The following is a 72,089-nucleotide window of genomic DNA, read 5'->3' on the forward strand; positions in this document are numbered from 1 at the left end:
AACAAGTTCAAAAACGATACAAAACAAAAAATAAATCAACTATGACAAACAATAACACTATTTATTTTCTTGAGAATAAAGTGTTATACCTTTAACCCATAGTGGAATTAGAGTCAGGTGGATGAGGAGGCCTCGTATCATGTTGACACATGAGAGCTGCAGACACCAAAGACACCCAGTACAAATGGAGGAAGTGCTTCTGTTGAGTCACCAGCAGAGTTAAACCACTCCCCGTCAATTCTTTTTTTGTTATGTTTTTGGCCTTTTTTACTGATACAAGACAGTGAAAAGTGACAGAAAGCAAGTGGGAGAGAGGGGGAGAGAGATACTGTAGGGTGGGATCAGTGGGCACCTATATGGAGATATAATTGGTGCTTAAGTGACGAGCACATTTAACTGCAGTTTTTGCACGCACACACTAAAGCAGGGGTGGGCAACTAATTTCCCCAAGGGGCCACATGACAAACTGGGACTGTTGAGGAGGGCCGGACCCAAAATACCGAACTCAAGTCTGAACTCAATTCTGTCCAATTCTATTCTGTTCTTGTATAACATTAAGTAAATCATATGGTTTTGTTTACTACTCGTAAGAACAGATGAAAATGTGAGGGAGACCAAGGAAAAACAGCAATAGGCTATTTAATCTATGTCCAGTATTTAATCCTCAATATCTATATAATTAGGCTAGGCCATGAAAATGTGAAGGAGTCAGTACAACCATAGGCCTGTGCCACCATTTCATCAACACTCAGCAATATTTCATCATTAAATCATTACCATCATTAAATTAACTCTATGCAGAATTAGACTATGAAAATGTGAAGCAGACAATAGTAGGCTGTCATTAGTTAATCAACATGCACAAAGAAAACTATTTAAAAAATGTAGGCTATGTTTTTGCTTTAACTTTATGCACAAAACTGTGATTGGTCAACTCGCCCTGTGTGTTGAGCCGGCTGCTTCAAGCAACCTGTGGGTAGTAGCATCATACTAGTTTGCTAACAAAAGCTTTGCAAATAAACTCAGACATATTTTGGTTACAGTGACGGGGTTATCCGAATGTAAACTGTCTATCTGCCAGTAATGTTTTGAAATTACTGTAACACTTCGTATCTCCAACAAACAGCAGGAGTTCTTTCTGACAACCTTTGCGGTGGTGAGCGACGCAGACATAAGAGACACAAAACTTTGAAAGGTTTACGCCGACTTAAAGGCAACTGCATTGTGTCGACGCAGAAGCATAAATTCTATTCACCAGCACATCAGTGAGGGTGTTTATTTACATCGTATGCATCCACTCACAAATGTATGGGCGTACAAATAGCAGTCGCTTTCAAAATAAAAGCAACGATATTGATTTGCATGCATTATCTCTATGCTAGGCTCTTGACTATTGTTCTTTCACGGACCTTACGCGGGCCGGTCAGGGAAAGCCCACGTGCCGGATGTTGCCCATGTATGCACTAAAGGCACAAATGTATGACAGTAAATTTGAAGTCGTACATTTTTTTTCCCTTGTAAACACAAAATAGGGGCTACGGGTTCACATATCCTATCCTGTGCATCAAAAATTCCAAGAGTCAAGCACAAGACACTTTTGCTACAATTGTTGCAGCGCAGTTGGGGCAAATTACATACATTTATGACTTGTTTATGACACGTTCATGACAGTGTCATGTCAGTCTTATGTCTATACTGTCAAGTAAAGTGTAACCGATATCCCTCCTCAAAGTCATGTTGACACTACTTTCTATAGGCTAATGAATGCAAGTCAATGGGTGGATTACGGTCTATGAATAGATGGCACCATTCAATGTTAGACATTTCAACAATTTCTACAGTACTTTACTTCATATCAGTAAAATGCTTTAAATTATTACTTCAGTTACTGTAAATATGGGGATTTATGTGTGATAAGTGTGGTAAGAAACCATTTTTTTTTTAATTGTGGTAGGTTACCAGGTTACTTAGATAAATATTTGGGATTTGTTATAGTGAATAATAATGTGGGATTTCATAAAAATAGGAATACATACAATATAAAATAAAATATTTTAATCTGAGGAGACATAGCCTATTTTCAGTCATTAGACTGTTGGATCGGTTTCAGAAAATAAAGACTGCTGTTTTTACTCCCATCCCCAGACACCTGGAGGTTTTCATATGAATTTTCCATATTTGGAGTCTGAGAGGAGTACACATATCCAATGAGATCAAGACCAGCAACTTTAGTAGTTTGCTTGTACCACAAAATCAGCAAGAAGTCTTTAATTTGATGTTGGCAGTTAAATGACAAATTGCTTCCTTGGGGTTTTAAAAACTCAGGAGGAATCTGTTGAACGTCATAACTTTGTCCTGTTGAATGGAATGGATCACAAGTTCATAAATGATACAAAACAACTTTGTCATGGAGAAAAACAATAACAAAATGCATTTCTTGAGAATAAAGTCTTATACCTTTAACCCATAGTGGGATTAGAGTCAGATGGATGAGGAGGCCTCGTATCATGTTGATACATGAGAGCTGCAGACATGGATGTTACTGACACCAAAGACACCCAGTACAAATGGAGGAAGTGCTTCTGCTCAGTCAGCAGTAGAGTTAAACCTCTCCCCGTCTTAACTTTTTTTTGGTACATTAATTAGGACCTTTTGCTTTATTGATACAGGACAGTGAAGAATGTTAGGAAGCAAGTGGGAGAGACACGTCAATGTTTCAACATTTTACAACGTCATTGGGAAGAAGATAAAGCGAGCCATGTACACATCACCCTTTTAGTCAACCCAATTAACATATATAATGATATTATGTCAATTATTGTATTCATGATTCAATATACAGTACAGTCATGGGAAAGTACTGTAATAACAGCAATAACACATCCAGTACAAATCTCCTTTTACCCCTTAGTGAAGGCATTGTGTTATGATGTCTGCACTTGTATGGCATATGATATACTGTTGCATTACTATGAACAGGACCTGGAGTCTGACATGAGATATGAAGAGTGCATTAACTCCAGAACAGTGGAAAGTAGTGAGTGAACAGAGAGAGATGAGAGAGAGGGTTTTTGTTCAAACCAGGGCTGGGTTGTAGCACTGTGCTCACTAGCAGCACAGTAATACACAGCACTGTCACTTTCTTCCAGTCTGTTTATGGTTAAATTGGCATAACTCTTTGCTGCTCCATTCCCTTTCATGGTTATTTTGTCTGTGTTCTCGAATTCAGGTTCTATATTGGAAATCTGTCCTTGAAAGTATCCCAAGAACTTTAATCCACCATCCTGAGATTGTTTGTACCACAGAATAACAGAATAGGATGAATATGTGTGCAAGCATGGCAGGGTCTCAGACTCGTTTCTGTTTTTAAACACAATTGGAAGGAATTGCTTAACTTCGTCTCCAAGAGCAGAACCTGTTGAAAGAGAGAATTTAGATGAAGACATCATTATGTGACCCTGACTACATTTAACATTAACAGTCTCTCCATAGTCAATATTATGGGATATTACCATACAAATGGAACAACAGGGTGGCGATGGTGATGGAGTGAAATGCTGCCATGTTCTCAGTCAAAAGATCACCCTGTTCTCAGATATGTTCTGCATGGTACATCTAGCTTTACAGGACCATGCTGTGAATGTGCGCCCTCTGCTGATATGACATCTGAACATTTCTGCAAACTGTTGGTTTGTGCACTGAGTAGAAGTTATGGGATATGAATAGCCAAGTATTCATTGGAGGAAAAACAACAGCATAAGGATTATTAGATGAGAATGTGGGATTTATTATAGTGATTGCACGAGGCATGGAAGCTTCATTAATAATTTATTAGGTCTGTATTCACTGAATTATCAAACGTTTATTGATAAAACACTTTATGGTATATTACTGAAGCTTACTGTGATATAAGGATCAAAATAAACAATCTATAGCCTCCAACTGTAAGGGTTCTGTCTTGTTTTGATTTCCCTGTTACCCTCTGTCTCCCCTCAGTCTGTGTCGGTCATTAGTCATATTGTGTTGTGTTACACACGGTTTGTTCAGTTCTGATTAAAGGGTCTTGTAATTCCAAGATTGCGTTGCGCTGCGATGCCTTGCCTTGCGTTTAGGTTCAGCTCAGTTTATTTAAGTATAGTATAAGTATATATTAGGGCTGCACGATATATCTAAAATCTATCGTTATCGCGATATCAACGCTTGCGATGGACATACCGCAAAGATTACTTAATTTTCGATAAATTTCGATACATTTTCTGTGCCGTGCGCATTCCATACAGTCTATGGTGTATTCACATTCTGAATGTGAACATATGTTACCAAACCGATGCTGTCATGCTGCCCAAGAAGCCCGTCCCCTACCAGTTTACGTGTGTGGTGTTTTAGGTGTTGAAGCGGGAGCTAAGTCGTGATAGCTGAAGATAGTGAGTCGACAGAGGTAGCTACACTTGGGTGAAGAGGAATTGGTGACTAAAAGGAAAAGCACGTCTGTTATATGAAAATATTTTGGTTTTATGAAGGATGCCGTGTTACAAACACAGCGCAAATGCGTCCTTCTCCACCGTGTTAAAATAAACAATTTCTTTCGTTATCGTTATATCAGAAGATATCTGTCTTTCACTGTCTGTAAGGCTTGTATTTCATGATTTGCATTTAGCAAAAGCCCCAGGCAGCAGCACAGAGGTAATCAGGATTCGTTATTTGTAAAAGTTGTTTAACGTACTTCTTAGCCTGGACTGTGCGATTGCAGCCCAATTACTTTCACTTTCCGCTGCCCTCGTAGTCGGCATGCCGGTAGCCTAATAACGTGGGATGCACACCGTATGAGGTTACAGACTGAGATTAAGTAGCTTCTTTGCTAGGCCCATCGAAGGCTGGCAATGTGGAATATTCCGCTGGTTGGTGCACAATTGTTCAGATTGGCTGTCCATCCGTCTTTTATGAGGATTAGGAGCAGATTTTCCACACAACTTCGCTAGCCTAGTCAGTAGGTCTCTTAGCTGTCCACTTTCATCAGGCCATATATAGCCTAGGCTACATGATATTTTATATTGTTTATTTTGAAAATGATACATTTATTTCTGTAATTATACATTTACCCCCCCCCCCCCCCCCCAACCCTACAGTGTATGCTTGCAGCAAGCAGAACATTAAATATACTGCTCAAAAAAATTAAGGGAACACTTCAATCATACACTGGATCAGTACTCTGACACTGTTTGGTTTTGAGCACAAGTAAAACTTTTGAGGCGAGTGTTTTATTTTGCAAGAACTGTCAGACATTCTGTGAATGTAGTTTGAGAATGGAGAAAAGGGTGGAAGGTTTCAAGAAATGTGTGTAAAACCTTTTTTGAGCAGTATATTTAAATATCGCAAATTATATAGTTATTGCAGTACTCAATAATGTTATCGCATATTGCATGTTTTCTCAATATCGTGCAGCCCTAGTATATATACTCTTTTGATGCCGTGAGGGACATTTGGTCTCTGCATTTATCCCAATCCTTGAATTAGTGAAACACACACAGCACACAGTGTACACACAGTGAGGTGAAGCACACACTAATCCCGGCGCAGTGAGCTGCCTGCATCAACAGCGGCGCTCGGGGAGCAGTGAGGGGTTAGGTGCCTTGCTCAAGGGCACTTCAGCCATGCCTACTGGTCGGGGTTCGAACCAGCAACCCTCCGGTTACAGGTCCGAAGTGTTAACCAGTAGGCCACGGCTGCCTTTTTTTTTCAGTTTATTCAGTTCAGTACTTTATTCTCAGTTTTATGTAAAGCACTTTGGTGCAATGCTATTGCTTTGAAATGTGCTATACAGTATAAATAAATTTGACTTGACTTGACTTCTCCCCAGCTTACCGTACAGAATGACCGACCCAACCGTGGACCTAGCAGGCAAGTTTTTTTTATTTTTCTGGCGATTTGCCTGTACACCTAATGCCCTGGGAGCTTCTCTGGGTGGAGGAAGAGGATGGAGGTGCCAGTGAGGATGACTGGTCCTCTGAGGAAGACTGGCCAGGTCCATCTACAGCTCCAGTCCCAGCTTCAGTCCAGGCTCTCCAATGCCCTGCAGTTGCATATGTGGTCCCTGCTTCAGGCTCCCCAATGCCACACAGTTCCGTCTGCAGTCCCCACTCCAGTCCCGAGTCAGTCTCCTACAGTATTCCAGTTCCGATCCCTGCTCCATCTCCAGTCTCCGCTCCGGCTCCTGCTCCGGCTCCCAGTTCGACTCCGGTCCCTGCTCTGGCTCTAGTACTGGCTTCAGTCCCGACTCTGACTCCAGTCCGTGTAGCAGAGTCGCCCGCCACGATGCCTGCAGTCTTGACCTGCCGTCCGCCTGACCCTCCATCTCTGACCGGGCATCCACCCGGCCGTCCGCCTGACCCTCCGTCCCTGTCCGGCCGTTCACTCGGCCGCCCATCTTTAGCCCCCTCCACCCTCCCTGTTTGGACCTTTTATTTGTTTGGGTCATCTGGAATCCGGCCCTTAGAGGGGGGTAATGTAAGGGTCCTGTCTTGTTTTGTTTTCCCTGTTACCCTCTGTCTGCCCTCAGTCTGTGTCTGTCATTAGTCATATTGTGTTGTGTTACACACGGTTTGTTCAGTTCTGATTAAAGGGTCTTGTAATTCCAAGATTGTGTTGCGGTGCGTTGCCTTGCCTTGCGTTTAGGTTCAGCTCTCCCCAGCTTACCGTGACACCAACACTGTCTGAATGTGAGGGGTTTTTGCTGTGCTGATAGGGTCATTATTCTGATGTGTAAACCAGAGCCATATAAAGGTAGAGTTGCGACAATGGGTGTTCAAAATTCCGTTGGTCACGTGGTTTGTGTAAACCTCAACTAGTTCCCGGAAGTGATTGACAATGGATTAGAATGCATTAAATAGGCTACTGTTCAATGATAGACAGAGCCACGATTTTGGGTAATTGACAGTCAATAAATGCATTGATAATATAACACAGTGTAATTATTGTGTAAACTATGTAGTTATCCTATCATTAAAACAATATTAAATTAAATTCCAGACCTTATATCTTAGCCTGCTATATAAGGTGACCTTTTTTCCACCCTTTTACGTGTCACTTAATATTAATTTCTGTACAAAATCAAGACGGGAGATTCTTTAGAAAACGCAATTGCACTCACCCCATAAGTGTATCTAAATTATCGCTATATAAAATAAATGACCTCGTACAGTGACTCGAAAAGCTGTAAACAGTGTTTTTGAGACTGCGTGTAGCCTACAAAAGCGCATGGAGCTCCTGTGAAATTTTGATTTTGCAACGAGAAACTGTAACACAGCTAGTCTAACATTACTTGTTTGAGTTTTCTACCCCGCGTTTCCTCTGGTAGTCACTGATCTGAGCTAATGAGCGAATTACCTAGCCAAGCCTAGCCTATCGTCGCGGGAGAATAAAAAAAGTTTAAACGTTTTTTAACATCTCCAGTGTAATGGTGGGCATTCTAAGTTAACCGTAGCATTAGGCCTATCTATTTAGTAACCCCATGGTAATGCGAGTGATCATAATAAAATATAAAACGTGACATGTAAGTCCTTCGATAAATAACCAGGCTATGAACTCATAAACATGAACAGCATTTTGTCATCGTTTGTCATTCACTGTGCTGTGAACAGCATTAAGATGCTAGGCTAAAGAGCTTGAGATTCAGACAGGTGAGCACCTGGGAATGGTGTGCATCGTGTCAGAAAATAGCAATTTGATCAGTGATCATGCATCATCAGCGCAAGCTTGGTTTGAAACTTTCTGGGGATGGGGATTTTACACGATCCTTCATCACTGGGCTAGCCATCACTGGGCTAGTGTGCCCTGCTGTGTTAATATGACCGTGCTGATGCTAACAGCAGCTCCCTCAAATCTAGGTTCTCTCATGCATATTAGGCTAGCTTTTGCCAATGAAAATGAATGCAAAATAATAAAAAAAACAGCCCTGCTCCTAACTGAAGAAACGTTTACGTTACCAACAATGTTAACAAACTCAGTTTCACTGCTGCAAGTACAAAGTTGGTTGTAAATATGCTTCGCCATATTTAACAAACCAGCTAGCTTTGTGATAAAATCTTACCTTTTATGTGTTTAGTCCACTGAAAGTTATCCACATAACGATTAAATCCACAGTTATGGAGGAATTGTTTTGGGGAAGCAGTTGCACTTTATCCCACTTTTGCTGCCCTTTTTAAAATTAAACCACTTAAATCCATAGCCTAGATGAGCATTGTGCATAATGTTACAACTATGTTGACATGATGGTAGCAGCTAAAGCTAAATTCCCAAGACACATCACGTCATAAAACTTGTAGTAGGCTACAAACGCAAAAACTTAATGACAGCTCGTTCGTGGTGTTGCCTAGTGCTGCCTAATTGAAATGGTATAGGCAAGGTTTATCTTATATTAGGTTATTATGTGTGGCACATTTATTGGGCTTTAGCCTCTTTTCATTTATTTGATAAGGAATTGATAAAAACTGAGCAGCAGAAAAGCTGTCAAAGTCGATACATAAATAGTTTATTATTATAATAAGGTTATTAATACTATTACTTTACTACTATTACTATTGTTACTGTTATTATTATTCGGATGAGCCAATAATGTAAATCTGAGTCTGAAATGTTGGTGTCACTCCCCGATGTGAGTCGCTACCCGATGTGAGTCACGCATGCTCAGATTGATAGGTTTTACGGCATAACGCCAAAGGGATCCGACTGAAATCCATAAAACTTTTCTGTTTCAAAAACGTTTTAGCTATCTAAGATTGTTTGATTGCTAACGTTAGCAAACGCCATTCAAGTGACAGCCTTTGTTGTGCTTGATTGCTTCTATATTTCTAGGAGTTTGGTTGACCACAGAACTCAAAACACAACCTGTGAAGTGTACAAAATAAATTATGCCATGTTCTCAGTCAAAGTCAAAAGATCCCCCTGTTCTCAATTATGTTCTACGTGGTCCATCTAGCTTTACAGGACCATGTCTGTGAGTATGCACCCCCTGCTGATATGCCATCTGAACTTATTCCCACAATGTTTTTGCAAACATCTATATTCCGAATTTACAACTGTTGATTTTGTATGAGTTTCATGCAATTTTGCGAGTTATGGGATGTGAATAATCAACCATTTCCTGAAGGAAACAGAACAGGTTTAGTAGATAAGAATTTGTTCAAGTTTCACTTTATTTATCCTTAGAAAATGACATTTAGTGATCTGTTAATCTGTAACGAGTTGAGATACAGTGGTCAGAATAGTGACGATGTTCTGAAAAATAAGATGAAAATAAACGTGTTTCCTCAATGAAAAGGATTTCAATACATGAAAAGAAATACCCACAATCCATAGCAGTACGGAGAAGCTGGTGATGTGAGATGCTACCATGTTGTTGCTGAACTGGAACACTGCAGAACAGAGAGAGACAAAAAGAAACGATGAGGAGGTGGAGCAGAACAGAGGAGGGGAACAAGAGCGAGAACATTACGGATAGAGGGAGAGAGGGAACAACTTTATACACAATTATACACACAGAACATTTATGTCATTGCCAAACTGGACTGTTAGTGGTGCAATAGGAATATGACAGTGTTTTGGTGACCTTTGAGAGTGTGAGTTTTTGTAGAAGGGAGGGGCAAAGAGATGCACTGTGCATAACTAGCAGCACAGAAGTACACAGCAGAATCAGCCGGTTTGAGTTTGTTTAGATGGAGGAACGCATCATTTCTCCCGTCACCCGTCACACTGAAGTTTTTTAAAGACATTTCAATTGTTGGGGAATCAAAACTCACATATCCAATAAGTTTTAATGCTGGATCTCCTTCCAGTTGTTGGTACCAAAAAATTGTGTCATAATTGATTATTTTATGACTGCAGTTCAGCTGAACAGAATCTCCAGGTTGCGTTACAAGATCATGGGGAACCTGATGCGCTTGTTGACTGTCAGACATTGCTGTGGAAATAGATACAGGACATGTTTGCCTACAGTAAAAACTCAACAAACAGAAACTTGTAAAATAACACAGCTGTAAGTATATAACTGAATACCTGCTACCCAAATGGTAAGCGTAGCATATTGGATGAGAAGTATATTCATCATGTTGTAAACCCACAAGAGTTACTGGTGTGCAGATGCACAGAGAACTTAAAAGGAAAGAGGTGACATCATCATGAAAGACTTCAATAATGATGTCAGTTGAAAGAGGAGTCACCAGGTGTACATGTACCTTGACATTGTGAAACATCCTTCAAACCATTTAAAACACAGTGAACCTTAAGAAAGAGGATCTAGGTAATTAACAAATTTAATAATATTATGCCTATTATTCTATTCATGATGCAATATGCAGTCATAGGAAAGTAATAACACCAATACCACGTCCAGTACAAATCTCTGTGCCTTTTACCCCTTAGTGAGGACAATGTGTTATGATGAAGTTTCCACTTGTATAGCATATGAAATACTATGACATTATCATGAACAGGACCTGATGTTCACAAAACAAATATATAGATTACACTCTTTTTCGAATTGAAATCATACACACACTTATTATGAAATAAATACCATTGAAATGTTAACTACAGCTATTACAGTGTAGTCAGAGAGATATCCCGGTAATGCTTTACTTGACAGTATCGACATAAGAGTGACATGACACTGTCATGAACACATGACACTCTCATGACACATGAACCCTGACCCTAATCCTAACCCTAACTGTAACCCTTACCCTAATCCTAATAATTTAACCTAGCCCTAACCCTAATCCTTGTTATGACAAAAACCGAATGTCACTTATTAACAGAAACGTTATGTCATAAAGGTTTATGACTTGTTTATGACACATTTGTGACAATGTCATGCCAGTCTTATGTCGATACTGTCAAGTAAAGTGTAAACGATATCCCTCCTCAAAGTCATGTTGACACTACTTTCTATCTGCTAATCAATGCAAGTCAATGAGTCGGTTACGGTCTATAGATAGATGGCGCCATTCACTGTTAGACATTTCAACAATTTCTATAGTACTTTCCTTCATATCACACCACCCATAAAATTGTGGTAAGTTACCAGGTTACTTAGATAAGTATTTGGGATTTGTTATAGTGAATAATAATGTTGGATTTCATCAAAATAGGAATACATACAATATAAAGTAAAATATTTTAATCTGAGGGGACATAGCCTATTTTTAGCCATTAGACCTAAAACATGACATAGGCTATATGTGTCTGTCTGTATGTGTATATCACTCATTTCATCATTTGTGCAATAATAATGTTCTAGTTTCATTTAGGGAGTGTTACAGTGGTTTAATGCAGGTGTGAAACGCTGCTGGTGTTATTGTAAGGCGGAGAGGAGACCTGTAGCACTGTGCTTTGCTTGCAGCACAGAAATACACAGCGCTGTCTTCAAGTTGGATCGGTTTCAGAAAATAAAGATAGCTGTTTTTACTCCCATCCCCAGACACCTGGAGGTTTTCATATGAATTTTCCATAGTTTGAGTCTGATAGTACACATATCCAATGAGATCAAGACCAGCAACTTTAGTAGTTTGCTTGTACCATAAAATCATGTAGAAGTCTTTAATTTGATGTTGGCAGTTAAATGACACATTGCTTCCTTGGGGTATTAAAAACTCAGGAGGACTCTGTTGAACATCATAACTTTGTCCTGTTGAATGGAATGGATCACAAGTTCATAAATGATACAAAAGAACTTTGTCATGGAGAAAAACAATAACATATTTTGTACAATAACATGTATTTCTTGAGAATAAAGTCTTATACCTTTAACCCATAGTGGGATTAGAGTCAGATGGATGAGGAGGCCTCGAATCATGTTGATACATGAGAGCTGGAGACATGGATGTTACTGACACCAAAGACACCCAGTACAAATGGAGGAAGTGCTTAAGTGAGTTAAACCACTCCCGTCTTTTTTTTTTGGTACATTCATTGGGACCTTTTGCTTTATTGATAAAGGACAGTGAAGAATGTCAAGAAGCAAGTGGGAGAGACATGTTGATGTTTATCTTCCTCCCATCAAATGTGTGAAATTACGTTGTAAAATGTTGTATTCATGATTCAATATACAGTCATGGGAATGTAATAACAGCAATAACACATCCAGTACAAATCTCCTTTTACCCCTTAGTGAAGGCATTCTGTTATGATGAAGTCTGCACTTGTATGGCATGACATACTGTGGCATTACTATGAACAGGACCTGAAGTCTGACATGAGTCATGAAGAGTGCATTAACTCCAGAACAGCTGTCAGAAATGAGGAAAGTAGTGAGTGAACAGAGAGAGATGAGAGAGAGAGGGTTTTTGTTCAAACCAGGGCTGGGTTGTAGCACTGTGCTCACTAGCAGCACAGTAATACACATCACTGTCACTTTCTTCCAGTCTGTTTATGGTTAAATTGGCATAACTCTTTGCTGCTCCATTCCCTTTCATGATTATTTTCCAGTGATGTAGTACTCGAGTCCGGTCTCGGACTCAAGACCGGTCTCGAGACCGATTTCTGCTTTCTCGGTCTCGACTCGGACTTGCTTCCTCAAAGACTCGGTCTTGACTCGGACTCGTCTGTATTTGAAAACCAACGGACTCGGTCTCGACTCGGTCTCGACCCTTCAAAGACTCGGTCTTGTCTCGGACTCGGCATAGGCGGTCTCGTCCCCATCACTATTATTTTCTTTGAGGTCAGGAATTCAGGTTCTACATTGGAAATCTGTCCACGAAAGTATCCCAAGAACTTTAATCCACCATCCTGAGATTGTTTGTACCACAGAATAACAGAATAGGATGAATATGTGTGCAAGCATGGCAGGGTCTCAGACTCGTTTCTGTTTTTAAACACAACTGGAAGGAATTGCTTGACTTCGTCTCCAAGAGCAGAACCTTTTGAAAGAGAGAATTTAGATGAAGACATCATTATGTGACCCTGACTACATTTAACATCAACAGTCTCTCCATAGTCAATATTATGGGATATTACCATACAAAAGGAACAACAGGGTGGTGATGGTGACGGAGTGAAATGCTGCCATGTTCTCAGTCAAAAGACCACCCTGTTCTCAGATATGTTCTGCATGGTACATCTAGCTTTACAGGACCATGTCTGTTCTCATATACAGTATGTTCTACATGGAACATACAGGACCATGCTGTGAATGTGCGCCCCCTGCTGATATGCCATCTGAGCATTTCTGCAAACTGTTGGTTTGTGCACTGAGTAGTTATTGCATATGAATAGCCAACTATTTATTGGAGGAAAAACAACAATATAAGTATTATTAGGGATTTGTTATAGCGATTACACAAGTTATGGAAGACATTTAAGAGTGTAGATCTTCATCAAAATTAGGAATACAGACATTATAAAGTAAAATTTAATGAGGGAACATATTTTAGCCATTAAAACATGACTGTTTCAGTGGCCAGTGAGGTCTTTATTGAGCTTCATTAATCATTTATTAGATTTGTATTCACTGAATTCTCAAACGTTTATTGATGATACATACTAATATGTATGATCAAATTAGAAAATCTATAGCCTCCTACACTGTCTGAATTATGGTTCTTATATAGTCTCAGAGTTATTGTGCAACAGGTATTTCTCACAGGATTTTTTTGGCATGATTCCCAAAGCCAGCCGTTGCAAACAGGTGTGTGTATATAAAACTGAACAGGGGCCCATGTGAGGGGTTTTTGCTGTGCTGATAGGGACATTATTCTGATGTGTAAACTAGCTGCACAATAATACAGAGCGGTGTCTTGTCCTGAAAGACTGCTCATTTCAATGGAGTTCTTTTTACTGGCGCTGGCGTCCCCATACAGCTTAGTATTGTTCTTGAACTCTTTCTCATAGTTTGGTGATGATCCAACGAGATAGGCCAGTAAAGTCATTTCTCTGTTCTGGGTTTGCCTGTACCAAAAGATATAATTGTAGTTTGAGTAGTTATGCTGACAGGAGATCGTCACTGAACCCTCTTGCTTCATGAAAAGATTTCTAGGGATTTGGTTGACCACTGAACTCAAAACACAACCTGTAAAGTGTAAAGAACAAAATGAATATTAACTTTAAAAGGAGTATATGTCAACATGATAAGATTCTAAAAATAAACAATGATTTCATATTTACCCATTAACCAGAGCAGTGTGAGGGCAGTGACATAACCCTCACTCATGTTGCTAATGGCGTGAGGTGAAGTCAAAGCACCAGCTCTGTCATGAACTGCATGTACTGTAAAACATGAGACATGAGCCTCTCCTGCTCGTGAGAGAGGACCTGAGAACAGGAAATATCCTCTAGTGAGACTTAAGTGCTCTGATGTCATATACACTACCGGTCAAAATTTTGAAACACCTACTCTTTTATAGTTCCTTCTTTTCTAAATATTGTAGAACATAACATAGACAAACAATGTAGAACAACACTGAAAATATACATGTAAGGTTATGTAGAGTTCTGTAGTAAAATGTAAACAAAAAGTGAAAAGGTGATTTCTGCTGTGTTGACTGTTGGAATTATCTCAAGCACTTTAATTTACACACTGGGAATGCTTTCCCAACAGTCCTGAAGGTGTTCCCAAACATGTTGAGCTTGCTGGCTGCTTTTTGTTTACTCAAGTATAAAATGTGTTGCTTTTCTACTTTTTTGTTTACTACATAACCTTGTGTGTGTTAATTAGGTTTAAGTTTTCACTTTTGCTCTACAATGTAGTTTTCTCCTGGAGCACTTACAGCTCGGAACATTAGGATGGGAGTAGAAGAAGTCTAACAAGATAAAAAAGAAGAAATAAGGCTGCCAAAGATGTTTATTCAGTGACGTTCATCAGTTTTACAATAAGGTAGGAGCAGAGCTGGAGGGCAGTGATAATTAGGGGGGGTTTTGTTCAGACCAGAGAGAGGATGCAGCACTGTGCTCACTAGCAGCACAGAAGTAGAGCGCACTGTCACTTGGTACGAGTTTGTCTATGATTAAAGTAGCATTATTTTTAGCCATTGCACTCCCTTCCATTTTGATTCTTTTAGCATCACCATCATTTAAATCCGATTCCAAGTTTGCATCGGTTACTGTAAGGTATCCTAAAAGTGTCATCCCGGTATTCTGAGATTGTTTATACCACAGAATGGTACTATAAGACGAATATGTGTGCGAGCATGTTAGTGTCTTGGATTTCTGTTGGTTCTGAAAGACAATTGGAGGGAATTGCTTGACTTCGTATCCAAGAGCAGAACCTGTTGAAAGAGAGAAATTAGATAAATACATTATTATGTGTCCTTGACTTTACATTCCACATCATCAGTCTCTCCATGGTCAATATTATGGGATATTACCATACAAATGGAACAACAGGGTGGCGATGGTGACGGAGTGAAATGCTGCCATGTTCTCAGTCAAAAGATCCCCCTGTTCTCAGATATGTTCTGCATGGTACATCTAGCTTTACAGGACCATGTCTGTTCTCAGATATGTTCTACATGGTCCATCTCCATGTAGCTGTACAGGACCATGCTGTGAATGTGCGCCCCCTGCTGATATGCCATAGCATTTCTTTCCCCTAATTTTTTGCAATTTTCCAACTGAAAAACAGGTAACACTTTATTTTAAGGTTCACATGTTAGCCGCTAATACATACCTAATTAATGCATGTATTAGTGACTTGGCATGTGTTAGGCAACATTAATCATTTGTTAGGCGTGTATTCACAAATGTCTTATTCATGACAAATTAGGCCTTTATTGTTGATATAATCTTAATAATGACCTAGTAAGCCTTGATCTCTACTTACTAATTAGTAGTAAGTACCAAAAGAGAATACGTATAACCCACTAGTATACTGTCTGAATAAATCCGGAATAGTGGGAGAACAGTTGCAAAATAAGCAAGTATATGGCTCAACTTCATTGCTGTATTTCACTGCCCAGGTTGCTGTGTCAAACAGCACTTAACAACTGGGAGATTGGCTCCCATTCTAAAGTGGAAACTGGTTCCTTAGCAACAAGCACATTATCATCAGTAATACCAGAGAGGGTTAAAGCGGAGTAATCAAGGATCTTTGGCAATACCTATGCAGTAGGTACTTACTAGTCATGAATTGGTTCCATACTCTAAAGTCAGGCATTACTCTCCCTCTGATAAAAATTACATGGTGGGAACAGTATTACTGATGTCCTTGTTTTGGAGACCTTTGAGAGTGCAAGTTTTTGTAGAAGGGAGGGGCAAAGAGATGCACTGTGCATAGCTAGCAGCACAGAAGTACACAGCAGAATCAGCCGGTTTTAGTTTGTTTAGATGGAGGAACGCATCATTTCTCCCGTCACCCGTCACACTGAAGTTTTTTCCGGACATTTCCATTGTTGGTGCACCAAAACGTACATATCCAATAAGTTTTAATGCTGGATCTCCTTCTAGTTGTTGGTACCACAAAATTGTGTCATAACTGGTTATGTTATGACTGCAGTTCAGCTGAACAGAATGTCCAGGCTGCGTTAAAAGATCACGGGGAACCTGATGCGCTTGTTGACTGTCAGACAATGCTGTGGAAATAGATACAGGACATGTTTACCTACAGTAAAATCTCAACAAACAGAAACTTGTAAAATAACTCAGCTGTAAGTATATAACTGAATACCTGCTACCCAAATGGTAAGCGTAGCCAGTTGGATGAGAAGTATATTCATCATGTTGTTAACCCACAAGAGTTACTGGTGTGCAGATGCACAGAAGGCAAGAGGTGACATCATCATGAAAGAGTTCAATAATGATGCCATTCCAGTTAAAAGAGGAGTCACCTAAAATAAACCACAGGTTTACCCTGACATTGTTTAACATCCTTCAAACCATTTAAAGTACATTGAACCCTAAGAAAGAGTATCTAGGTAATTAACATATATAATGATATTATGTCAATTATTTTATTCATGATGCAATATAAAGTCATGGGAAAGTAATAACAGCAATAACACATTGGGGGTAGCCGTGGCCCACTGGTTAGCACTCTGGACTTGTAACCAGAGGGAATTCACCGATTGGGTTAAATGCAGAGACCAAATTTCCCTCACAGGATCAAAAAAGTATACTTAACACGTCCAGAACAAATCTCTGTGCCTTTTACCCCTTAGTGAGGACAATGTGTTATGATGAAGTTTCCACTTGTATGGCATATGAAATACTGTGGCATTATTATGAGTCATGAAAAGTGCATGAACTCCAGAACAGCCTTTAGGGAGGAGGAAAACCGACAGAGGAATGTGGAAACACAGTGCCCTCTTGTGAGATGTTAATACATCATTTGGCTACGTTTCCTAAAGATGCAGTAAGCAGTTTGTTTCAATAAAAAGGGCAATGCCAACAATTACATTGGAATTCTGAAGATATGTGATGCATATCACTGCACACTTTTTCTGCATTGGTTTACATGGTTGCAGCTTCTAAAGTGTTAACACTGTAATGATCCTCAAGCTAAGTGTTAATGTTAACATATATGACTTGTTCCCCAGAAAATAATACCAGTGTTGTACTTTTTCACAATAAAAAGTGAGACTGAGCAATGTCATGCACATTACCGGTCAAACATGTTTTCACAACACTGAAAACATACATTTATAGGGTTATGTAGAATTTTGTAGTAAAATGTAAACAAAAAAGTGTGAAATGTGATTGCCAATATTAGCCTATCTCGCCTATCTGTGAATGTGCACCCCCTGCTGATATGCCAATTGAGCTTTTTTTCCCCACAATTGTTTTGAAAACATCTACCGTATCTTCCGAATTGACAACTTTTTATTTTGTATGCGTTCCATGCAATTTTGTGACTGAGTAGTATTTATTGGATATGAATAATCAAGTTTTTGCTGGAGGAAAAATAACATTGTGTCAGTTTTTTTTTTTTTTAGATAAGTACTATTTGGGATTTCTTATAGAGATTAGAAGAGGTATGGACAGCCTTTTATAATGTGGGATTTTGCCAAAATTAGGAATACATACAATATATAAAGTAAAATGTATAAATCTGACGGGACATATTTTAGCCATTAGACCTAATAAAACATGACATATACAGTATGTGTTTGTCTGTATAGTAGCCAATAAGATCTGTATTAAGCTTAATTAATCATCTATTAGGCTTGTATTCACCGCATTGTTGAAAGTTTACTGATATATACAGTATAATCTGATGCATTACTGAAGGTTCCTGATATTTAAAGATCGAAACTGAAAATCTATAGCCTCCTAAACTGTTTGAATTATGTTATAGCCTAGTGACAGACAGAGTAACAGTTGTGCAACAGATATTTCTCACAGGTTTTTTTTTTCTTTTTGGCCAGAAACTTTGGATATTCCCACGGCTGTAACAGCCTTCGGTACTCAGCCTTGCAGCCACGGTGATATCCTTTAACATCCCCACTCCCACTCATGTCATATTGCTTACTCTAATTACAGAACCATGCTGTGAATGTGCGCCCCCTGCTGATATGACATCTGACCATTTTTCCAATTTATTTGCAAACATCTATTTTGAGAATTTTAAATTGTTAAAAAAAGGAAAGGGCGAGTGTTGCATTGTGTCAAAATGTTTTTAAAAATCAGATGCTCTTCGACAACCAAAATGATAGGGCAGAATGTGACTATCCTGTTTGTATAGGTGTTGTATGAGGCAGTTTTAAGTAATCCGAGGCACACTGATCAAGTATAAATTAAAAATCCTTTCTTCTAAAACTAGAATTACAATAAAGGTTTTTTGTTTTATCTAATAGTGCCATATACAACTGTTGATTTCTTATGCATAGCATGCAATTTAAAGTAGTAGTCATGGGATATGAATGACCAAATATTTCCTAGAGATAAAATAACAGTGTAAGGTTTATTAGATAAATATTTGGGATTTGTTATAGTGAATAATAATGTGGGATTTCTGTCTGTCTGTATGTGTACAGTATATCACTCATTTTATCATTTGTGTGTTAATAATGTAGGCCTGTCCACACGGAACCTGATATAGATTAGCTTGTTAGATGGCGAGTTTTATGGCGTTATGAACTGAACCGTGGGCTGAACATGACATGATATAGGCTAGTGTCCACGACTCGTGAACGAGGGGATTTCAGTTATGAATTTCAGGGGAAGCAGTAGGAGCAAAACCTAGACTATTATAAGTTATTGTTGTTGTTACTGGTGCGTGGCTCTTGTGTCCCTTGCCAGCCCAGTCCTGTTTCACTATCACTGTTCCAAACGGGACAGTGGCACAAGCAGTAGGCGAGTGTGGCACGAGCGTGGTCGTGGGACAGTAGGTATAGCGTCTGTATAGTAGCCTAGAAGTTTTTGCTCCAACTGATGATCGGTTTCAGTTCATTTAGTTTTCAGTAATTTTACATTTCGTGTTGGTGTTCTTGGTGTAATAATTTTGATTGCTTTATCTGCCAAGTAATTTGCCAAATACATAGCGAAGTTTGCATGGAAGAGACTGACGTGACAAGAGGGCATTGCCTTTCATTAGGTCAGTGATCTTTGTAAATAGGACAAATGTCTTTTTTTGGATAACTGAAAAGTGTAGTCAGGTTAATAGGGCATAGATCACTCTGAAAGTAATCCCCAACAAAATCATTCTTCATGTTGTTATTGTTATAGTTTTTGTGTGGACTTGCAGCCTTGCAAATGGTTGGCTGTGTATGGGTATGTAAAACTCTTGCTGGCCTCTTGCTGGAGATGGCCTCTTGCTTAGGTTTCTGCTACTTACTTAATGTGTTGTCCCAAGTATACACTGAGTGTTACCTGCTTTGTTCTCTCCCTCCATTCTCCACTGTGCCTGTTCTGCTTATCCAGGACCAAGGATGCAGAGGCAAGAAGGGTGTGCGATATATGACTTGAATGGTCAGATAAGATCATTTTTTATGTTTGAGGTCCACACGATGGGGCCCTTACACAAATGTAGTTGTGTTGATCCAGCATCTTCCACACCTCCCATAACACTCCCGACTCCAGCCAAATGTTGCATCCTCCTTACCATGTCCCTCTTATAGGTGTACAGAGTACAGGGCTACCCATCCCTTCCACATTGTGTCTTTTGTGTAGTTCACACACAATTGTTGTTCAAACTTTGGAAACTGAAATCTTTTTATTTTTTGGAAACCTAAATGAGTGTCAGACCTTCTTTTTATGTTGCAGTGTCACCATACCTTCCTCCCAGTCTTTTTTGCATTTGTTCTTGTTCTTGTTTTAAACACACATTGAAAACTTAATAAAAATTCTATTGAAAACCTAACATCAGTCATCCTTTTCATGCTGTAGTCTCACCAGCCAGCTGAAATATAAGTTATAAGTATTTTATTGAAATAGTTGATTGCTTATTGAGTTACAAGTGTGTTATTGAAACAGTGGGTGTCTTATCTTGCAGTATTAATCAAAAATTTCACATTTAGGTTGTTGTTGTTATTGATTCTTATTTAGCCTATGTGTTTTTGACATGTTTATGGCTTACTCTTAAAATGTTACCAAGGCTGTGTGGTGGCCACCTTTATGCTATTTCTCTAAAAGAACTGAACAGATTTAATGCATTGATCAAACTTTTAAAATTTATGATGTTAGGCTACTGAATGCCATTCATATATTTATATATTTGATAGACGTATATTGCTAGTCTTACAATGATCAAAGTTGTGCAGATTTGGGGGGGGGCACCTTCATCTTCATCTCACCAAACGAACTGAAAAGGATACTGGATCTAATGTCCACACACAAAAATGATACAAAATGCATAGCCTACGTTTTGACAATGAAGTAAAGTATATGTGGCGTGATACAGCCAAATGTAGGAATCCAATAACAGCTCATGTCCAGCAAGGAAACAAACGTTCAATGTTAGAACTACCAAAGAACATATTTTAGATTGATGTTGTAAACTAATTATACTCGCAATATATAATTGACACTATAATGTAAGCATGCTAACACGTAATAACACTCGGTTTTGGTTTGTTGTAATGTTTCACGTTCAATAACGCACTCGCTGCTGTCTATCCCATTGAAATAACACGACACGCAAAGAGCTGTTTGGAACTGTTGAAGCGTACGTGAACCACGTGACCGCGTGGCGGAGACTTCAAAGAGTGTCGCAACTCTTTTTCTATGGCTCTGGTATTGCCTAACAATACTAGTTTTCATACATGACATTACCTACGATTACTCTCCGTAAGATACATATCACAACCGATAGCTTATGACTTGGTGGACTGAACACTGTTTTTCCCGGTGTTTTTTTTATGCATACAAAGACGCTTAGAACTCACGTTAAGCCAATGGTAGCACACTGAATGCGAATGCACAATTTGATGCAGGCAAAAGTATTGACTGTTACTAACGAAGGTTTTATAGCAATATTATAAATGTGGCGACAGAATAGCCTAGAACTTGGGTAAGCCTTGTGTTTAGTAGCCTAATTGCGGTGATAGCCAAAACTAATGTGAATCACGGACTATCCTACAACCAAAGAAAGTAGCCTAAAGGTGATTAGTAGGCCTACCTGCGTTAGGTCCCAAATAAAGGACGAGACTGCACCCTTCACAAACCGTAAAATAAAGTTTATTAGTTTTACAGTTGACTACAGTTGACAGTTCACCATCAGTCCACACAAACAATTCTGGTTTCCTTGCACTAGCCATTTCGTCGTAGCCTATTCTGTCTGTTTGTAAAGCGCAAGTTTTGCAAGTTTTGGTCAATTTCTGTAAAGAAACAGTGCCATCTATAGGCCTGGGGTATGAAGTAACGTGTTGAGTCGTGTTGAGATGGATCCGTTTGGACGCAAATATTCTTGATAAGGTTCCAGGGAAGACGAAGAGAAAAAAAAGATCGGTTTGGTACGTGTGCACTAGGGACCGGTATAGTGGTTTAACCCTTTTAGAACCCGATTGACGCAAAGTGCGTCAAAAAACACACCCTTTCTTCTCTGTTACATTGCTCCGCGACTGTTCATCGCAACGAGATAAAACCTTTATTGCATGACAGAGAAGAAGTGGGGCTTTCCAAAGAGACTACGCACTTGTATGTACGATCAAGTATGAAAATGAAAAAAAAAAATCATGAAATTAAATCAAATTGCATCATATTTACAGTCTATACTTCTCTGCGTTCACCTGCGCACCCATTACTCTGGTACCAAATACATCCTTCTGGGTTATAAAACAGACGAAGTGACAGCAAAATAATAACTTCATATAGCTGGACTTACCCCACGTTTTTGTCTGTTTTTGTGGCAAAGCATGTTTATAATCCAACGCTATCGTGTGTTTCTCTATGGCAAAACATGTTCATAATCCGGTTTTGAGATCCTAGCAAATTCCTGCATGGCATCCAATTCAAGGCTCACATTGCATCCCAATTTGTTCAACAAAGAAACACCTTTTTTTCCTTTACTTTGTTCATGGCAATGCAGTAAAAAGTTGAGAATCATCATGAGTGCACCAGAGGTGGGACCAAGTCACTGTTTGGCAAGTCACAAGTAAGTCCCAAGTCTTAGCAGTCAAGTCCAAGTCAAGTCCCAAGTAAAGACAGAGAAGAGCAAGTCGAGTCCAAGTCCAAGTCACATCAAAGCCAAGTCGTGTCCAAGTCCAAGTCCCAATCTTTTTCAAGTCCTGAACAAGTCATCAGGTACTCTTCACTCTTTTCTAAATACAGATTAAAATATGTTCAATGGTTCTGTCTTGAAATCTTTTACGATATATGCATGTGCATACCTGTGAAATATACGCATGAGCATACCTGAGTAAACATGACACTCAGCACAGCAGCAAATATATATTGTTTTTTCCAAATTGCGGCATCCACTGTAAGGATAAGTAATAATTTTACTGATGGCATTTCACTGCGATAGGCCACAGATTTGCCTGCAAACAATTATTAGACTGTCTGCCAGTGGCAACTCATAAGGGAAGCCAAGGTCATGGTTAATAATTACAATAAATGGTCACATAGGCTACATTAGTAAATTGCTGCGGTTAAATATTTTACATTTTTATTAGGGCTGTCAAACGATTGAAAAATAACTAATTAACCTCATATTTTGAAATGAATTAATCTAGATTAATTGCGGTTAAAAAATAGCCTACATTTTCTCCCTAAATACTAAAGCTTCTTATGGCATATTAAATACAGCATAAATCACAAAATTACTTAGTAACCACAAAGGTAAAAATAAAACACTTCTATATTATTTAAATGATAATAATGACACAGTAATTTTGTTTTAAAGTATGTGATGCTGTTTACCTTATTTGTAAATGATGCACTGTCACTTTAAGCCCATTGTGTGCCACTGTCCACACGTTCTCCTAATGATCTTTTTAGCTCCGTTCAAATATAGCCTAGCTATGGCTAGTCCACAAACTCTAACATTGTTTGTGCCACATGTATAGCACAATATTAACAATGATAAGCATGATATTAGGTTGGCACAAACAGCTTTCATTCCTTTGAAAATAAAAGCATGTAATGACATGATGCTTGCTAGACATTTTCTGTTTGCAATTAAAAGTGAATTATGAGCCTGGTAGCCAGTAGCCACCTAGCTAAGTGGAATGCGTTTCAATCGGCATAATATCATGTGCTTCATGTAAACGAATTATTGAAGACTTCAAGACTCACCAGTTCCATTACACAAAGGCAAAGACAACTTTATATTATTTTCCATTTTCCCAATCACAGTGAGTGCAGCCTATGTCAAAGTGCCCTGGCTCTCACAGTTTATAACAGTAGTGAGGACCGAATAAATCCGCAATTTCCTCTAATCTCGTCTTTGTTGCCTTCATGATTTCCTTTTATACGTTTCTTATATTTAAAAGGAGATATCAATCATCATCAACAATGACAAGCCAGCCCAGCAGGAACCTGCCACTCATTTTCTCTCCCTTTCGTGCGCACTGAGACGCGTTCTCAATTAAATGGAGTAGGCTAGCATACGTTCAATTTGGATCTTAATGGAGAGGACCCGAAAAGTATCATCTTTATGTAACATGCTGATGGTGCATTTTGATATTGTAAACGTTCTCTAACAAGAGTGCAAACCAGTTTGCAGTAAAGCTACTATTTATTTAATGTTGGTCCTTTCTCTGTCTCTTGGTGCCCTACACTGCGTGATGCGTGGTGGTAACAGCAGCACTGATCACTGTGCTCTGCCTTGTGTCCACTATATGTGTTTTGTTTTTTTCGTCGCGGAAGTGAAAGCATCTTTGGGGTGACTGGTCCACGATCAGGAAATGTATTGTTTGACTCAAGACATGTCAAGTCATTACAAGTCAAAGAGGCAAAGTCCGAGTCAAGTCTCGAGTGAATAGTATTCAAGTCCAAGTCGAGTCGCAAGTCATGCCGAATTTTACCAAGTCGAGTCTGAAGTCATTAAAATCATGACTCGAGTCTGACTCGAGTCCAAGTCATGTGAATCGAGTCCACATGTCTGGTGCATACACCATAGTCACACATGCTAACAGGCAAACTTGGGTCAAGTCAGGTCAGATCAGTTCGTGTCACAGATATGGAGCGCAGAATGGTCATTTTTCATCGCTAAATAAAAAATGGCATTTATTTCCGTAAATCACACACCACATATTTCTGTAAATTGCTCAGCCCCAGAGTATCCCTCCAACATGGCAATTATATTGCCCGTTTCAGGACAGTCAGCCCTACACACACATGAAATGCATGTAGAGCTATGAACTTGCTGTGGTGAGATACAGGTCAAAATATAAGAATTTTTATAATATGATTTTTATATTTTAATTATTTAAAAATCAAAATAAAATCAATGCTAGTACTAATACATGAAATGATTCATTTCAGAAAATAAAGGTCGCTGTTTTTACTCCCATCCCCAGACACCTTGAGGTGTTTATATGAATTTTCCATAGTTACAGCGGAGTAGTACACGTATCCAATGAGATCGAGACCAGAAACATTAGCAGTTTGCTTGTACCACAAAATCATGTTGTAGTCTGTAATTTCATGTTGGCATTGTGTGAAGGCATTAGTGAAGGCAATATGTTATGATGAAGTCTGCACTTGTATGGCATGAAATACTGTGGCATTAGGCCTACTATGAACAGGACCTGGAGTCTGACATGAGTCATGAAAAGTGCATTAACTCCAGAACAGCTGTCAGATATAAGGAAAACTGATAGAGAGATGAGCGAGAGAGGGTTTTTGTCCAAACCAGGGCTGGGTTGTAGCACTGTTGATACATGTGTACAGAAGGAAAGTGCTTTTGAGTCTTGACCTGCAAAAAGCAGAAGAGGACTGTCTCCATCAGTAATGTCAGCACAGGGAGACTGAACTGCACATGTGCTCACTAGCAGCACAGTAATACACAGCACAGTCATTTCCTTCCAGTCTGTTTATGGTTAAGTTGCCATGACTCTTTGCTGCTCCATTCCCTTTCATGGTTATTTTGTCTGTGTTCTCGAATGCAGGTTCTACATTGGAAATCTGTCCTTGAAAGTATCCCAAGAACTTTAATCCACCATCCTGAGATTGTTTGTACCACAGAATAGTAGGATGAATAAGTGTGCAAGCATGGCAGGGTCTCAGACTCGTTTCTGTTTTTAAACACAACTGGAGGGAATTGCTTAACTTCGTTTCCAAGAGCAGAACCTGTTGAAAGAGAGAATTTAGATGAAGACATCATTATGTGACCCTGACTACATTTAACATTAACAGTCTCTCCATAGTCAATATTATGGGATATTACCATACAAATGGAACAACAGGGTGGCGATGGTGACGGAGTGAAATGCTGCCATGTTCTCAGTCAAAAGATCACCCTGTTCTCAGATATGTTCTGCATGGTAAATCTAGCTTTACAGGACCATGCTGTGAATGTGCGCCCCCTGCTGATATGGCATCTGAACATTTCTGTAAACTGTTGGTTTGTGCACTGAGTAGTAGTTACAGTATGGGATATGAATAGTGTAACCCAGGTTTACAAACTAACCTATAAGGACCCAAAATAATATAAATAATAATAAACATCAAAACAGTGTTTAGTTTATTGATTTATATTTTATTGAAACTAAGAAAGAAGTGACAACAGAAAATATGCATTGCAGATATTTGATTAAGAAGTGAATAAAAATTAACTCTATAGCTTTAAAATAGTATAGCTCATAGACTGTATATATACAGTCTATGGTATAGCTTTAATGACTAGGAAAATGTTAGAGCTCCCTCTACAGGATGTAGTGAGAGAAAACAGGGAATCGAAACTTAACTAAGAATTCGTCAGTCCAGAAAAGAAAGAGAACGAAGACGGAAGGAAAAAGAAGCGCTGAGAAAACGATAGAGTGAGAACATTAAAATAAACCAATTGCGACTAAACGACCTGGTTAAAGTCAGTTTAGGTCAAGATTTAAAGTATTATACTTTCAGATACCGTTTGTGTGAAACGAAACGTGCTGTTTAAAGCTACAGCCTTTTATGTTTTTTGTCTAATTGAGTGTTAGCTCCAGAGTATAGCCTGCATCGTCATTGACTAGCATATCTGTTTTGAGATTTTTCTTTTGAAGTTATTACATCAGTTATTACAACGTCAGTTTTCAGAAAATACTTTATTGAAGATTTGCCTTTCTCAGTTTGATTGAACGACACAAACTTTTATTGCTTTGAACTGAATGCTTCGTCTGACATGGACAACACATGTAACGACAACGACAAGATGGCGAGCCTACCCGACGAGACAAGATGGATTCTACTACACACAGAGGTTTAGCCCGACTGGAAGCGTAACGTTAACTAACTTTCTCTTTTTCCAGTTTCTCCATTTCTACAATAAGTAATACTTTTCAGTTCCTTGGATAAGACAGAAAAAGACTGTGATAGAAAACCGAACCTAACGAACTGAGAATTGACTGCTACTTGAAAAAAGATTGCTTTGTAAATGTGAACAGTGTTGCCAGATGCCAGCAAGGTTTTCCAGCCCAAAACCTCGTCAAAAACCGCGAGAATGCACAAAAAACCGCCCAAATTTGCTTTTGCTTGTTTCTCATTTAAACACATTAAAATCATTAACAAGCTTTAAAATGACCCATTTTTCGACTTAGCCTATCCAATTTCAGAAACAATATTCAATCAAATGAACGCAAAAGTAGGCTACACGGACGTCAGACTATTATTCTATAAGCTTATGTTACGGAAAATAATGCAATAGGCTAAACATAGACTATTAATCTGTCTGTTTAGTGTCAATAGACGCTTGGAACGAAAGCATTCAGTAGGCTAGCCTAACATAAAAACATTGAGTGGATATATGAAGAGTGTCGACTCTTTGCAGATGCAGTGCGTTCATAACTGGTGGGCCAACTGTAGGCTACACAAAACATATTTTCATAGGCCTACCCCAAATGTAGGCTAAAGGCTTGAGTTAAACTTGAGTCTGACACCTGTGATTTAGAACAATTAATTAATAACCTACCTAGGCGCTATATATTCCCTGACACAGGCAGTTAGGCCTAGAGTTTTCATGAAAATCGCGCTGAATAGGCTATTTAGGACAGTGTCAGTGCGCTCTTTGCAGAAGCAGTGCGTCCATGCATGGCAACTACACGCAAAAAATATTTTCATACGCCAGATATAGGCTAAAGGCAAACTTGAGTTTGACACCTGTAATTTAGAACAATTAGTAGGCCTACCTGACAGGCAGTTAATCCTAGTTTTCATGAAAGTCGCGTTGAACGAACAGGTGTGTCAGTGCGCTCTTTGCAGAAGCAGAACGTTCATGCATGGGCCATCTCTACACAAAAAAACATAGGCCTATGGCCCTAGGCCCTTCGTGAAAATCGCTTTGAGCAATTGTTATTAGGCCTAAAAATAATTAAAAAGTTCTAGTAGGCCTAGGCTTTGTCAAACTTCAACAACTGTCGGGCTGGACGGAACGTGGGCCGTAGTCCTATGTCAAGCCATTCGCGCAAGACCTGCGCACATCCATCAACCCTGAAAGAAGGGGTAAGTCCATCCTGTCTCGTAGGTAATCTTTCAGCAGTGTGCACATTCATGAAGAGATTGACTGTAATGACAAAATGCTCTTTGCCCACTTTGGCATATTGACATTGTCAGTCAGCTAGCTAAGTTTGAAAACCCCGCGAGCTGTGTGTTTGAATGGCGGTCTGCGCCAGAGTAGGGGTGAACCGGACTGAAACACTTTTTAATTAAACGTAATTTACAAAGACATCGTAAAACACTGAAAGCTAATATTTTGTCACAAGCAAACTACATCGGTCCTCTGTCAAATACAGTTGCATTTTCAGCTCTGAACAAAACCATTCAGGATTTATTTAAGGAGAAATCGAACATGCGTTTTGTTTCATTCGTCCCTCCAGACCGGGATAAATGAAACGACATGGGGGACGAAAGAAACATACAGCTTAAACTTCCCACAACTTCAATATTTGACAACATCATGAATGGTACTTGAAATATGTGTTAATTTGGATAAATTACTGCTGGGCTTTACTGTCTGCTGTGAATATCTAACAACTAATTGCGGTCATTGTGAAGCGCATATCTCGCGGTTATGGAAATACCATGCACTATGCCATTTATATGGCTAGAATACATGTTTCGATACATAAGGTGACGTGAGCTGAGAGTGTCTGTTGTGAGTTTAGGGGGGCACGTCAGCCAGAGGGTGTGTGAGTGAGTGAGAGACTGCTGCCTGCTGACCAGAGACGGTCGCTGGAAGAAGGGTCTGAAGTGCCTTTGTTTCGGCTACAAAAACCCGCCGAACTGATCCGAAACCAGCCCAATTTTTATACACCCGCCCAAACCCATTTTTGCCCGCAAAATAGATTGCAAAACCGCCCAATTGGGCGGGAAACCGCCCAATCTGGCAACCCTGATGTTGAATTGCTCCACATGTTCTATGTGGATTTGAATGTGCATTTTGATTTGAGGGTTTGAACAGAGGTTTAAATAATTCCAATAACTTGAATTTAAACTAAACTTTAATAGAGAATTTAGCTTACAGTAAAAGATTAAATTAGTTGTTCTACAAAATGGGAAATTAAAAGACAAATAGTTTTCTTTAAATAGGAATGAAACTAGAAACAAATAGGAAATAAATAGAAATTCAACAGTGTTAAAGTGAACTTATGCTACTAAATGAAAAGTTAACTGAAACAGAAAGGTTTTTGATTTGTGAACGATTATTTCCCGAGCTTTTGTACCCATGTATATAATTTTCATTTAACTAAAATTCTAAACTTGCTTTAACCGTGTGTGCTTGTGTTTTACTCTCTCCTGAAAAATACCTTAGATCTTCTGATGGCCCAGATTTGAAGTTAGTCTATTGTGTGACAATCAGTTGCACATTTAATGTAAACAAGTGTTACAATAGCTAACTATTTATTGGAGGTAAAAACAACAGTATAAGTATTATTAAGAGTATGTGGGATTTGTTATAGTGACTACACAAGGTACTGGTATGTAAGACCTTTAAGAATGTAGATGTCCATCAAAATTAGGAATACATACAATATAAAGTAAAATGTTTATCTAAGGGAACATATTTTAGCCATTAAAACACAACAGTGGCCAGTGAGGTCTGTATTGAGCTTCATTAATCACTTATTAGGTTTGTTTTACTGAATTCTCAAAAGTTTATTGATGATACATATACTATATTTCTGTCTGAAGCTTACTGTGATATAAGGATCAAAATAAAAAATCTATAGCCTCCAACTGTAAGGGTCCTGTCTTGTTTTGTTTTCCCTGTTACCCTCTGTCTGCCCTCAGTCTGTGTCGGTCATTAGTCATATTGTGTTGTGTTACACACGGTTTGTTCAGTTCTGATTAAAGGGTCTTGTAATTCCAAGATTGTGTTGCGGTGCGTTGCCTTGCCTTTCGTTTAGGTTCAGCTCTCCCCAGCTTACCGTGACACCAACACTGTCTGAATGTGAGGGGTTTTTGCTGTGCTGATAGGGTCATTATTCTGATGTGTAAACTAGCTGCACAATAATACAGAGCGGTGTCTTGTCCTGAAAGACTGCTCATTTCAATGGAGTTCTTTTTACTGGCACTGGCGTCCCCATGCAGCTTAGTATTGTTCTCAAACTTATCTTCATACTTTGGTGATGTTCCAAAAAGATAGGCCAGTAAAGTCATTTCTCTGTTCTGGGTTTGCCTGTACCACAAAATAACATAGCTTGAGTACGGTAGTTATGTTGACAGGAGATCTTCAGGAAAAGATTTCTAAGAGTTTGGTTGACCACAGAACTCAAAACACAACCTGTGAAGTGTACAAAATAAATTATGCCATGTTCTCAGTCAAAAGATCACCCTGTTCACAATTATGTTCTACATGGTCCATCTAGCTTTACAGGACCATGTCTGTTCTCAGATATGTTCTACATTCTACATGGTCCATCTAGCTGTACAGGACCATGTCTGTGAGTATGCACCCCCTGCTGATATGACATCTGAACTTTTTTCCCACAATGTTTTTGCAAACATCTATCTTCCGAATTTACAACTGTTGATTTTGTATGAGTTTCATGCAATTTTGCGAGTAGTTATGGGATGTGGATAACCAACCATTTCCTGAAGGAAACAGAATGGTAAGGTTTAGTAGATAAGCATTTGGGATTTCTTATAGTGATTACATGAGGTATGGAAGGCCTTTAAGAATAGGTTTTCATCGTAATTAGGAATACATACAAAATGAAGTCAAATGTGTTAATCTGAGGGGACATATTTTAGCCATTAGACCTAAAACATGACATGTGTTCATCTGTATTAGTAGCCAGTGAGGTCTGTATTAAGCTAATTATGACCGCCGCGTAGCGAAGGATTTTTTTTTCTTTTCGCATGTCCAAATTTCCGTCAAGGATTCCCAGGACACTGTAAGACCGGGGTACACGAAACTTGGTGGGCATGTAACCCCACATGGGTAGCATGGAACCTCCTTTTTTTGTTTTGATCTGTAGCCCCCCCACTGGACTGGACCCCCCGAAAGGAGGGTAGGGCAGACACAGTTTTCTGTGAATATCTCGATAACCGTAGGGTTTAGGAGGACCATTTTTTTTTTGTATGTTGATCTCAAAGGGCCATGTCAACCCATTCCATAACCACTCATTTCATGTATAGCGCCACCTAGTTATCTATTCAGCTTGTATTTACTACGCTGTTGAGGTTTACTAGTATATGTGATACAGTAGAAACATATGTATTACTGAAGCATACTATAATATGCATACTATAATATATATATATAACCATCATTTCACACATTTGATGGGAAGAAGATAGAGCCCACAACGCTGTAACCAGTGTGACGGTGGTAATGATCAGCTGTCATGGCTGATGGAAATCAGTTTTTGTGAAGAGAGCACAGGATGTATGGCACTGTGCACACTGGCTGCACAATAATACAAAGCACTGTCATCTGAAGACAGGTTCTTTATGGTGATGAAGCTCTTTTCGTTTACACCAGAACTCCCATTTAGTTTAATGTTCTGTTCAAATGGTTTCTCTTTGTTTTTAATTGTTCGAAAGACATATCCAAGCAGTGTCATTCCTCTGGCCTGGGGTTGTTGATACCACAGGATTACATTATAGCCTGAGATGTTGTGTGAGCATTGGAACTCGGCAGAATCCTCTCGGTTCTTAAACATGTCAGGAGGAGTCTGGCTCACACCAGTTGTCATTGCAGAATCTGTAACAAGTTGAGATACAGTGGTCAGAATAGTGACGATGTTCTGAAAATAAGATGAAAATAAACGGGTTTCCTCAATGAAAAGGATTTCAATACATGAAAAGAAATACCCATAATCCATAGCAGTACGGAGAAGCTGGTGATGTGAGATGCTACCATGTTGTTGCTGAACTGGAACACTGCAGAACAGAGAGAGACAAAAAGAAACGATGAGGAGGTGGAGCAGAACAGAGGAGGGGAACAAGAGCGAGAACATTACGGATAGAGGGAGAGAGGGAACAACTTTATACACAATAATACACACAGAACATTTATGTCATTGCCAAACTGGACTTAGTTTCTCATTCTTACTCCTTAGTGTTAGTGGTGCAATAGGAATATGATAGTGTTTTGGAGACCTTTGAGAGTGTAAGTTTTTGTAGAAGGGAGGGGCAAAGAGATGCACTGTGCATAACTAGCAGCACAGAAGTACACAGCAGAATCAGCCGGTTTTAGTTTGTTTAGATGAAGGAACGCATCATTTCTCCCGTCACCCGTCACACTGAAGTTTTTTCCGGTCATTTCAATTGTTGGGAAATCAAAACGCACATATCCAATAAGTTTTAATGCTGGATCTCCTTCTAGTTGTTGGTACCACAAAATTGTGTCATAACTGGTTATGTTATGACCAGTGATGTAGTACTCGAGTCCGGTCTCGGACTTGAGTCCGGTCTCGAGACCGATTTCTGCTTTCTCGGACTCGACTCGGACTTGTTCCTTCAAAGACTCGGTCTTGACTCGGTCTCGGACCACAGTGGGAGGAGAAGGACTCGTAATTTCAGACCGAGTCCTCGAGACCAATGCATTTTTTATGTTCATATCAAAAAATCAAAATGAAATTTCACGGCGGCCGTCTTTGGCCTTGGTGCCCCCTTCTTTCAATATTCTGCTTTGCGTCCGTTTAATAGCGATTTTTATTTAGCCTATAGCCTGTCAAAATAATCTTAGCATCACAGCGCAAACTAATTCAGTTTTACACAGTGGAGAAAATGACAGCGCATGGCAAGACAGAAAGTGCGTCCAAATTCACCCATTCTTCTCAGTTGAAATACTCGCAATCGCTAAGCCTACTCATCACACAGGCACATGTATCACATCACATGAAAGAACTTTTTCTCAGCTTTTAAACAATGTTAGCCGCTAATTGCTGTGGTGAACGGTTCGCGTTCGCGAACGGTTCGCGACAAACCATATATCAGAATAAACAGCAGACCTTACCGAACACAAAGGTGTAAAGCAGTCCCCTGTACAGTAAGCCGTTCCAGAGTATTCCGGTTAAATTAAAAATGTAATCTGCAGCAAGGTCTACATTCATGTCTCCAACTTTGGTCTTTAGGTTTCAAAATGTGTTTAAATCGTTCTTCATGATTTCATAACAAGCCAAATACAAATTAAATGTTACAAATATTGCCTAGATATAGGTAACAGTGTTGCACGGTCTGCCCGAAATTCCGCGGTCACCCGCGGTTATGAGTCATAAACAAAATATTTGAATGATATTCGGGTCATTTGCGGGCGGGTCAGTTAAAATTAATTAAATATATATTTTCTACAAATAGGCCTTAAAATATCACGAGAAGGCTAGCTAGCATCAATACAGTAAAGCATCAATACAGTAAAGTCAACAGTAAAGAAGCTGAAGACGCGAGTTAAAATAATAAAGACACCCCTTCAGGAAAAGCGATATAGGCTATGGGAAATATTGGGAAACGTTCTTAAAGAAGATGACAGTAGTACAAGTTTCTTGTACTATGGTATATGGTCTATGTAGGCCTACTTCTTGCGAAGCCATTTAAGTATGACAGCCAAAACGGGCAGCCTACAGGAATAAATGTTATGGCACAGACTACACAGCCATATCTACCCGTATAGGTTCGCGCATTCATAAAAGTTACCTTAGTTCGTTGTGTTTGTGACTTTAAACAGTGGATTTGCTTTAGTAAAGCTTTGTGCTTCATTCAGCATTATAAACCAGTTCTTACGCTAACGTTTTGACCAGCAATGTATCTCTCTTGCCTACCTTGCCTCACCATTTCTGTTTTCGAAAGAAAGATGTATGTCCATGGCCTTCAAATCTTATCCTAGTGTTCTAATCCTTGGTGGTTGCGTGCGTGCTTGCGCTCTTATTCTCATTCTCTGTCCTGCGCAAACATTATGTCCTGCATGCCTACTGCGTGTAGTTCTACTGCATAAAGTTTCGCAAATAAATTAGTTTGTTTTACAGAAATGGCCTACTGTCACACTGTATACGCACGGGTATAACCAAAAGCACACATTTTGTAAATAAGCGGGTCGGATCGCGGGTCGGGTATAATTTTGTCCTAATTAATATTCGCAGTCCGAGTTGCGGTTGATTAAAATATCGGGCGACCGCGGGCCGCTTGTGACCAAACCCGCGTAACACTGATAGGTAAATATTAAAATCAGAGGATATACAGCTGAGTAAGAGTTTGTGAAAGGAGTCTTAATGATCAAAAAATGCTAAGCATGCATCAAGGTTGCATCAGTTTCTTAAAGCTGAGCTGTGCTTAAATTGTTCAATACATGATTCCATAACAGGCCAAATATAAAATAAATATAAATATTAAATATAGCCTAGACATCTAAATATTAGATGATCAGATGATTTTCTATGTAATATGTCATGTTTCATGTTTTTGTAATGTTTCATACAGTGATTCAGGTCTGCTGCTGTGAATAGGCTAAATACAACTTTGATTATTTTTATAGCCTACTACTGTATAGTTAACTTTGGCCTTGGTGCCCTGACATGTGGCCTTTGTGCCCCCCACCAAATATGCCCAACTGAAGGCCAAGTGGCCTTGCCCCTAAAATGGTGAAATTCCAAGCCTGGGCCTAACTGTTGATTATTAATTGGGATGATATTAAATCATATGAAAACTGACATGTTTTTATGGTCTTGGTCTCGACTTGGTCTCGACTCCTAAAGGACTCGGTCTCGACTCGGACTTGCTTCCTCAAAGACTCGGTCTTGACTCGGACTCGACTGTATTTGAAAACCAACGGACTCGGTCTCGACTCGGTCTCGACCCTTCAAAGACTCGGTCTTGACTCGGACTCGGCATAGGCGGTCTCGTCCCCATCACTAGTTATGACTGCAGTTCAGCTGAACAGAATGTCCAGGCTGCGTTAAAAGATCACGGGGAACCTGATGAGCTTGTTGACTGTCAGACAATGCTGTGGAAATAGATACAGGACATGTTTACCTACAGTAAAATCTCAACAAACAGAAACTTGTAAAATAACTCAGATGTAAGTATATAACTGAATACCTGCTACCCAAATGGTAAGCGTAGCAAGTTGGATGAGAAGTATATTCATCATGTTGTTAACCCACAAGAGTAACTGGTGTGCAGATGCACAGAGAACTTAGAAGGCAAGAGGTGACATCATCATGAAAGAGTTCAATAATGATGTCAATTGAAAGAGGAGTCACTTAAAATAAACCACAGGTTTACCTTCACATTGTGCATAATCTTTCAAACCATTTAAAGCAAATTGAAAAGTAAAAGACAGGATCTAGGTAATTAACATATATAATGATATTATGTTATGTATATTTTATTCATGATGCAATATAGTCATGGGAAATTAACTAGATGTACTGCAGAGCGGTACAAAATATGACCGCCGCCCAGTCCAGCACATTTTTTCCAGAAAAATAAGATATGCTTGTAAATTGTGTTAATTTCCTACTTTGTTCCATTTTTGTGTGTTTGTAATTGAGTGTGTGCAGAGTGTGTGGTTGTGTTTGTGTATATGTGTTTTGTGTGAAACATGAAATGCATATCACTGCACACTTTTTCTGCATTTGTTTACATGGCTACACCTTGTGTCAACATCTAATAATCTAATAATAAACATGCTAAAATACACAGACAACACATGGCTTGTGCCTCAGAAAATATTGCCAGTATTAGATGTAGAAGCATTTACACTTTTTCACACTAAAAAAGATCACTGACCTTGAAGAGGGTTAGTGTACAAATCATAATTGAGCATGGGCAAAGACTGACCATGCCATGTAGGGCCATGCACTCCTATCTGTATCAAATTTGAGAGGAACAGAAGGTGGGACCAAAGATACTGGGTAGTGAGTGAACTGAGAGAGATGAGAGAGAGAGGTTGTGAATGTGCACCCCCTGCAGAGCTATCTGAGCATTTGTGCAAACTTATCCTCATAGTTTGATGATCCTGCAAACAGATATACTAGCAAAGTCATTTCTCTGTTCTGAACTCAAAACACAACCTGTGAAGTATTAAGAACAAAATGAATATTAATTTTAGAAAATGTGTATGTCCCTCATGCCATCACCTGTGTGTGTCACTTGGATAACTGCCCCATTGTTGCCATGTGTTAGCCTGACGAGCCAGACCCACATTAAAATGTAGGGTCTGGGCACTCACCGTTCGCAGTGCTCAGTCCGAGGGGCGGGATAATCAGTTGTCTTTCAAATTCCCTCTGCACGCAATAGGACAGCGGCAGCGCTATGAGTCCCATGCGTTTCCCACCAGCGGAGCTAGTTGGCTAGTTCAAACGTTTGCCAACTTAATAAAAGCTTAACTCGTGTCACACTGTTCGCCAACAGAAACATCCATCTTATTTGTTTTCAAGTAGCAGGGAATTCAAGCCAAACCGTTGCAACTCTGCCATCAATCATTATGTTAAGCCCATCTATCGACTCTATACACGATTTCATTGGTCTGATTGAGTTTTGATTTCTGGAGCTCACAAGCCAACGGAGAGTTGCTAGACTAGCCCTGGCACCAAATGTAATTTGCTGCCGCTAGGGGCGCGTCTAGATTTCTAGGCTAGCCCTGTGTGGTTTATTCATTGGATAATGTTTTAGTTTCATTAGGGACCGGTACAGTGGTTTAATGCAGGTGTGAACACTGCTGGTGTTATTGTAAGGGGGAGAGGAGACCTGTAGCACTGTGCTTTGCTTGCAGCGCAGAAATACACAGCGCTGTCTTCAAGTTGGACCGGTTTCAGGAAATAAAGACTGCTGTTTTTACTCCCATCCCCAGACATCTGGAGGTGTTTATATGAATCTTCCATAGTTACAGTGGAGTAGTGCACGTATCCAATGAGATCAAGACCAGCAACTTTAGCAGTTTGCTTGTACCACAAAATAACTCTGTAGTCTGTAATTTGATGTTGACAGTTCATTGACACATTGCTTCCTTGTGGTTTTAAAAACTCAGGTGGACTCTGTTGAACGTCATAACTTTGTCCTGTTGAATGGAATGGATAACAAGTTCAAAAACGATACAAAACAAAAAATAAATCAACTATGACAAACAATAACAATAATTTATTTTCTTGAGAATAAAGTGTTATACCTTTAACCCATAGTGGAATTAGAGTCAGGTGGATGAGGAGGCCTCGTATCATGTTGACACATGAGAGCTGCAGACACCAAAGACACCCAGTACAAATGGAGGAAGTGCTTCTGTTGAGTCACCAGCAGAGTTAAACCACTCCCCGTCAATTCTTTTTTTGTTATGTTTTTGGCCTTTTTTACTGATACAAGACAGTGAAAAGTGACAGAAAGCAAGTGGGAGAGAGGGGGAGAGAGATACTGTAGGGTGGGATCAGTGGGCACCTATATGGAGATATAATTGGTGCTTAAGTGACGAGCACATTTAACTGCAGTTTTTGCACGCACACACTAAAGCAGGGGTGGGCAACTAATTTCCCCAAGGGGCCACATGACAAACTGGGACTGTTGAGGAGGGCCGGACCCAAAATACCGAACTCAAGTCTGAACTCAATTCTGTCCAATTCTATTCTGTTCTTGTATAACATTAAGTAAATCATATGGTTTTGTTTACTACTCGTAAGAACAGATGAAAATGTGAGGGAGACCAAGGAAAAACAGCAATAGGCTATTTAATCTATGTCCAGTATTTAATCCTCATTCTCGAAAATGATTTTTTGACATTGACATTTTTTTTTCAGTTTTCAATGGCTGATATAAAAAAGTACTACAATATCTATATAATTAGGCTAGGCCATGAAAATGTGAAGGAGTCAGTACAACCATAGGCCTGTGTCACCATTTCATCAACACTCAGCAATATTTCATCATTAAATCATTACCATCATTAAATTAACTCTATGCAGAATTAGACTATGAAAATGTGAAGCAGACAATAGTAGGCTGTCATTAGTTAATCAACATGCACAAAGAAAACTATTTAAAAAATGTAGGCTATGTTTTTGCTTTAACTTTATGCACAAAACTGTGATTGGTCAACCCGCCCTGTGTGTTGAGCCGGCTGCTTCAAGCAACCTGTGGGTAGTAGCATCATACTAGTTTGCTAACATAAGCTTTGCAAATAAACTCAGACATATTTTGGTTGCAGTGACGGGGTTATCCGAATGTAAACTGTCTATCTGCCAGTAACGTTTTGAAATTACTGTAACACTTCGTATCTCCAACAAACAGCAGGAGTTCTTTCTGACAACCTTTGCGGTGGTGAGCGACGCAGACATAAGAGACACAAAACTTTGAAAGGTTTACGCCGACTTAAAGGCAACTGCATTGTGTCGACGCAGAAGCATAAATTCTATTCACCAGCACATCAGTGAGGGTGTTTATTTACATCGTATGCATCCACTATACAAATAGCAGTCGCTTTCAAAATAAAAGCAACGATATTGATTTGCGAGCATTATCTCTATGCTAGGCTCTTGACTATTGTTCTTTCACGGACCTTACGCGGGCCGGTCAGGGAAAGCCCACGGGCCGGATGTTGCCCATATGCACTAAAGGCACAAATGTATGACAGCAAATTTGAAGTCGTACATTTTTTTCCCCTTGTAAACACAAAATAGGGGCTACGGGTTCACATATCCTATCCTGTGCATCAAAAATTCCAAGAGTCAAGCACAAGACACTTTTGCTACAATTGTTGCAGCGCAGTTGGGGCAAATTACATACATTTATGACTTGTTTATGACACGTTCATGACAGTGTCATGTCAGTCTTATGTCTATACTGTCAAGTAAAGTGTAACCGATATCCCTCCTCAAAGTCATGTTGACACTACTTTCTATAGGCTAATCAATGCAAGTCAATGGGTGGATTACGGTCTATGAATAGATGGCGCCATTCAATGTTAGACATTTCAACAATTTCTACAGTACTTTACTTCATATCAGTAAAATACTTTAAATGATTACTTCAGTTACTGTAAATATGGGGATTTATGTGTGATAAGTGTGGTAAGAAACCAGTTTTTTTTTAAATTGTGGTAGGTTACCAGGTTACTTAGATAAATATTTGGGATTTGTTATAGTGAATAATAATGTGGGATTTCATGAAAAATAGGAATACATACAATATAAAATAAAATATTTTAATCTGAGGGGACATAGCCTATTTTCAGTCATTAGACCTAAAACATGACATGTGTCTGTCTGTATGTGTATATCACTCATTTCATCATTTGTGCAATAATAATGTTCTAGTTTCATTTAGGGAGTGTTACAGTGGTTTAATGCAGGTGTCAAACACTGCTGGTGTTATTGTAAGGCGGAGATGAGACCTGTAGCACTGTGCTTTGCTTGCAGCGCAGAAATACACAGCGCTGTCTTCAAGTTGGATCGGTTTCAGAAAATAAAGACTGCTGTTTTTACTCCCATCCCCAGACACCTGGAGGTTTTCATATGAATTTTCCATATTTGGAGTCTGAGAGGAGTACACATATCCAATGAGATCAAGACCAGCAACTTTAGTAGTTTGCTTGTACCACAAAATCACCAAGAAGTCTTTAATTTGATGTTGGCAGTTAAATGACAAATTGCTTCCTTGGGGTTTTAAAAACTCAGGAGGACTCTGTTGAACGTCATAACTTTGTCCTGTTGAATGGAATGGATCACAAGTTCATAAATGATACAAAACAACTTTGTCATGGAGAAAAACAATAACAAAATGCATTTCTTGAGAATAAAGTCTTATACCTTTAACCCATAGTGGGATTAGAGTCAGATGGATGAGGAGGCCTCGTATCATGTTGATACATGAGAGCTGCAGACATGGATGTTACTGACACCAAAGACACCCAGTACAAATGGAGGAAGTGCTTCTGCTGAGTCAGCAGTAGAGTTAAACCACTCCCCGTCTTCTTTTTTTTGATACATTAATTAGGACCTTTTGCTTTATTGATACAGGACAGTGAAGAATGTCAGGAAGCAAGTGGGAGAGACACGTCAATGTTTCAACATTTTACAACGTCATTTCACACATTTGATGGGAGGAAGATAAAGCGAGCCATGTACACATCACCCTTTTAGTCAACCCAATTAACATATATAATGATATTATGTCAATTATTATGACCGCCGCGCAGCGAAGCGGCGGTCATATAGGTTTAGTCAGAATTTTTCTTTTTTCTTTTTTCTTTTTCGCATGCCCAAATTTCCGTCAATGATTCCCGGGACACTGAAAGACCGGGGTACACGAAACTTGGTGGGCATGTAACCCCACATGGATAGCATGGAACCATCGTTTTGATCTGTAGCCCCCCCGCTGGACTGGACCCCCCGAAAGGAGGGTAGGGCAGACACAGTTTTCTGTGAATATCTCAAAAACCGTAGGGTTTAGGAGGACCATTTTTTTTTGTATGTTGATCTCAAGGGGCCATGTCAACCCATTCCATAACCACTCATTTTATGTATAGCGCCACCTAGTTAAACACAAAAAAGTAAAAATGAGGTGTTGTAATTGAAGGTATCTGTGACCTAACATAGTCAAAACTGCACGAAATTGGAATTGTAGGATCATTATGACACCCTCTGTATGCACGCCAAATTTTGTGGAATTCCGTTCATGGGGGGCCACACAATAAATTAATTTATGTTACTATACACCAACTGGCCTGTAGGTGGCCGGAGACAGTTTTCTGTGAATATCTCGATAACCGTAGGGCCTAGGAGGTCCACCTTTTTTATGTATGTTGGTCTTAAGGGGGCATGTCAACCCATCCCATTACCACTTATTTCATGTATAGCGCCACCTAGTTAAAAATTAAAAAGCAAAAAATTAGGTGTTTTCATCACAATATCTCTGGCTGACAAGGTCAAAACTGCACGAAATTAAAAGTGTAGGATCATTATGACACCCTCCGAATGCATGCCAAGTTTTGTGTACTTTCGTTCATGGGGGGCCTTACAATAAAATAATTTATGTGTACATTTAGTGACGTACACCAACAAGGATTCCCGGGACACTGAAAGACCGGGGTACACAAAACTTGGTGGGCATGTACCCCCACATGGATAGCATGGAACCGTCATTCTTCGTTTTGATCTGTAGCCCCCCCGCTGGACTGGACCCCCCGAAAGGAGGGTAGGGCAGACACAGTTCTCTGTGAATATCTTGAGAACTGTAGGGCCTAGGATGACCAATTTTTTCCGTATGTTTGCCTCCAGGGGTCATGTTAACCCATTCCATGTGCACACATGTGCATAAACAGATACACACGCACACACATACATTTACAGTAATCATACGTATGACACATACTCACACAGTAGACATATGTACGCATGCATGCACATGCACAAACACACATACGCAGGCAAACACACAAGCACACACATACACACACACACACACACCCACACACATAAACATAAATTTGTACACGCACACATGCACATAATTCAAGAATTTTTCCCGTCATCTACTCCCTGAATTTTTGGTCATTGATACCCGGGACACCGAACCACCGGGGTACATGACATTTGGTGGGTATGTAGCCCCACTAGACTTTTACGGAAAAATTTCATTTCGTCCCCGGGGACCACCACCAGCCCCCCCCCCCCCCCCCCGGCCTGGGCCCCCCGAACCGCAAAAAAAAAAAAACTGTTTTTCCTAAATAACTACCTGAACCGTGGCACTGAGGATGAAGAATCTTTTATGGTATGTTGGTCTCAAGGGCCCACATCAACCTGGCTCATAATCACTCATTTGTGATTTGCACCCCCACCCCCCGGTAAAACATGAAAATGCAATATTATTCTGCTTTAATCGCCCCTATCTTCAGTTAAGATGTTCAGAACTGCACCAAATTTTATGTGTATGATTGACCTGGCATTCTCTGGGGGTATGCCAAGTTTCGTAGAATTTCATCCATGGGGGGGTCTAAAAAAATTAGGTTATGTGTACATTTAGTGACTGTACACTCATTGGCCTGTAAATGGCGGTGCACACATATACACATGCACACACACAGGCACCCACATACTATCGGTATTAGAACGGCCGATACATAATTACAAATTCAGTAGGATTAAAAGAAAGCCAAAATAAATATTCATCATCATCATGGCTGCATTTTCAGTATTGGCGATAAGTAGTCGTTTGTCCACTAGATGGCGCATCGTTGCAGTGAGACGTAATTGTGTTGGAAGTTAAAAGTGGGTTGGAAAAAACAATGGACGCTTCCTACAAGGACTGTAATTTACCGCAGCGGACATCTAATAAGGATAGGACATCTAATAAGGATAGGACGATGTTCACATGAAGTGTAATTCCCATTTCTTCTTGAAGCCGAAATAAATCTGAGGATGTTTATCGGACATGCTTGGTTTTTACTGCAGGTACGTTAATCTTGTAATATCAATAAGGACCTAGGTAATGTTACTGTTAGCGTTAGTTGAGTGATGGAGGCATTTGATTGATTGCATTTGTAGAAAACTATAAATGCGGTTATACCAAGCAAATTGATAGCAGCACTGTTTGTATCTTTCGACTGTCATTTATTGCACGTGCTACAAAATCATTCTGTGCAATGGAAGATTTACCAACGTTACACCGGTCTGATACAGTTTTGCCTATACATGCGTGAGACTGAGACGCCTGTTTATTTTGTTTTAAGTGCGTGCATGGTGTGAGAGGGGAATCGATGTGCTTTGATTACAGCTTGGTAGTTGTAGTCTTGTGAAATTAAAAAGCACGTGTGTGTGAAGTATCCAAACAATGACACCTTCATTTCATTATGGCTGCTTTAGCAACACACCTTAAGCTACTGTGTAGTGGGTCCCATCTAGAAGTGGCTACTTCATTCGCGCTTTCCTTGACTCATGGAGCTGCTTGAATGTTATTACAATTTTTCGCCACGATATGGCAGTTTAAGTCCGCTTGATACTGTAAGGCGTAAGCCATTGGTTTCCAAAGGAGATTTTATTTGTGTCGCCAGCATAGCCTATTGACAATTTATGTTGTAAATAGGCCTACCTTATAATCCTACCTGTAGCTTAGGGAAGCTAACAGCTTTCTATTAGGATCTAGTTTGTTAGTTACCGTTTTGTCATAACTCCCTGATGCATTTTTGCATTTAGAATAGCCAGAGCGTGTATATCTCAATCGGAAAATTAAACAATATCGGGTGCCTATGGACTAGGCTGGGTGAACCCAGCCTGATCTGCCCGCTATTTATTTTTTGATTTCTTAAAAGATTGAGCTTGGTCTGATGAAAGCCAGACTAGCCATGGACCTCAGTTACACAATGCAAGGGAACATGAATCAGCCTATATTTGCACGAACAATAACGGACAAAAGCTCTTCAACTTTGGCCCGTTAAAATGTGTATGAACAGTCTAGCGACGCATTTCATCAAGGCCCATTTGGACATGTCAGTTATTTGCACCACTGGTTAGATGTAAAACAGCATTTCGTTTCAGACTAGGCTACTGTTACTTAATTTGTGCATTAACAATAACGTTTCAGACTACTGTTACTTAATTTGTGCATTGACAATAAAGTATTACATGAACTAAAGATGACTAAAATCTTATGTAGAAGAAGAAACATTCACAAAAAATCCATCCATCCAAAAATGACCTTTGTTTTTGATAGCTGTTGAAAACGGCATGGAACTGACAGAGATGTTTTTGTTTATAAATACACAAAAAATAAATAAATAAATAAATAAATAACATTATGCTGATACCTTTTGCTTTTCCCAAATACAATGTAGCCTACAGGTGTAAGTGACCTTTCATCAATCCAGTTGCAATGGATGAACTGTGATGAACTGCCCTACTTGTGATTGTTTAGAGATTTTAAAGATTTTATAACAATGCTACATCTTCTTTGGCTATTCTACAATCTATTCACCTTTTCAGCACCAGTAGGCTACTTTCTGTGCAGCCGCACACACACACTCAGGCATGCCAAACAAGCATACACAAAAGTTTCAAGAGTGGGGGATGGAGTAAAATATGGAGACAAATTGAAGTGTGATTTATTTTCGCGGAACGGATGTACAGGACTGAGCGGCGGTCATATTTTGTACCGCTATGCGGTACATCTAGTTTTATTCATGATTTAATATACAGTACAGTCATGGGAAAGTACTGTAATAACAGCAATAACACATCCAGTACAAATCTCCTTTTACCCCTTAGTGAAGGCATTGTGTTATGATGAAGTCTGTACTTGTATGGCATATGATATACTGTTGCATTACTATGAACAGGACCTGGAGTCTGACATGAGATATGAAGAGTGCATTAACTCCAGAACAGTGGAAAGTAATGAGTGAACAGAGAGAGATGAGAGAGAGGGTTTTTGTTCAAACCAGGACTGGGTTGTAGCACTGTGCTCACTAGCAGCACAGTAACACACAGCACTGTCACTTTCTTCCAGTCTGTTTATGGTTAAATTGGCATAACTCTTTGCTGCTCCATTCCCTTTCATGATTATTTTGTCTGTGTTCTCGAATTCAGGTTCTATATTGGAAATCTGTCCTTGAAAGTATCCCAAGAACTTTAATCCACCATCCTGAGATTGTTTGTACCACAGAATAACAGTATAAGATGAATACGTGTGCAAGCATGGCAGTGTCTCAGACTCGTTTCTGTTTTTAAACACAACTGGAAGGAACTGCTTAACTTCGTCTCCAAGAGCAGAACCTGTTGAAAGAGAGAATTTAGATGAAGACATCATTATGTGACCCTGACTACATTTAACATCAAAAGTCTCTCCATGGTCAATATTATGGGATATTACCATACAAATGGAACAACAGGGTGGCGATGGTGACGGAGTGAAATGCTGCCATGTTCTCAGTCAAAAGATCCCCCTGTTCTCAGATATGTTCTGCATGGTACATCTAGCTTTACAGGACCATGTCTGTTCTCATATATGTTCTACATGGTACATACAGGACCATGCTGTTAATGTGCGCCCCCTGCTGATATGCCATCTGAGCATTTTTGTGCACTGAGTAGTTATTGCATTTATTATGACTGCCGCACAGCATGGTTAATTTTCCGTCAAGGAAAATGGCCATGGCAACCCATTTCATAACCACTCATTTCGTGTATAGCTCCAAATTAATAAGCAAAAAATGAGGTGTTGTAATCACAATATCTCTGGCTGACATGGTCAAAACTGCACAAAATTGAAAGTGTAGGATTATTATGACACCCTCTGAATGCATGCAAAGTTTCGTGGACTTTCGTTTATGGAGGGCCATACAATAAATTAATTTATGTGTACATTTAGTGACTGTCCACCAACAGAGTTTTCTGTGAATATCTTGAACACTAGGGCCTAGGATGACCTATTTTTTTGCGTATGTTTGCCTCCAGGGGTCATGTTAACCCATTCCATATGCACACATGTGCATAAACAGACACATACATGCTCGTGAGAGAGGACCTGAGATGAAACAGTCAAAATGGAAAGAAGACCCATAAAAGATCAGGTGTTTCAGCATGTTTTTTACCGATAGTGTAGGTCTCAAAACATTTCCTCTTGTAGCACATGGATGTTCATCACATTAGGATGGGAGCAGAAGAAGACTAACAAAATAAGAAAGAAATACGGCTGTCAAAGATGTTTATTCAGTGACGTTTATCAGTTTTACAATAAGGTAGGAGCAGAGCTGGAGGGCAGTGAGTTATCAGGGGGGGGTTTTGTTCAGACCAGAGAGAGGATGCAGCACTGTGCTCACTAGCAGCACAGAAGTAGAGCGCACTGTCACTTGGTACGAGTTTGTTTATGATTAAAGAAGCATTTTTGTTAGCCATTGCATTCCCCTCCATTTTGAATCTTGTAGTATTGCCGTCATTGAATTCCGACTCCAAGGTATCAGAGGTTCCTACAAGGTATCCTAAAAGTTTCATCCCGGTATTCTGAGATTGTTTATACCACAGAATGGTGTTAAGGTTAGTATCGTTGTGTGAGCATGTCAGTGTTATTGAGCTCTTCTGGACTTGGATTGCAGCAGGTGGAAGTTGTGTGACTTTCGAGTTTCCGTGAGTCGAGTCTGTTGATGAAAAAACATGTAGATAAGACATAGAGGCGAACTTAATTAAATGAATATCAAGCTCACATTTAAGAAAAATGTGCATACATTTGTGACATTTATACATTTATTCAAATTGTTATTACCAAAGAAAAGCAGCAATAGGATCATGATGTTGGTAAGGTAACCTGCAGCCATGTTGTGGTGAACTGAAGCAACACCAGATCCAAGCAACCACCTGGCAATTTTGCTCATCTGAATATTGCATCCTAAATGGTCAAATGGCACCCCCTTTTGACAACATTTTGTAATAATCTTTTTGACAGATCAGAGGCCATTTCTACAGGTAAGAATATAAAGTAAACTAAGACACATTATGCTTGTTGTGTGCAGAAAGACCCCTAAATCATACAATTTACCATAACAAGTGCCCTAGTTAATTCCAGCATCATGCCAAAATCTATTCAGCCGTGAGGAAATCCTTAAACTCACTCTCACTTACATAAAAAGCTATAAAATTGGAAGATTTAGCTTCTATGTCAACCGACCTTTCTATTTCAAGGGAATGTTAACAATACAGACCTTGTAAAACTGTTGAACAGTTCTAATTATACAAACACTGCACTCCTACCCTATCTCACTATCATATGTGTCATCTTTTCAATTTGTTCATGACCCATCATGACCTACCACATGCTATTTATATTTTGAACATATACAGACATATGATGTCATTATTTAAGAGCAGGTATAAGAAGAAAGTGCACTGCTGGTATACTCTTGTTTCCTCATCACACAAAAACATTCAGATGTTTTTTGGGTAACACTTTACTTGACGGGTGAGTTCATAACACATTCATAGCAGCTGTCATAAACTGCACATAAAGCATTCATGACTGTTTCATGAGACATGACTCAACATTCATACCAAACCTTTCATGAATGTGGAAGACAGAACAACAAAAATTTGTCAAAATAAAAGTCCAACAATTGCAAAGCAGCATTGCCGTTTTTGTTCCAAACCTCTTACCTGATCACGTCACATCTGAGTCAATGGGTTACTCCAGTGCCAAAAAGACAGAACATGGTCAAGCAAATAATTTTTGTTTCATAAAAATGTATTTGTTTTATGATACCTTTGCAGATGATTTCTCAACTTTTGCTACTGGGAATGTCCAACCGTTCCAGGTTACACAAATACGGGTCAGCTGAATGTAGGCTAGTTTACCTCCCAGTGTTAAATTCAGTGATTATGAATACTTAACAACTTGTATAGTAAAGTGACATTCGATGTAGACTTCATAAGATATTCATGAAATATTTACAAAGGCTGGAGAGAAAAACGGCAATGCTGCTTTGCAATTGTTGGACTTTTATTTTGACAAGTTGTTATCGTTCTGTCTTCCACATTCATAAAAGGTTTGGTATGAATGTTGAGTCATGTCTCATGAAACAGTCATGAATGCTTTATGTGCAGTTTATGACAGCTGCTATGAATGTGTTATGAACTCACCCATCAAGTAAAGTGTTACCGTTTTTTTGTGAGAGGAGAGAGGCCCTCTGCTGCACAGTGCCACCTAACCGCACAGAAATACACTGCAGTATCATGTGATGATGACAAGTTTTTGATGGTCACATAATTAATTTGATTGATATTGGCATCCGCTTCCAGTGTGATCTTGCCGGTGAAATCAGGCTCTGGAAATGGAGTGGTCCCAACAAGAAAACCCAGGAGTTTTAATCCAGCATTCTGTGCTGGTTGGTACCACTACCACAAGACAGTATCATGGTTTTGTAAATTATGCAAGCAGTCGAGCTTTGCAAATTCTCCCTGCTTTGTGATCCAGTCTGGCGGAGATTGATTTACACTCTTACCCAACGTGAAAGCTTTAGGAAATGACAAACATGAGCAACAGAGATTAGTTATGTGAAGCATACTAGTTTTAGACTTGAAGACTTGAACTAAACAATGAACAGCATACTGTACATGCACTTAACTTAATTTTACATTAAGAGTATGGTAACAGCAACATGCATTGAGATATCATGTGGAGTAGAAACACCTGTGAGCCAAAGCAGGGACAGGGAGTGATGACTCTCATGCTTCCTCCCTGATGAGGTTGTCACAACAACACACCTCTACTGATAAGTGACACCAGTTCATCTAATGGCAATAAAAGGATGAGCAATAGTCTCCCCCCATATATAAAAGATTTGGTGACTTCCACCACAGATACACATCACAGCACGTAATGAGTGCAAGGAGGGACTACTGTGTGCCATGTAGGGACATGCACTCCTATCTGTATCAAATTTGAGATGAACAGAAGGTGTGACCAAAGATGCTGGGTAGTGAGTGAACAGAGAGAGATGAGAGAGAGAGGGCTGGGTTGTAGCACTGTGCTCACTAGCAGCACAGTAATACACAGCACTGTCACTTTCTTCCAGTCTGTTTATGGTTAAATTGGCATAACTCTTTGCTGCTCCATTCCCTTTCATTGTTATTTTCTTTGAGGTCAGGAATTCAGATTCTACGTTGGCGGACGTTCCTATGTTTCCTAAGAACTTCATTTCTCCATCTTGAGATTGTTTGTACCACAGAATATAGTAATATGATGAATAAGTGTGCAAGCATGGCAGGGTCTCCGACTCGTTTCTGTTTTTAAACACAACTGTAAGGAATTGCTTGACTTCGTCTCCAAAAGCAGAACCTGTTGAAAGAGAGGATTTAGATGAAAACATCATTATGTGACCCTGACTAGATTTAACATCAACAGTCTCTCCATAGTCAATATTATGGGATATTACCATAACAATGGTGACAGAGTGAAATGCTGCCATGTTCTCAGTCAAAAGATCCCCCTGTTCTCAGATATGTTCTACATGGTACATCTAGCTTTACAGGACCATGCTGTGAATGTGCGCCCCCTGCTGATATGCCATCTGAGCATTTTTGTGCACTGAGTAGTTATTGCATTTATGATTATAAGTTTGGTATATTATTAGATGAGTATGTGGGATTTGTCATATAGTGAGGGTACGGTGTGGAAGCCCTTTAAAGCAACACCAGAGTTTTTTGTATCTTAAAATAATGTTTCCAAAATCATCTCAGTGCTTCATCAACTCGTAACAGGGTGAACGGCACTTCTGCATTCGCTTCACGACCCTCTATTGGCTATAAACAAACTATGTAAGTTTGCCAATTCGGGTAGCGGATCTGTAGTTCGATGGAATGAGACATAAGAAACTACAAATTTGACTTGGTTCTGATGTTGCAATACATCATACTTTCATAAAATCATGCAACATATTCTACCTTGTCTGTGGACATTGTTATTTGCAAAGCCGGTGCTGGATAAACAAATAGTGTGCGTGCGACAGTGGAAAAAGTGCTTTGGTACTGCTTTAAGAATGTAGATGTCCATCAAAATTAGGAATACATACAATATAAAGTAAAATGTTTATCTAAGGGAACATATTTTAGCCATTAAAACACAACACAAGGATCAAAATAGAAAATCTATAGTCTCCTACACTGTCTGAATTATTTTACTTATAGTCAGACAGTAATTGTACAACAGATATTTCACATGGGTTTCTTTTTTGGGGGCACAATGCCAAAAGCCAGCCGTTGCAAACAGGTGTGTGTATAAAACCGAACAGTGGCCCATGTGAGGGGTTTTTGCTGTGCTGATAGGGACATTATTCTGATGTGTAAACTAGCTGCACAATAATACAGAGCGGTGTCTTGTCCTGAAAGACTGCTCATTTCAATGGAGTTCTTTTTACTGGCACTGGCGTCCCCATGCAACTTAGTTTTGTTCTCAAATTCTTTCTCATAGTTTGGTGATGATCCAACGAGATAGGCCAGTAAAGTCATTTCTCTGTTCTGGGTTTGCCTGTACCACAAAATAACATTGTAGCTTGAGTAGTTATGTTGACAGGAGATCTTCACTGAACCCTTTTGCTTCGTTAAAAAATTTCTAGGAGTTTGGTTGACCACTGAACTCAAAACACAACCTGTGAAGTGTAAAAAACACAATTAATATTAATTTTAAAAAGAATATAAGTCATCATGATGAGATTCTAAAAGAATAAACAATTATTTTATATTTACCCATTAACCAGAGCAGTGTGATGGCAGTGACATAACCCACACTCATGTTGCTAATGGCGTGAGGTGAAGTCAAAGCACCAGCTCCGTCATGAACTGCATGTGCAGTAAAAGATGAGACATGAGCCTCTCCTGCTTGTGAGAGAGGACATGAGAACAGGAAATATCCTCTAGTGAGACTTAAGTGCTGTGATGTCATATACACTATTTGTCAAACGTTTTGAAACACCTACTCTTTTATGGTTCCTTCTTTTTCTAATTACTTTCACATTGTAGAACAACACTGAAAACATGTGTGTAGGGTTATGTAGAGTTATTGTAGTAAATATAAAGAGAAAAAGTGGACACAAAGGTGAGTTTTGCTGTGTTGACCTCATGTTGACCTGGAATTATCTCAACCCTTTTAGACACTGCTGAAGTTACTGCCATACATGTTGAGCACCTGCTGGCTCTTGTTGTTTACTCAAGTAGAAAACATGTTTCTTTGTTTACTCTTTTTTGTTACCACATAACCTCTTGTGTGTTAATTCAGTCCTCACGTTTTCCTCTGCAATGAAACAGTCAAAAAGGAAAGAAAACCCATAAAAGATCAGGTGTTTCAACATTTTTTTTACCGATAGTGTACAGTGTAGGTCTCAAAACATTGTCTCTTGTAGCACATAGATATTAGGATGGGAGCAGAAGAAGTCTAACAAAATAATAAAGAAATACGGCTGTCAAAGATGTTTATTCAGTGACGTTTATCAGTTTTACAGTAAGGTAGGAGCAGAGCTCGTGGGCAGTGAGTTATCAGAGGGGTTTTTGTTCAGACCAGAGAGAGGATGCAGCACTGTGCACACTAGCAGCACAGAAGTAGAGCGCACTGTCACTTGGTACGAGTTTGTTTATGATTAAAGTAGCATTATTGTCAGCCATTGCATTCCCCTCCATTTCAATTTTTTTATTGCCGTCCTTGAATTCCGGCTCCAGGTTTTGAGTGGTTATTGTAAGGTATCCTAAAAGCTTCAGTCCGGTGTTCTGAGAATGTTTGTACCACAGAATGGTGCTGAGGCTAGTATCGTTGTGTGAGCATGTCAGTGTTATTGAGCTCTCCTGGACTTGGATTGCAGCAGGTGGAAGTTGTGTGACTTTCGAGTTTCCGTGAGTCGAGTCTGTTGATGAAAAAACATGTAGATAAGACATAGAGGCGAACTTAATTAAATGAATATCAAGCTCACATTTAAGAAAAATGTGCATACATTTGTGACATTTATACATTTCTTCAAATTATAATTACCAAAGAAAAGCAGCAATAGGATCATGATGTTGGTAAGGTAACCTGCAGCCATGTTGTGGTGAACTGAAGCAACACCAGATCCAAGCAAACACCTGGCAATTTTGCTCATCTGAATATTGCATCCTAAATGGTCAAATGGCACCCCCTTTTGACAACATTGTGTAATAATCTTTTTGACAGATCAGAGGTCATTTCAACATATGGGTAAGAATATAAAGTAAACTAAGAGACATTATGCTTGTTTTGTACAGAAAGACCCTTAAATCATAAATTTTACCATAACAAGTGCCCTAGTTAATTCCAGCATCATGCCAAAATTGATTCAGCTGTGAGGAAATCCTTAAACTCACTCTCACTTACATAAAAAGCTATAAAATTGGAAGGTTTAGCTTCTATGTCAACCGACTCTTCTACTTCAAGGGAACAATACAGACCTTGTAAAACTGTTGAACAGTTCTAATTATACAAACACTGCACTCCTACCCTATCTCACTATCATATGCCATCTTTTCAATTTGTTCATGACCCCTCATGACCTATATTATTTATCTTTTGAACGTTTACAGACATATGATATGCTTATTTAAGAGTAGGTATAAAAGAAGAAAGTGCACTGCTGGTATACTATTGCTTCCTCATCAGTCAAAAACATTCAGATGTTTTTTGTGAGAGGAGAGAGGCCCTCTGCTGCACAGTGCAACCTAGCAGCACAGAAACACACTGCAGTATCATGTGATGATGACAAGTTTTTGATGGTCACGTAATTAATTTGATTGATATTGGCATCCCCTTCCAGTGTGATCGTGCCGGTGAAATCAGGCTCTGGAAATGGAGTGGTCCCGACAAGATGACCCAGGAGTTTTAATCCAGCATTCTGTGTTTGTTAGTACCACAAGATGGTATCATGGTTTTGTGATGGTTTTGTGAAATGACAAACAAGAGCAACAGACATTAATTATGTGAAGCATACTAGTTTTAGACTTGAAGACTTGAACTAAACAATGAACAGCATACATGCACTTAGTTTTACATTAAGAGTGTATGGTAACAGCAACATGCATTGAGATATCATGTGGAGTAGAAACACCTGTGAGGCAAAGCAGGGACAGGGAGTGATGATGAGCCTCATGCTTCCTCTCTGATGAGGTTGTCACGACAACACACCTCTACTGATAAGTGACACCAGTTCATATTCATCTAATGGCAATAAAAAGATGAGCAATAGTCTCCCCCCATATATGAAAGATTTGGTGACTTCCACCACAGATACACATCACAACACGTAATGAGTGCAAGGAGAGCATCCCATAATGTCCCATAAAGTAATGCAATATGGCAGTGTGTACAGTATTCTGACTCGTGTATAATGGCTGTTGATAAATCACATCAAGGTGTGCTCACAGTTACTGCATCTCAACTGGTGTAGTCCAATTGAACCCCCTCATGGACATGATAGAAGCACAGACATGATTGCATGTCTATTACTGTAAAAAGCTTTAATGGTAGGATGCAATAATGGTGCAGACAGTACAAATGTCCCACTGAGTTATTCATGTTTAAATAATATCTTCCATGTGGAGGGTTAATGAGTTTTATGGTATAACTTTGATGTGGCGTTACACTGGTTGCTCATTACTCTATAAAAGGGCAAGTGTTGTCTTAGAGTGGGTGTGGTTATGGGGAGGAGCAGACAGGTTTTTGTAAGGGAGCACAGATCACCTGCATCACTGTGCATAAGAAGCTGCACAGAAATACACTGCAGTGTCATTCAATTCCAGGGTGTTGATGGTCATGGAATTCATTTCACCTTTACTAGCTTTTCCTTCTAACTTAAATCTTTCGAATCCGGTCTCCAGATTTTGAGATCCATATACATTTCCCACATAAATGAACTTTGTCCGTTGTTGTATATACCACAGCACACAGTTATAATTTGTTATGGTATGGGAACAGTTGATTAGTGCAGTTTCTCCCTTATTATAGATCCGATCCAAAGGAAACTGGGTTACTTCCCCACTCAGTGCTGCAGAAGATGGACCTGCGTAGCAAGGGAACAACATTCACAATGTCAGTTAAATTCCTAATACAATGAATTCTAACTTTTGTCATTCTCACTAATAAGAAAATAAATTAATGTATCAGTATCTGCAGATTCAGATCAGAAGAATGCAGGCACTTGCCAGGCATGAGGTAGAAGACCACTGAAAGCACAGTGATGCTGGTAGCATCCATCATACTGACTCCCTGTGTTTCTTGTGCTCAAAGTGTGTTTGAATCTCATAATATCTGCAGTGAATGAGCTAGCAGGCTGAGAAGACTCATAAATAGAAACCACACTACACACCATGTGCATGACAGTGGAGGACACTCCCACGGAAGGTGTGTGTGTGTGTGGAGGGGGGGGGGGGGGGGGGGGTTGTAAATCACCAATTGATTTGGGCATGCACTATGATCAGAAGTGAATTTATAAGATTTGTGAGAGAGAACTACTCTCCTTGGTGTAATGGCACATCTATTGGTTTCATATTTATATATCAGTTTTACCAATTACAATATACTGTTGTTTTACATTGTTATGTTTCAATGCAGACAACCACAGCTCAGACCTCTGGGGTGTGAAAAGACCAAACAGGACTTCAGTCCTGACAGAGAATGTTGAACTGAAGACTTTTTGTCTCAGATGGGCCCAAGAGTTTGCACTCAGAGGTCCGATGGTCAACTCCTATTGCTTCCCTGTGCTACGTTGTGATCAAAATGCCTTATTTCTTGGTAGAGATTCCAGCATGAGTGGAGGAGGTTGGGTCTGGGACGGCAGGCACCACAGTTAAGCCTTTTGAAGGTGCATGTTGTGGGTCTAACTCTGTTCTGTTGATGATTTTTTTTGCCCGTCAAAGTTTGCTTTATAGGTTATTTTGTTTTAGATGGTGAATAGACTTGCTTGTTAATTGGTCGTTGTGGGAAATCCCCTACTTATAGCACTAGGAATTAAACACCTCTGTACATTTGAAGAAAAAAAGAGAACCTGTACTACACTGCTCAACCATAGTATATTTTGCCATTTACACATTGACTGTCCAATTCAAGGCCTTTAATGTGACAACAAAATATCTTGGCTGTTTTAAACGGATCGTACATTATTTGGGAATCAATCAATATGTACAGCCTCCTACCTCATGCATCAAAACCTTATTCTGAGACTTTCCCTTTTTTGTACTTTGAGAATGGTTTGAAAAAAGTCTTATTCTTTGTAGTGGTTTATTGCAGGTGCAACGAGAATGTGTAAGACTTGGGGCTGTGAGATGTTGAAGTTTTTAGACAGCCGTTGAGAGCATCCACAACACAGTGTAGACTAGCTGCACAGTAATACACCGCGCTGTCAGATGAAACCAGATTGACAATGGTCAGGGTTGCGTTATTTTCACCATCACCATTGATGTTAACTTTTTCTTTATCCTCAGGGAAGGGTGTTTTCATATTTATATATCCAAGGAAGTTGAATGGTATTTCTGGGGTATGTTTGTACCAGAGAATGCGATCATATCCTTTCATAGTATGAGAACAATTAATCGTTATGGTTGCATTCAAGGTCTGAATGACATGAACAGGAATTTGGAGGACACTCTCTGTTTGAGCAGATCCTGTTGAGGGGAGAAAATATACAACCTGAAATCTTAATGTTCCAAAAAAAAAAACAATCAAGGAAGTAAATGAAAAAACAAACACAAATATATTTAATTAAAAGTTAAAACCATATGAAGATGTCTTACTTAGCAAAGAAGCAGCAATGATGATGAGAACAGTGGTCATGATGACTCTCTGCAGGAGAGAACGTATGGGAAGCCCAAGAAAGATGCCAAGGCAGAATGCATGACGAGGAGGAAGTGACACAATCAGTTACTCATCCATTCTCTGTGTCATGGCCTCTCAAATCGTGCAAACAGGAAAAGGACAAAGGGAGGAATCAGACTTTCAGCATTTGAGTTTTTAAAATCATTATTTTTTTTTTTATCTGAACTGATCTGAACAAAAGGTATCTATTGAACAGCAGAGAGTAAACTAATCTATTGTGACTACAGCGTCCTTGTTGGGAAACTTGTGACTTGCATGGTAGTGCAAAACAAGTTATCTTACAGATAAAAAACAAACAGTGGTTTGTGGTGTGTGATGCAGGTGTGTTGGGTTTTGAATTATGTGAATGGAAAAATAATTTAGGTGATAAGGCTCATGTTTTTGTTCAACGCAAAATATATTGGCATCACTGTGCTGACTGGCAGCACAAAAATATACTGCCACATCATCTGTAGTAAGATGCACCACCTCTAAAGATCCATGTTGCTTATAAGCATCTCCTTTCAAAATTGTTTTGTTTTTAAATGCACTCTCTGGGAAATCCGAACTGCCAGAGAGGTAGCTCAAAAGTGTGATGGTTTTGTCTAAAGTCTGTTTGTACCATAGGATTCGATCAAAGTTTGTGTTGCTGTAGAAACACTTTATGGTGGCATTTTTTCCCTGGCTCAAAATCCACTCGTCTGGTGTTTGATGAACGCTGTTGTCCGCTGTAGACCCTGAAAAGTCAGAAGGAAATGGAACAATGGAACAATATAAAAATTTTAAGTGAAATAATAAATTAAACTTATATTGACATTAATTTATGTTGCAGTGAAATGCTTAAAAAGTAAAAAAAAAACAATCTGAAGATTTATATTAGGTATGTTAGTCATACGCAATGTCATGAAATAGTTACATCCAATGTTAGTCAAACGTGATGTTATTATTTTATAACAAGTGATAAATGCTAGTGGCAGGCCTACACACCTGTAATCCAGATCATCAGACTGAATAAAATGATGAGAAGTTGATCCATGTCGATTCTCAGCTGGACACAGTAACCATGAAGTGATGTGAAGATGAAGCTGAAGTGATACACCATGAAATTGTGACTTATGCCTGCACATAACGAGGGCGCTGTTTAGTTTGCTCAACTGCTTTTTCTCTACCAAAGTGATTCAGGGAACAGAATGCCCCCATATAAGGAACCTCTGTTACACTGAAAGATTGCTCACTTACATTTTTGATCTTCCAGAAAAGATCTTATAACCCCTTTTTGTTGAAAATATTAGAAAATAAAACATTGCAAGAACAAGAACGTGAAGAAATCACCATTTTGGCTTTATGTCAAAAATGACTCTCATTACACAATTCTGTCTCATCACAGTCAAGCAAAAACAGCAAGGCTGTGCCAGGAATGAAGCCACAATGTAAGGGATGGCTTCTAATTCTTCCAAAAATCTTATGTCAGAGGTGGAATTTTTGTTAAAGTGTTTGTAGAGTTTTTTTGGTTACCTTTACAAATGGAGAGAAGGTAAAGATGGACAAGTCTAGTAATATTATGGCTCCATCTGCTTGAGCAATCATTTAGCCTGCTGGCCACCAGATTGCTGGTCTCAGAGTTCTTTTCTTTAGTATGGATACTTGAACTATAGAATGTTAACGTACATGTTTGGCACTCCAATATCACATTCCACCATCTGAGGGTACAAAGACACACTTCTCATTAACCACAGTGTGTGCTTTTCAGGAAGTATCTGTTACACTGGTGTTCTGCAGGTGTTCAGGGGTTGCTGGGGTTACTGTACACATGCTACACAAAGACAGCAGAATCATTGGCTAGGAACTTCTCCACCATCTCTGACCTATGATATTTAAAGAGCAACTTGCAGGTTAACAACAATGTTTAATTAATGTGTAGAGAACTTGTGAAATTGGGGAAATACTAAACCCATTCAATTCAATGACCAATGCTAGCTGGGCAATCCAGCTAAATATATATTCAGTGGGCTGCTGCCATGTTTAGATATGAAGCCAAACATATGCTAACTTCCACACCTTTCAGACACAACTTCTCAAGCCTGACCCTGGTATTACACACAATCCAAATAGTTCATGTGGTGATGCTGCCCTTAGCTGGTAGAATGTGGTACTGCATCAATCTGGATAATGCTTACTGCACAATGTGCAGCTTCCTTCATTTCATATAACACAAATTTGAACAAGACTGCAGAGGTTTATAATGGAATAGAAAAAGTCTTTTTTTTTTGCTGGAGTAACTATCTTGGCCACTGTACCAGAGAAACAATCTGATTAATGGAGAAAGTATTCAAACCATGATCATTTACTTTTCAGGTGAACATGTGACTGCTTATTAAGCTTAAAAACACAACCACAATCACAAAATCACAAAATGTACGTAATTGAGTAAAATATCAACAGAATCGGGTATAATGTTGTAAACAGTCCAAAAAAGTTCAGAAGTTTCTATTTTATACTGCTCAAGTTATCGCTGCTGTCAGACTGTTTAGCAAAACAGCATCTCCCTAGTTGGAGTGAACATCAGTCTTCTAAAAAGAAAGTGATGACAACAAGGGCCTTGCCTAGTTGATCACTATTTACTTCCATCCAACAAAATTACATTCCAACAAAATATATGTCAATTTAAAATAGGCTACCTATAGGCTACATTTGGAGAAAGGAACTGTAGTGCTAATGCAATACACATCAACCACAAACCAGGCACTTTAAATAAATGTGTAAGGAACTAGATATTTAAGTGCAGTATAAAAACAGCTTTGTGGGTGAATGGAAATTTCAAGCATAATGCAAGGATCTGGGTATGATAGCACTCCAATAGTTGCCTGTATAAATTTAAAAAAAAGGCCTAGCCTGCAGACAATGTCAACCTAATAACACAGGTAATTAAATAATTGAAAAACCAGGCACTTTCAATAGGTAGATTAAAGTATGCCTATAAAGGCTTACATATAGACAGTTCCAATGAGTTCCACAAACCATTTATCAGCCTGAGTGGCCCATTAATTAGTCATAGGCTAGGCTATAGGCTACATATCAACATAAGACTAGCTTTGCTAGTTTCTGCCTAGCAATAACGTCAATGCTTTAGCTCCTAACCTTTCTCTCTGCCTTCCATCCATGTGTAAAACAGCAAGCAAGCAACCACGCAATTCTGTCAACTGTCAAAAATCCTGTAGTTTTCCTAGACAGTAACAGTTTTCCCTCGAACTTGATCGCTTGTCATGCCATTAGACAAGGGGCCGCTCATTTATCCCCCTATATTTTTGTAAATAGACTTGACCTGCAATCGGTTCATTGGATAGCCTAAACCAGAAACTCATTCCCCATTCCCAGGAGGCTTTGCTCCATTCTAGGCTAGGCCTGCGTTAATTTAAGAACAAACAAACAAATTAAATTGTATTTTTTTTTTTATTTGTGACCATGAAAGTTCTGTAACGCCTGAATAAGACAAAAATGAATTTAGGCTAGATAAAAAAATTGAGGCTAGCCTTCACAAAAATCAGCATGGGAGAGATGAGTGTGCAGGGTAACCATGAATGACATATAGACAGTGAGCGAGTAGTATAAATATTGGTTGGACTTTGTTTAACGAAGTGTAAGTCTTTGAGATTTCCGTGGAAAAGTTTGTAGGCTATGTATATCTCATGTACGTCGCAGGGCCGCGCTAGCTCTGTGGCCCGGGAAAACTCCCGACCGTCCGGATTGCCACTCCGCCCCTGGTTTTGTGCCTCAATTTACGTCTTATGTCATTCCGTGTGTAGGCTAGTTGGCTCAGTAGATGGTCAATGATGGGAGTATTGGCAGATAAAGGCCATTTGTTTGCTTTTGTTATGCTTGGATTTTGTGAAATTTAACAAGAAATAGACTGTAGCCTCCAGTCTAAAAAAGCCGTAGGCTAATCCAAAAAACAGTGTTGGGAAAGTTCACTTTCTAGGACATGATCTAGTTCAAAGTTCAGTTCACAAATTTTAAAATGAACTAGTTCAGCTGATAGTTCATAATTAAAAATTCACAGTTCCAAAAAATTTTTTTTTTTAAAATGAACTAGTTCAGCTGATAGTTCATAATTAAAAGTTCACAGTTCCAAAAAATGAACCAGTTAGTTCTTTCCCCCCCCCCCCCATATGTTGCTGTGAGCTATTGTTTTTTGCCACAGCCCATATAGAACCACAGACAGCAACTAGACTGCATTTCCGGCGGGAACTGCGAAAGTGTGCTTGCCCTGGTCCGGTCACCAACGTGAGCAGACAATGGCATACGCTATGCTGAACCTGGCTTGATCCAGGCATTGTAACAGTGCCTTTCAGTGTTGGAGCAGTGGCAATATCTCAAAAGCTCTAGGAGAGGGCTATTCAACTATTGGTTTGCGGGTTGAATGCAGTTCGTTGGATTTTACCTTTGGCCTGCCTTCGAATTTAGCTTCTATGACTGAGATCAAATCAATAAAATAAAATGACAGCAGTGATTGGCTGCAAAAATAAATAATGTCACGCGTCTTGCGCCTCTCAAACTGGGCTATCAGGTAACCTACAGAGGAATTGAAATTATGAAATATGACCAAGGCATTAAAAAGCTGCTTGTTTGTCAGGATACTTTTTCACTGATTTATTTAAAAAATATGAGCTATGAGTGTGAATGTTATATATTCCATCCCACAAATTATGTTTTACTGACAAATAATCTATATGGATTTGCTCTATAAAGACCTTATGTCTGTTTGGGATTGTTTTGTGAGCCTGGGGTTGTTTTGAGAGCCTATTGATGTAGCCTATCTCAGATGTATCTCAGAATAAAGGAATACTTCATATTACTCTAAACCACCGTCTGTAAATCAACTGTATACTACTGTCTACATTGCACTATATTTCTTGACCTGTCTCTGTATATTTCATCACCTTTCTATACTTTGCCTCACATTGGAACACAGCTCAGATATTTGGTTGCTATGAAGGCCAATCGTTCTAAATGGATGGTTGCTATGGCCAAAGGCCAGTTCTATCTCTGCCGTTGTCAAGCGGGCATATTGTAGAATTCTGATTAACCTTATCTTATTTGAAACATCTCTATTTTACTTAGCCCACTTCCATACAGTGTGTCCCATTAAGAAGTGGCCACTTCATTCGCGCCTACCGTGATTCACACAGCAGCATTATTAAATTAATCTGTCACCATATGCCTATGCCTACGTTTGCAAAGAAAACATTTTAATTTGATTCACAATGAAACGTTACATTTAATGTACGTGTTGACAATGAGTAGGCTAGTTTTGGTTGTTGGTGGTGTTATTGCATCCCTTAGTTATGCCTACAATGCAAGTTCCCTCGCGATTGGAAGCTCCTGTACACAATAGTAGACGCATTTCAAAACATCGCGTTAGGAGTCCTCGCCACTTCTTTTAAGCTGTCACAGACTTAGGTGCTACTTTTAGGGCTAAAGTGCTAAATAGCAGTCCTAAATTTACAAGTGACGAAGTTACGAGTGCAAGCATCTCATATCAAATGACCATGGCATTATGCTAAACAACATAAATCCCAATTAGCAACATACATCTCCTCCCTATAGCTAGCCACACAAGAGATTAATGATACTAAATCTCTGCTTAGCATGCTTCTCCGCTTAGCATTCTAATAACAGAAGGGGCACATTTATGTTGACCCCTACAACATGACTCATTATATCTGTAACTCTATAAAACACTTACTTTCATAAAGGAAGCACACCATCCAGCACATACACATGGAAACCGATATTTTAGGTAGCCTACTTGGCCACGAACTCAAAACGTGTCTCTCTGAAGCTCTGTTCTAGAATCTTTGCTCTGAAGGCTGCGTTGCTAGGCAACATCAAATAAACGAAATGAGAGTCTTTTCAAGGTATTAAAAGTGTACGTGTGATTACGAATGGATGTGTGTGGTTTGCAATTAGAATAAACAAGAAATAATATTTCCAATAATTTCCCATGATAAATTACATAATATTTGCACCTTCCTTACTTGTGAAGCTCACACTAATTCCACCGCATTTAGTGAAATGTAACACAACGTTGCCACCTAGCGTTCAGATGTAGGCCTAGGCTATTTAACATTAATATGACATTTCCTGCTTATTCTTTCGTCAACTCCATGCTTTTAGGAAAACAATCTTTTTATCATAGTTCCCTCTTCAATGAGCGATTACCAGCTTGTTTTTGTAACAGAGATAGCTGTTTATTGTCCCTAGGTTTACAGAAACACCTATTCATATTTATACGTAGCCTATGGAGTATTGCCGACCACTGTTCATTACGGCCCAGAATGCCTTGCATGTCTTTACAACAAAACAACACAGTAAAACCTAAATGCCCGTAAACATATGGATTTGCATACTTGTAACATTTTTAATAATACTCTCCCATCATGATATTTAACAATAATTAAAGATTACATTTGAATACTGTCAATGTGAAAATAACTGTCCTATGTCAGCAATAAATAGATAATGTTCTCCTTGCCATTTCAGTTTGTAAGTCCATACTATCCCATGGCTGAGCAAGGATTTCATGATTGGGCAAGGTTGCCCGGAGACATTGTGCATACTTGGAAAGCATTGTGATAGATGTACAACTGTAAATGTGGAAGGTTACCAAATATGGGTGGGTGGTTTGCCAAATGCTTGAAACTTTTGGAATGTTTTCTTTTTTTTTAGCTTATGCACCCTCACATTGGAGTCACGAGTTCAAATACAAAATTTGGTATCGATATGTGACAGTGTTCCTGAGATATGGACGACTTCCTGTTTCGGAGCTTCGCCGCCGATTTCGTTTGGCTGTGACGGGCAAACGCTTTGGAAAATCAAAAATCCTTCTGGTAACTTTTGTGAGGCTTGGTCCAAGGATAATGTACGTCAAGTTTCGTGGCCTTCGGACCAAATTTGTGACCTGTGAAAATTTAGTTTTGCTTTCTGTTCAATCCAATATGGCGGACGAACGACACGCCCACCTGACGTCATCTTCATGAGCAACTTACACCGGTACTGACCGGACGTTTTAAAGTTGGAACGGTGTCTCTGTCTCAAAGGGCCTAGGCGCTAGGGCTGACAACAAATTAGGGAGACGGGAAAAATATTAATAATAATATAGCTGCAAGCAGCAATGAGGGGGCCAAGCAGTTAAGCAGGAGTTGGGATTGGATTGGATTGGTCTGGACTTGACTGTGTTGTGTTAGATTGGATTGGATTGGACTTGATTGGTTTGGACTGGACTGGATTTGAAGGTCACCGAATTTATTGTGTGTCCTCAAGATGTACTCCTAAGTACACATACCAAGTTTGGTTTAAATCCATGAAAGTGTTAGTGGTGAAAGCACACCAAATTAATTGTGCATCCTCAGGATGTAGTCCAAAGTCCACATACCAAGTTTGGTTGCGATAGGTGAAAGTGTTGCTAAACATAGAGCCCCTAGTGGTCAAATGTCACCAAATTTATTGTGGGTCCTTAGGATCAGGTCCCGAGTCCATGTACCAAGTTTGGTTTCGATATATAAAGGCATTGTTGAAATATGAATTTCCTGTATCTCTAGCGCCCCCCTAGTGGTCGAAGGTCACCAAATGTATTGTGTGTCCTCAGGATGGGATCCCAAGTCCATATACCAAGTTTGGTTTCTATATGTGAAAGCATTGCTGAGATATGACCCTACTTCCTGTGATTATAGCGCCCCCCTAGTGGTCAAAAGACTCCAAATTTATTTTGTATCTTGAGAATGGGGTCTCAAGTCCATGTACCAAGTTTGGTTTCAAGATGTGTAAGCATTGCTGAGATATGAGCATACTTTCTGTGATTATAGCGCCACACAGTGGTCAAAATTTACCAAATTTCTTGAGCCTCCTCCTAATTGGGTTCTGAGCCCATGTGACAAGTTTGGTTTTGATACGTGAAAACATTACTGAGATATCCCTTCACTTCCTGTTTGGTGGCTTCACCGCCAATTTTGATTGGCTGTTTCGGGCGAACGGTTTTAGGTTTGAAGACAAAAAGGGATAACTTTTTTGAGTCTTGGACTGAAGATTATGTGTGTCAAGTTTGGTGTCAATCGGACAAACTTTGTTGAAAACTTTTAGGTGTTTTTTTATTAAATCCAATATGGCGGCCAAATCAATTAGGATGACATCACAGTTTTGCTTGGGTCAGCCTAAGGACCTCTGATTGTATTAACAGACCCCACTGGTACATTTTAATTCCAAACACAACAGCAGCTACAGGCCAAAACACTTTGTTTCTAATTGCAGCGCCCCCTAGAGGTCAAAGGTCACTTAAGTATTTGAACATCCTCCTGATGGAGTCATGAGTCTACGTACTAAGTTTGGTTATGATACATGAAATGGTTGCGGAGATATGAGCTCACTTCCTGTTTGACGGCTTCGCCACAAATTTCGATGGCTGTTACGGGACAGCGGATTTAGTTCCGAAGATGAAAAGGGATAACTTTTGTGCGGCTTGGTCTGAAGATCATATATACTAAGTTTCGTGAAAATCGGACAAACTATGTGAGGCGTGAAACTTTAGTTTCACTTTCGATAAAATCCAAAATGGCGGAAAATCCATCATGGCGGAAAATGACGTCATAGGGTGCGTTGGACTCGGCAAGGGCCAAGGATTCCAACAATACCTCATTTTTGACAATCGGGTCAACAGGTCAAAAGTTACGTGCGTAAATGCACGTCCAACTTTGGCCTGTTGGTGGCGCTAGAGCGCTCAAGGTGCCGACTTGAAACTTAGTGAAATTAATCATGACTGTGCCTAATTTGTGTGCCAAATTTTACAACTTTTTACCAGACAGTTCTATGGGCTGCCATAGACTTCCATGACGGAATAATAATAATAGGAAAACGTAGAAACACAATGGGTGCCTTCGCAGCTTCGCTGCTTGGCCCCCAAAAGCACACTTAATAAAACTTAAGAAGAACAATAAGTGTGCTGCTTTGCAATTATGTTATCGGCAATATTTTATTAAGTTTATGAAAGCTGGGCTTCCACTTTACTCAAAGGCTGCAGGTCTCCAACAATATACTGCACCACCAGGTTGTCCAGCTGCGGCTGAGAGATGACAATGGAGCCGGTAGGCTACGCAGTTAATGGGATTTGGGTCGAGGATCTGTCTTCATTGTCTTTTGATTTTTTATATGCTTGCACATATCTTGAAAGGCTAGCTGTTCAGTTCAATGTGCCGTTTCAGGTTTGCTGTGGATGTGACTGAAGTGCGGATTTTCTTTTTGAAAGCCGGCAGGCAAAGTTTGCACAGAAATGTACGATTTTTCCCATCCTCACCGACCTTGTCATAAAACTCGTTTAAACGATCATACGATGCCTCCTTGCAGCTTTGTCGCCTACATGCTGCTGTCACCTCGATCCATGCTGCTTTTTGTTTTGATGACACAGACGGCGTTGCGACACTGGTGGCTGGTGTTGCCAGATTGGGTGTTTTTTCCACTACATATTAAGGCCTGTTTACGGTGTGTTTTAGCCGGGTTTTCGCATGGAAGACTCTATAGAAATCTGGCACCCTATTGAACGAAGTTAAACTGAGAGAGCGTGCCGTTCACAGACACCAGAATCAACGAGTTCACAGTAACGTTCATCAGGCAGGAATACAGTACGTTCAGTTCACGTTTGCCCAAAATATGAACGAGTTCATGAACTATCGTTCAGTGAACGCGTTCAGGCACAACACTGCCAAAAACACATCTGAAATGTTGTGTGAGGTAACGATCTAACGTTAGCAAGCTAGCAAGCTAACTTAACCTCTACTGTCAGTTAACAGTGATGTCAGCAGAAGCCACAAAACATTAACAAAATAATTTTAATAGTTAGAAGTTTCTATAGCTGTGTAATAAGTGGGATTATGTGTTCCCCGCCGACTATTATTGGAAAATAAGGACAAATCAAGACCCCTCCACGTCCTATTCACCCTGGACTTATTTCCCGATAATGACCAACAGACAATACATTAACCCTTGCATATTTGCCATTTTTCTTGGATTTAAGTCAAGCATTGATTGTGCACACAACTCCCAACCCAACTGCGTAAAGGAGAATTCCGGTGTGATTTTGACCTAAAGTGTGTTGAAACATGATACCGAGTGTATGTCTCATAGCTCATCTCGGCTTGTCCCCTGCACTCAGAAATCTGGGGCTAGTTAGCCAATGCTACCAACAGTTTTTCGTTGGGAGTGCCTCGGGCATCGGCCTAGACATGCAAATAAATCACTGTTTTACACCATTTGCGAGGCTCAAAGTAGGTCCATACTTCATTGGTAGACTTCTAAGGGCCTTGACATTTAAAAAATAATTCAGCGGAAATGCATGGATTCAGTTGCTTCCAGTAGCAGCAACTGGAATAAATGGATTTCCATGGAATTATTTTTGGAATCTGATCCCTTATCATACCTGTTCATTCGTACTAGTCGCTCGACTTATCGTGACTAAATTCAAGATGGCGTTGAACACTAAAAATCCTTAAGGTACTGTCTGTATAAATCGTCTTGCTTTTTCAAAGTTCTCAATGTCTCGTTTTAAATGTCATGGCCCTAGGAGGTCTACCAATGAAGTATGGAGCTACTTTGAGCCTTGTAAATTGTGTAAAACAGTGATTTATTTGCATGGCTAGGCCGATGCCCGAGGCACCCCCTGCGACTGCGTAAAGTTTAACAGATTCTCCTCAGAGCATCCGGTACCAGTACAGCTCATAAGTGCCAGATCCATTAAAGTAGCTGCAGTTCATCTCAGCAGATTTCCCTTGTTGCTCCCACAGTATTTCTGGTATCTGTGTGACATCATTCCCAAAGTCTGCACAAAAACATTAATATGTGAATTAATGACAGTAGGAACAGCTGAAGTGCCCTTGAGCAAGGCACCTAACCCCTCACTGCTCCCCGAGCACGCAGCTCACTGCGTCGGGATGTTTTACTAATTCATGGATTGGGATAAATGCAGAGACCAAATTTCCCTCAAGGGATCAAAAGCGTTTTTATTACACGGCTCTACACAATGCAAGTAGAATGCTCCATTGACTTGAATGGGATTTCCCAAAGTTCTAGCGGTTATTATTTTCGACTAGATGGCAACAGAATTTGTGCTTCTAATTCAGGTCTTTCATATCACTCCGCAACTACTGGAGCTTTCTGTTGGAGAACTTTTGGGAAGGAGCGAAAATACGCTGATTGGATAAACCATCTGTCTATCACCACCTACAGTATGTTGGTGATAGACGGGCCAAATCAACCAATCTGATCAACGAAGCGTATGACGTACTAACAGAGCGTTGACGAAAATACAACCACAAGCTAGACTACCCTTAACCTAAACCTGCCGCAAACCAACGCTGATTGGCCGTTTGTATGGCCAACGGCTCCAAATTTTGTCCATCACAAGAAGCCAGATTGATCTGTGAGTGGAAAAATGAAGCTTGCGAGATTAGGATGGTCTCACAAGGCTATACAAACCCCACACGAGACCAGTAAGGGTGTAATGCAAAACAAGTTCACACATGAAAAAATAAAACAAAGAAACAACTGTCAGTGGTTTGTGGTGTGTGATGCAGGTGTGTTGGGTTATGAATTACGTGAATGGAAGACTAATGAGGTGATAAGGCTCCCCATGTTTTTGTTCAACGCAAAAGATATGGCATCACTGTGCTGACTGGCAGCTGACGTGTTGCCTGAACACCATATGGACCACAGAGCGGTAGCACAAAATCAATACGTCTTACAAGGCGAAAAGGCAGAAAGGCTAGATTCAGCGTTAGCAAAGTCCTTTTAGGCAAGTCCCTCCACTCGGCGGCCATATACCAACGTTTTATGGGCACTCATCGGTCACAGTCTTTGGGTCGAACTGCGCGTGCGCAAGGCTTCACGACACCAATCTTGCTCCAGCGGCGAGATCACAACACATGATTGGCACGATGTCTTCACAACACACCATATGATTGGCTCAATGTATTCACATCACACCACATGATTGGCTCAATGTATTCACATGTCAACGTTTTGCCGAGGAAGGGGTGGGATATGTGTAGATAACGGCCATATTGGCGTGACAAACTAGCCCCATGCATTTCTATGGAGTATTTTTTGAGTGCTGTGTCTCCACATTAGAAAGTCTGAAAGAAACTGACCAAGAATTGAATCGTAATGTTAAACCAATGACCTTGCAACCTACTCTTGAATTAACTCATTGAGTGCCAAAAACGTAATATTACGTTTTTCCTTACCATGCGTTGAGTGCCAAAAACGTATTATTAGAAACTAGACACTCTAACACACCTTATATGTGATTTTGGGAACTCTGTGATGAATGGATATGAAATATATGACTATCGAAAACTCATGAAAACGCACAATCTGGACATTTCATCTGGACATTTTATCATAACACGGTTGCCGTTTTGGGTCGAATCAGTGACGCATGCACGTCAGGTCAAAACCAGGCCATTTTTGTGGGTCTATCACTAGGTGGCAGTCTCGCCAGGTCTCGCTGATCACTTCCCGGAAAGTTTACACAAGTAAGTAACAGGCAACACTTCATATTTCATGAAAGACGTTATATCTCCATTTCTAGAAAAAAACTGTGATTTTGATGAAAACTAGCCACTGTTTAGCTTGGGATTTCTCAGGAACAGAGGCGTGTAGAAATACACAGTTTGCACCCACCGAGAGCTTAAAGTCTCACCTTTTAATCGAGCTATTGTATGTGTTCATAGCTATAACACAGAATATGCTGTGGCTGTACAAAAATCATCAACAATGGTCTAGATTGCTGGCACTCTAGGACAAAGCTCCCGAAAAAGAGCTTGGCATTCAATGAGTTAAGTTTACCTGAAAGTGTGGAAGTGGATGAATGTGTTGTAACAGATGATGAACAATGTGCTGGATTACTAAACCAGATTGCCCTGACCTTAGAAATACTTGATTATTGAATGTGAATAAAAGAATGGAAAATGAACCATAACTGCAAACAATGACCTCATAATAAATAACTTTAGTAGCCTGACATTGTAAAGTTTAGGGAATTATGTACTTAGAGAATTGTATGTCTCAAAACTGTTTAAATGAATATTCAGATTGCATTGTAATGCCATAAGTGTTTGTAACCTGTAAGAATGTAACCGAACTCTCTTGATGACTGTAAGTGCACGTTGTTAAATGTAATGTGTCACATTGTTATAATTGTCGTTGAATGTAAACTGTTTGTGTAACTTCTGAAACTATCTAAACCATAATTACTGAATGTAATGTTGCATCTCCGAAATGTAACCCGGAGAAGTAATGTGTGTCATTTTAAATTGTTGGTTAAGATCAGTGACTTCTAGAATGTATTAGCTATCGTGAGGATATTCCCAGCTATATTCCCAGCTATCGTGAGAATATTCCCAGCTATCGTGGGAACTTCTAGAAGGTTCTAAACTGTCGTGGGAAAATAGGATGATTTGCCTTAGGAATGTGTGGGGGAGGTCAAGTCTACCTAGTATAAATAGGGGTCAAACTAAATGATCGGCGCTGCTGCTTCTTTTTTTCCTTCCTTCAAGTCATTGGGTTTTTGCTTTATGATGTCGCGTGCGGTTGTTAGAATTCGTCCCCCGAAATTCGTTGAGAAGCAAAGTGTTGGAGGTTGTGCCAGGCTGAGTCGCGGACCGAAACTCCGTGGAACCTGTTGCAGATATCAGACCTGCTACTCCGACAGAGAGTGACTGCAGAAGACAATCAGCTGACTTTTTCCCCTTTTTGAGGACTTACTTTTTTCCTTATATTCTCGTTTTCTCCATTTGTGGATTTACCATTTTTATTGTAATCTCTTCTCCATTTCTGGATTTACTATTTTCCTATTTTGTGGATTTACTCTTTTTCCATTTTCTACAACATTGTAACCTGCAAGTGGATATTACGCCACATTTTGTAACATCACCAAAGTGCTGAAAAGTAAAGAACTCATTTAACCTTGGCATCCAATTCTTCAAGCAGTATTTGTGTCTTTTCTTGGTTTTTCTACGAATTCCAACAGGAGAGTAAGATAACTTGACTCTTCTGTGGTTATTCATCTGCTCTGTCTAAGACTTGGGTTAGTTGGACTTTAGTACTGCAGGACGGTAATAAAATCTCCATCCTTATAAAACCTGAGCAAGAAGTAGCCTATAACCTGTGTCACTAGATAATCTCTAGGGTCAGACATCTTTGCACATTAGCCAACTGTCCGAGACCTAGGCGTAGCTGCTCCTTATTTTATAGCATCCCAATAAATCCTCTACGGATCAACTTCCAAGGGGGATATTTATATAAAATAGGAGTAATAGGTTATCTGCGCCGCAGAGGGAAGACGTGCAACTTCGCTCGACAGTAGGTCCCTGCTACCTGCAATAACCTCTTAGGGGTATCGTGGTTCCTAACTGCCTAGGCCTAGGGTTACGTCTGAGAAACATCTGACGTTGACTAGGTTCTGGGGGTTACCTGCAGGGGGCAACACACAGCACAAAAATATACTGCCACATCATCTGTAGTAAGATGCATCACCTCTAAAGATCCATGTAGCTTATTAGCATCTCCTTTCAAAATGGTTTTATTGATAAATTCTGACTCTTGGAAATGCTGAGTGCCAATGAGAGACCCCAAGAGTGTCATGGTTTTGTCCAAAGTCTGTTTATACCATAGGATTCGATCAACGTTTGTGTTGTTGTAGGAACACTTTATGGTGGCGTTTTTTCCCTGGCTCAAAATACACTCGTCTGGGGTTTGATGAACGCTGTTGTCAGCTGTAGATCCTGTATAGTCAGAGGGAAATGAAACTACAAGAAATAAAGTGAAATAATAATTTAAAGTTATGTTGAAGTTAAAAAGGTGATTTTTCTCCTCTTCTGGCGTATTGTGACAGGAGAACCATGGCAGCTTTGGTTGCGGTTATCTTAGCGATAATTTTTGCAATACCCTCGATATATATATCGTTGGAAAGCTTAGTTTATGGACGTTCATGTGAGTACAATAACTTAATTTCGTAAATTTTACCAAAGCGACTGGTTTCGCCTTGCAGGGTCACATATTCACTCTGATGAAGGTCTGACTTATCAGTTTATCTATAAATTGCTTGCACCGTGGAGCAAGCAGTGTTGCACTGTGTAGCTGCGTTCAAGACAACTTGAATCCGACTGAATTCCACACAGCTTCTTTAATGCAACAAAATGTTAATGGCGATGCTAATGGGGCCTAGATATCTTTGACTCATACATGTTTTCATGTCACATGCAGCCTCTAGCCTTTTTGGTTACTTTTACAAATGGGGAGAAGGTAAAGATGGACAAGTGTAGTAATATTATGGCTCCATCTGGCAATCATTCATCTTGCTGGCCAACTGCTTGTAAGTCTCACATTGAGTTCCTTTATAGTTCAGAATGGGCTACTTGAACTATAGAATGTTAGCGTGTTGTTTGGCACTCCAATATCACATTCCACCATCTGAGGGTACAAAGACACACTTCTCATTAACCACAGTGTGTGCTTTTCAGGAAGTATCTGTTACACTGGTGTTCTGCAGGTGTTCAGGGGTTGCTGGGGTTACTGTACACATGCTACACAGAAAACAGCAGTGTCATTGGCTAGGAACTTCTCCACCATCTCTGACCTATTGATATTTAAAGAGCAACTTGCAGGTTAACAACGTTTAATTAATGTGTAGAGAACTTGTGAAATTGGGGAAGTACTAACCCCATTCAATTCAATGACCACTGCTAGCTGGGTAATTCAGCCAAACATATATTCAGTGGTCAGCTGCCAAATGAAGCCCGACATATGCTCACTTCTGCATGTCCGACACTAGCCTAGAAATCTAGACGCACCCTAGCGGCGGCAAATTAATTTGCTCAGCCTGTACGTCTAGTATCAAACCATAGGGATTTCTATTGGCTAACACCGTGGATGTTATTCAATCACAGCGCTCTATTTTGTTAGAGAGTCTTAAGGCGGTCTTAACAGGATACCGACAGTCCTGCGACGGTGAACAACAAGGAAGGTGGCTATGGCGAACGAAGAGCGGTTGTTTGAATTGGCGTTAGCGTCAACTTTGGAGAAGTTGGACTTGTGCTTTTCTTTGAAAGTTGAGCAACACAATGCACTTAAGTCATTCCTTTCGAAGAAGGATGTATTTGCCGTTTTGCCGACCGGATACGGATATGGTCGTAGCGCTGGCCTATTGCATGCCTAGGCAGTTTGAAAGACAGTTCTCTGCCCGCCCCTTGGATTAAGCGAGGTGAATGATTCGATGCCAGACTATACATTTCAATGATATAGGATGGCCCGCCAGGCTAGTCCGACACCACATCTCAACCCAAACCCCATGTATGACACCACCTCTAAACGCTGACACGCACATGCCAAATGAGGCCAGTTCATGTGGTGATGCTGCCCCTAGCTGGTAGAACGGGGTACTGCATCACAGTGGAGAATGCACACTTGAAAATGCAGGTGTGAAGTTGTCTGAGGTGTCAAGCTTTTACCAACAGATCAGAGGAGAGATTTTTGTGCACAGGAGTGGCAATTACAACCACTGTGTACAAGCTGCACAGAAGTACACTGCACTGTCATCTTTGTACAGCCTATAAATGGTTAATGAGTTCTCTTCATTTCTGTTGGGGTTCCCATCTATTTTTACTTTTCCGCTGAATTCATCCTCTACATTACCAGCTTCATATTGTAGGTATCCCAAAAAGGTCAGAGTGCCAATGCCAGTCTGTTTGTACCACATAATTTTATTGAGCTCGGGAATGCTGTGCAGACACTTGAGC

General features: G+C 39.7%; 1 protein-coding gene, 1 long non-coding RNA gene and 1 gene segment (V, D, J or C); all 3 read right to left on the reverse strand.

Annotated features, from left to right (window-relative positions):
- Positions 1 to 9,219: 9,219 nt before the first annotated feature.
- On the reverse strand, positions 9,220 to 13,724 carry LOC121692612. The gene is made up of 3 exons (XR_006025285.1): positions 13,009 to 13,724; positions 12,750 to 12,911; positions 9,220 to 9,230 (listed from the first exon to the last, which is right to left on the reverse strand). It is a non-coding gene; the product is annotated as an uncharacterized LOC121692612 (long non-coding RNA).
- Positions 13,725 to 31,307: 17,583 nt separating this feature from the next.
- Positions 31,308 to 35,842, reverse strand: LOC121692605. The segment is given in 3 exon segments: positions 31,308 to 31,705; positions 31,816 to 31,884; positions 35,731 to 35,842. Coding segments are annotated over 3 exon segments (474 nt in total).
- A 10,140-nt stretch (positions 35,843 to 45,982) lies between these two features.
- Positions 45,983 to 51,475, reverse strand: LOC121693601. The gene is made up of 4 exons (XM_042073145.1): positions 51,424 to 51,475; positions 51,095 to 51,298; positions 48,371 to 48,744; positions 45,983 to 46,054 (listed from the first exon to the last, which is right to left on the reverse strand). Exons 1-4 carry the CDS (start codon positions 51,473 to 51,475, stop codon positions 45,983 to 45,985), a joined length of 702 nt encoding a protein of 233 aa, XP_041929079.1.
- Between the last annotated feature and the right edge of the window lie 20,614 nt (positions 51,476 to 72,089).

The sequence above is a fragment of the Alosa sapidissima genome, chromosome 19 (genome assembly GCF_018492685.1).
Source record: "Alosa sapidissima isolate fAloSap1 chromosome 19, fAloSap1.pri, whole genome shotgun sequence".
Lineage (NCBI taxonomy): Eukaryota > Metazoa > Chordata > Actinopteri > Clupeiformes > Clupeidae > Alosa > Alosa sapidissima.

Coding starts and splice junctions, on each gene's coding strand:
- LOC121693601 (XM_042073145.1), bottom strand. CDS start 51,475: ATGGCTGCAGGTTACCTTACCAACATCATGATCCTATTGCTGCTTTTC. Junction 51,299..51,423: donor CCTATTGCTGCTTTTCTTTG/GTAATTATAATT, acceptor TTTCATCAACAG/ACTCGACTCACGGAAACTCG. Junction 48,745..51,094: donor GGAGCCGGAATTCAAGGACG/GCAATAAAAAAA, acceptor CTCTTTCAACAG/GTTCTGCTTTTGGAGACGAA.